At 37.1% G+C, this 71,657-nt stretch overlaps 5 protein-coding genes across 12 annotated transcripts in view; 2 read left to right on the plus strand and 3 right to left on the minus strand.

Moving 5' to 3' along the window:
- Positions 1 to 516: 516 nt before the first annotated feature.
- Positions 517 to 24,882, minus strand: nisch (nischarin). 6 transcript variants are annotated; one of them, XM_060858430.1, is made up of 21 exons: positions 24,641 to 24,882; positions 23,481 to 23,564; positions 23,142 to 23,324; positions 19,771 to 19,819; positions 18,775 to 18,938; positions 18,166 to 18,261; positions 17,351 to 17,446; positions 17,103 to 17,255; positions 15,434 to 15,502; positions 15,111 to 15,296; positions 14,884 to 15,012; positions 14,454 to 14,567; positions 13,792 to 13,933; positions 12,247 to 12,362; positions 11,106 to 11,173; positions 6,695 to 7,954; positions 6,107 to 6,293; positions 5,708 to 5,858; positions 5,068 to 5,196; positions 3,477 to 3,638; positions 517 to 2,411 (listed from the first exon to the last, which is right to left on the minus strand). In XM_060858430.1, exons 1-21 carry the CDS (start codon positions 24,719 to 24,721, stop codon positions 1,798 to 1,800), a joined length of 4,233 nt encoding a protein of 1,410 aa, XP_060714413.1. In that variant the 5' UTR covers positions 24,722 to 24,882; the 3' UTR covers positions 517 to 1,797. The 6 variants fall into 6 exon arrangements, 2 of the variants coding, with proteins under 2 accessions (XP_060714413.1, XP_060714415.1); XR_009647606.1 differs by having other exon boundaries at positions 2,274 to 2,411; positions 5,072 to 5,196; XR_009647608.1 differs by lacking the exons at positions 517 to 2,411; positions 3,477 to 3,638; positions 5,068 to 5,196; ... (1 more) ...; positions 6,107 to 6,293; positions 6,695 to 7,954 and adding an exon at positions 12,755 to 12,798 and having other exon boundaries at positions 11,153 to 11,173.
- A 4,871-nt stretch (positions 24,883 to 29,753) lies between these two features.
- Positions 29,754 to 31,125, plus strand: wu:fb55g09 (coiled-coil domain-containing glutamate-rich protein 1). Its single transcript, XM_060858268.1, has 2 exons — positions 29,754 to 30,750; positions 30,865 to 31,125. The coding sequence occupies exon 1, from the start codon at positions 30,153 to 30,155 to the stop codon at positions 30,735 to 30,737; it is 585 nt and encodes a 194-aa protein (XP_060714251.1). The 5' UTR covers positions 29,754 to 30,152; the 3' UTR covers positions 30,738 to 30,750; positions 30,865 to 31,125.
- Positions 31,126 to 47,607: 16,482 nt separating this feature from the next.
- Positions 47,608 to 61,663, minus strand: nol8 (nucleolar protein 8). Of its 2 annotated transcripts, none has more exons than XM_060858434.1 (17): positions 61,531 to 61,663; positions 60,720 to 60,860; positions 60,553 to 60,615; positions 58,993 to 59,071; positions 58,729 to 58,879; positions 57,063 to 57,131; positions 53,895 to 55,571; positions 52,726 to 52,890; positions 52,499 to 52,615; positions 52,333 to 52,423; positions 50,521 to 50,662; positions 50,313 to 50,396; positions 49,896 to 50,203; positions 49,257 to 49,401; positions 48,528 to 48,586; positions 48,357 to 48,439; positions 47,608 to 47,807 (listed from the first exon to the last, which is right to left on the minus strand). In XM_060858434.1, exons 2-17 carry the CDS (start codon positions 60,838 to 60,840, stop codon positions 47,748 to 47,750), a joined length of 3,414 nt encoding a protein of 1,137 aa, XP_060714417.1. In that variant the 5' UTR covers positions 60,841 to 60,860; positions 61,531 to 61,663; the 3' UTR covers positions 47,608 to 47,747. The 2 variants fall into 2 exon arrangements, with proteins under 2 accessions (XP_060714417.1, XP_060714416.1); XM_060858433.1 differs by having other exon boundaries at positions 60,720 to 60,855; positions 61,531 to 61,657.
- A 297-nt stretch (positions 61,664 to 61,960) lies between these two features.
- LOC132838264 (centromere protein P-like) lies at positions 61,961 to 65,577 on the plus strand. Its single transcript, XM_060858511.1, has 6 exons — positions 61,961 to 62,085; positions 62,308 to 62,446; positions 63,615 to 63,775; positions 64,252 to 64,340; positions 65,181 to 65,269; positions 65,553 to 65,577. The coding sequence occupies exons 2-6, from the start codon at positions 62,313 to 62,315 to the stop codon at positions 65,560 to 65,562; spliced, it is 483 nt and encodes a 160-aa protein (XP_060714494.1). The 5' UTR covers positions 61,961 to 62,085; positions 62,308 to 62,312; the 3' UTR covers positions 65,563 to 65,577.
- Positions 65,578 to 67,274: 1,697 nt separating this feature from the next.
- LOC132838144 (nucleolar protein 8-like) overlaps positions 67,275 to 71,657 on the minus strand; it is a 5,660-nt gene continuing 1,277 nt past the window's right edge. For both annotated transcript variants that reach the window (XM_060858319.1, XM_060858318.1), the window contains exons 4-6: positions 70,260 to 70,338; positions 69,996 to 70,146; positions 67,275 to 68,398 (exon numbers count right to left, since the gene is read on the minus strand). In XM_060858319.1, the coding sequence (XP_060714302.1) occupies positions 68,264 to 68,398; positions 69,996 to 70,146; positions 70,260 to 70,338 (365 nt within the window). In that variant the 3' untranslated portion in view covers positions 67,275 to 68,263. The remainder of the gene's footprint in view (positions 68,399 to 69,995; positions 70,147 to 70,259; positions 70,339 to 71,657) is intronic.

Raw genomic sequence — 71,657 nt, forward strand, 5'->3', positions numbered from 1 at the left:
ATCAATGGCCTTTTTATAATATTCGGTAATCAGTTCCTCCAGGATCTCGAGATCTTAGAAACTAACGCAAAAGCAAGCAACCTCTGTGACATTCAGAGGAACTCAGTTTTGCAATTTACTTCTGATTCTCCACAAATTTGGTCCAAGACATTTAACCAAATCACTCTTTCATTCTGGTGCATCAAAAATGAGTATGGCTACCATAGAAAGTAATTACTGTACATACGAGTCTTTACTGATAGGAGTGTAAAAGTAGAATCGCTATACTTGCAATTTTGCCAATTTAAGTAGATGTGAGTTCTCACACACACACACACACACACACACACACACACACACACACACACACACACACACACACACACACACACACACACACACACACACACACACACACACACACACACACACACACACACACACACACACACACAGGAATGCATAATTGAGACTGACAAAAAAAAAAATCAAACATTCACACAGTAATGGACACATTTGCATTAAACACATTTATTTATTTAAAAAAAAAAAATCGAAAAGTGCATGCTGGGTTCCTAATGTCCAAGGCAAATGGCATAAAATCAAATCCACTGACGTGTGACATCCTGTAAACATTTCTATTTGAGTAAACCAATAGAGAACCTGTACAATCCAAAATAACTGCTCAGTAAGCCAAAATACTTTAAAAACAAACATATGAAACCATTCAGTAATTAAAATCAGTTAGGAACTGACATTTTATGCCACTTCTAATAAAATACAACATTTAATAACACAGTTCTCTTCAGTTATTTACACTTGGTAGATTGTACACAGCAGCAGATAAATAAGATATAAGCAAAGGGGAGAAGAAGAGCGAAGTACAAAGCCTGATAAAGAAAAGAAAATATTACACTCTTGTGGATTCTGCACAAATTCCCATGATGCTTTGTGTTGAAAGAGTTCAGTATGACTTTTACAAAGTGTGCGTGTGCGTGTGTGTGTGTGTGTGTGTGTGTGTGTGTGTGTGCACACGTGTGTGTAATCTGGGAGGATTTTTCTTTCCTTCCTTTGTCCTACGTGATGATAACTATATCCAATGTTTAGCTCCAGCTTTTCTTTAGCTTTAGTTTTCCTTTTGAAGGTTTACTGGTTCAGCTTAATTTGCAGGTCTAGTAAACAGATTGAGAAAATCTGGGGGGGAAAAATGAACACAAATGTGCTCAGATTGTCAGAAATTGTTTTGTGCTTAATATTAGTTAATACAATCTTTTTAGGTAGTTTGGCTAGGTAGTTGTTCTAGTTTTATCTGGCTAAATTGCTAGCTTCTAACGTGTAAGCCATTAATGGTCATTAGATAAAATTAATCTTTGCCCTCTCCAATTCGTGCTCACAAACCCCACCCTCAAGTCTCAGGGGACCAATAACGGGGGCATCCAGGCACAAAGAAAATCCCAACCAGTGAGTTAATGAAGTACATCCGAAACGCAATGTCTGCTAAAGTTGCTTATCAGTGGTCTGATTAAGCAGGACCTATAAATGATACGGAATTTTAGGCTCCAGTCTCTGGAATAAAACAGAATTTGTATCTGTGTATAAATTTGGATATTAATAATGCTGCTATAAATTAATTTTCCATAAACAACTATGTTAACCAATACTGTCATTATCATTATTTATACTACAACCTGGCCTCAAAACTTCAGAAAGAAAACTAAAGCTGAGACACAAACTGAAGCTGGAAACTAGCCCAATCACCTTTTACGACTTTAAGACAAGTCTTTCTAGACTTGATTTTCTGTTACCTTTTGGTCTCTGTTAGCCCGTGAGCTCTAGCGGAAGTTCCCGGCTGCACAGCGTTTCCCACTGTCGAGCCAAGAGTGAGATCAGTCTTTCCCTGCTGTCTGCTCCGGGCACAAAAATACACCACTGCACTTCGCTCTCAGCTCCATCACCACCCTGCATCCGTTTACGCTCCTTCTCATCTGAGAAATGGTCCATGGTGAGATGGCACAGCAGATCAGGTCCAGGCACATCGTCAAAGACCAATGTGAGTGCCTGGGGGTATGGTTGGTATCCCATGAGCACACGGTCCAGGTCTCGTATCCTGCGGGCGTCCGTGAGTCTGTACTTGTCCCTCTGAGGCGGCTCTTTGGCAAACTGGGGCAATGGGTAGCTGATGTAGTCCTCATCCAGTAGGAAGACATGCGTGCTACTCAGAACGAGGCTTTTCGGCTGTAGTTTGGCCCTCTCACACAAACCGTTCTGCACCTGGAACACCAGGGCGTAAAAGAGAACGTTAAACGAGTGTGGAGGTCCCTGAGGGCCCTTCCTCTCTGCTGCAATGAAGGTCAAGTCACCAATCTCCTCCTCACTTGGGTAGATAAACTTCACCCTGCTTGAGTGCACCAGCTCGTAGTTCTCCATTTTGCCTGTTTTGGATGAAAGGCAAAAAAAAATAAAAAATTCAGTCCATATGGTGCGTATTTGACATGAACAAAAAAAAAGATGTCCGACGAGTCACATCAAAATGAAGTGTCCTGACCCACACCCTCATTGCTGGGTACCACATGCTGTGGCTTTGCTTCATTTAGATGATTTATAGAAAAAATCTGAACTTTATTGGGTTGCTTGACTGGCATTGCTTTGATAATCGTTGCTACATTTCCTGCTGCTTTGAACTGCCAAGTCGGTTTAAAAAGAAATGGCTTTCTGGCTGTCATCATATCACATCACATCACATCACAGCCAAAGTAAAGTTAGGATATTACAAACAAGCCAATTGCAGTGAATTGAAACTCCTTTAGGATATCTTCATTCAGTTCTCGCTTTTTCAGCGTTAAAGCTTCTGGACAATGGCGAGAGTGACATTACTTCGGGTCATTGCGTAATTTAGGGTTGAGTCTCTGAGGGTGTTGGTGCTGATACAGGCAGAATTCTTTTTTTTTTTTATTTCACAATGCTTGTATTTACAAAGCTGAACATGGATTAAATAAAATCGAATATTTTTTTTCATAATGTGTCCTGATGTAAATTTTCCTTTATACCTTACTTTTGATCTCTGCAACTAATCCAACTAAAGATTATTTGTTAATTGTTTGCTTTCGGTTGGGAACAAAAAAGATCAAATGTTTGAATGCCAAAATGACACAGTCTGGATTTTTTTGTTTGTTTGTTTTTTATGTCTAGGCAGATACAGCTGATGCTCAGCCACTGGTTACGAATTTAGAAGCTGAACATAACCCCTTATCTGACCAATCATCCACAGACAAAATTAGGAAGCAAAAGTGAAACAAACCAAATATTTTTCAATAAGTTGGACCATGTTGTGGGAGAAAACATTCCTACATGCTTATCTATCACTTAGCACTGTTAACATGTTGGTGCCAACAATCAGGGATATATGTAACACTATGTTATTTGGATTCATGACATTAGTTTCATAAAGAACACCGTAGCGAGAATTTATACAAGGTTGACCATATTGATTATCCTACCTGTGCTCTTCTTGCCAAACTCTGTGTAGAAGTCTTGGTCTGAGGGCTCTGGGGAGGGCGCCGTCTCCAGTAAAGACAACACACTCATCAGCTGCTGGAGAAAGTGGTGCGTGCTGTAGCTGTCTCTGGTCAGGCATGAGATGATGTGCTCTGGAGAGGGCCCTTTATAGAGGAATACAATATATTGAAAATGAATTGAAAAGAACATTTAATGTTTAATGTCAGGTGTCATCTTTTTAGGTACAAACTTTTCAACTGATTGGTTTGTACATATTGTTTGATTTTTGCACCACATTCAAAAATATAATTCTTTAAATATCTGGACGCTATCTTGAAGTAGGTCTGATTAAAATTCTGACTGAAATAAATGCCCCGGTATAAATATTAGGCTATAGCCATGATGCATTTACATTTTACAGCATTTCCAGAGTGACGTACAAAAGTGTTTTTAAGTCTCTATTGTTGAATACATTAATTCTGGCTCACTGGGTTACAGACTTAAGATACCATGAGCACACACTAAATCTCTGTTTAATTTTTATTTGTTTATCTTTTTATTTTTGCTAGCTTCTCAGCTATACTCAGCTGTCTGGACCCAGAACAGAAAAGATGCATGTACACATCAGTCATAATGGCCCAAAGTGGGTAGGTCCACCTCGTGCTTCCTAAACAATTCTGACTTGAGGTATGAACTCCCCAAGACCTCTGAAGGTGTGCTGCATTATCTCGCACCAACACATTAGCAGAAGAACTTTTAAGTCCTGTAAATTGCAAGAAATTTGTATAGCAATAATCAAATGTTACTCACTTCACCTGTCAGTGGTTTTAATGTTATGGCTGATCTGTGTACAGTCAAAATGGAAGCAGAAGTGAATTGTTCAATTTAAGCATATGCTTCATCTCCCAGGATTTGCAAGCCCAAAGCCATACTTCATACCTTAAGAAGATGGTCTTAAATTGCAACAAATATGATTTGTCATACTTGGCATATATTAACGTGGGCTGGACGGTAGGTCAGTGTCAATACATCCTGATGTGCTTATCTGAGAGCATCAACAGTATCCGAATATGATTATTATTTGCATTACAAAGAAGCAGATTAAATATGTACTTGGACTAATTTACAATTTTGTCCCTTTTCCTTGTTCCTCTTAGGCCCATTAAATATGTTCCAAGAGCGGCTAGATGCTTTACTTTGTGTATCACTACACTGTGTTTGCCATGTAAAATTCCACTTCCTAGTTTAAAACAGTTACTACAGTAAATATAGCACTTCATCAGCAGCAAATGATCATTTTCAGGAATGTAAATTTTGAACTGAATATGAGCTTGTAGGTTGACGATGAAAAGAAAGAAGGCAAGTTAGGGCAATTAACATGAGCTAGTTTCTGTGGTATATATTTCCATTAGTGGAGCAAAAATGAAAAGATTTGGCCATGTTGTGTCTAAAATGCAACTAACTCTATGGTAATTTCTTGCTTCTAGAATTACGATTATAAAAGTAAACTCCTGACAAAAAATATTTTCCTATTACATCACATCCTGTACTGATTTATTACTTACATATTGTCCACTGCTCATCTCTACTCACCTACCACTCTGAAGTACTGGTCAAACAGTCCGACGTTCACACTCTGCAGCTCATTCAGCTTCATAGCAAAGCAAAAAGAGATGAGAAACTCTGTGTCCTTGTGGTCTGACGGGTGCCAGCTCCACATCACTGTATGGCAAAATGGTTTTGTTGTCATTTCTGTGTTGATTAGTCAAATTAAATTGCTTGCAAATTAACTGGAAACTAGGAATAAACCACGATGGAGACACTGATACAGAAGTGTATTTTAAGGAAACTAGGATTACCATCATCAGAGACTTGAATCAAATTGCATCAACTCATTAAGAAACTGAAAGACTAGCTTCTAAATCCACTTATGTGGCTTCTTTTAAAGAATCATACACTTTATGTCTAGAAACAGATCGTCATTAAGCGGCCATTATGCAGCCACAAGTAATTTGTGCCATTTGGTTTGTATATCTATCTATTACTATCTATAACTAATATAAAACCTGAGACATTTTATTTAACAATTAAACTGTCTAAAAAGGGTATTAATGAGGCATAGCCAGTGTGTAGTGATTTATGTGTGCACTTTACACGATGCTTAGTCACTCTTACTTGGCAGCGTTAGCCAGATACCAAAAAAAGGACAAATGTAGATAACGTGGAAACTCACAAGCTTGATCACTGAGTGTGGACGCAACATCATCCAGGATAAAGTAAACAGCTTTGGTGGACAGCATAACGCAGGCAGTCACCTCCACATCAGGGGATTTGTAGAAGAGCACAGATGTCCACAGGATGTGCTTCAGCTCTTCATTCTCTACCTAGCAGAACAAACAGAACACTCAGACCTTTTGTTTATTTTGCCTTGTAGCTGGTGTGATGTCCAAAAAAATGTCTTTTATTAAAATTAGATATTTATAAATGTATATTTATTGAATTTTTTATTTTAAATAGCAACTGTTCTTTAAATTTAATAAACAATGTTCTTTAAATCAAATAATAAACATTAAAAGTTAACGAATGCCCAAACTGAAACCTGGTTTGCTTTCAGTAATACACTTATGTATACCTCTGCGATGTTGTCATGGAAGAAGATTATAACCTCCTCGCCTCTCAGTGAGGAGAGGTGACGCAGAGCTAGAGACAGAGAGAGGTGGGACGGACACTGGTTTTCATCCGAGAGCTGCTGGATAAGTGAGTCTCCAGGGTTGAGCAGAGACAGGGTTAAATGGGGTTTCTTCGTGTCCTGAGAAACCCTTCAAATAATAATAAGCTTGTTTAGACCAGAAAGGTTTGGACCAAACATTGTAATGTAGACACACAACAAGAATTTACATTAATCATTCTCACTTTAATCATACTAATGTATGTTCAGATTTGTATAACAATGTTACAGGAAAGGAGGAAATTAATATATTCAATCTATAAAATGTATTATAAACAAAAGTAACGTGGTGATTTGTTTTAAACAGCACCGTAGCCTAAATGTCCTGGCTGCCACCATTTCTTATTACCTTACATGTTCACAATGTAAACTTCTGCTTAAACAGAATCAACAGATCTTTTATAAATGGAAATTTATCTTCAAGCCAATTTTCTACTTTACGCTGCTGGGGATATTTACAAGAATTATAATGAAACAAGTTTTTTTCACTACCTTTTTTCCTGGGTAGCTTTGCTAGGCGTTGTGCTGTTCACTCGCTGGTGGCGTTTACTCTTCCGTAGCAACGCGATGGTCTTGATGTCTTGAAGGCTGGCACGAAACTGAGCAAACTGCTTCAGAAATAGAAACTTGTCATGAGGAAGAGTGAAAATAGCAGCTAGGTGCTCATGACCTGCCATAAGCTCTAAAACATGGCCATGACAAAATCGATGGTTGACTGAACAGCTTTGACCGGTTTGACTTTGCTTGGGGTTCAGCAATGTAGATGCAAGTGGAATTCTGGTTAATTTGGTGCAAGATCGTATGCAATTTCCATTGGGTTTTGATGACATGGCTACAAAATCAACCTTGAGTACACAGAGATGTCGTGTTGTGAGGAACAGAAGTAATGGGATGGAGGTCTGGCTTTCGTAGAATAGAGATAAAATGTCAGAAGGAACAGAACTGTTTTGACTTCTTTGAGCCAATGAGGCATGGTCCAGAACATGAGCTATGTATCCACTTTTCACTCCGCCATCGTTGTCTTCAATTTCCCAAGAATTTAGAAACTGCTGAATAAATGCCTGGACATGAGACTGTCCACAGATATGTTCACTTTTAGTACTATCTAGAAGCAAGTTCACATGAGAGTGGATCTCTTTCAGATTTTGTCCATCTGAGAAGAAGTACCATCGTGTGGCACTGGACTTCATCCTTAAGGAGATGCAAGTGTCTGGAATGTCAAACCAAAATGCCTCCATGTCTGAATATGGCAGCTTCAGTGCAACTTTAATACAGTCCATTAGCTCCTCCAAGTTATGTGGAGTCTCTGTAGACCATGTCTGAAAAACCACCAATGCTTTATCCGTTGCAGCCAAACAGCACGGCATCTGATTCAAACCTCCATCTTGGCTAACAGTGATGCAGTGAGTCCAGACTATCAGATTAATTTGAACATTTGAGCTATCAACATTCTCAGATTCATTGTCCTGAATTGTGGAGGAGGAAGAGCAGCCCATGATCTCATCATCGTGATCTGGGCCCATCTCAAAGTAACTGCCCCCAGAGTCAGGGCTGCCCTGCTCAGTCACATCCACAGTGGAGGTCTTGCATTCGGTGGATGTTTTACTCTGCATATCTGTTTGACAGATCAAATTGGAAAGTCGAGTAATAAAGTCCAAGTTGGTGGTGGTGTAGGACAAATAACAGAGGGGTAGTACTGGTGTGGAGCATCTGTTGGTGCATGATTCATAGTTTTCTTGACAGTAAAAGCAGCTGAAAGGCAAAAAAGTTTGTGTAAATTCACAATTGAAGATACGCAAACAAGCACTAATACAATATTTTTGTGACATTAAGTTGCTTCACTAAATTCTGGTATGGTAGTAAACTGTACCCTTTCTTTGAACTTGGAAGTTTGTTTGCCCAATCAATGCTGTCCTTTACAGTGCCTTGCAAAAGTATTCACACCCACTGAACTTTTCTACATTTTGACATGTTACAACAACAAAGAAAAATGTATTTTATTGGGATTTTATGAAATAGACGGAAAGAAAGTGGCACATGATTGTGAAGGGGAATGAAAATTATAAATGGTGTCCAATTTTTTTTTTTAAATAAATATCTGAAAAGTGTGGTGTGCATTTGTATTCAGCCCCCTTTACTCTGATACCCCTAACTAAAATCCAGTGAAACCAACTGCCTTCAGAAGTCAGTTAGTGCCTAATTAGTAAATAGAGTGCACCAGTGTGTCATTTAATCTCACAATAAATACAGCTGTTCTGTGAAGCCCTCAGAAGTGTGTTAGAGAACATTAGTGAACAAACAGCATCATAAAGACCAAAGAACACACCAGACAGGTCAGGGATAAAGTTGTGGAGAGGTTTAAAGCAGGGTTAGCTTATAAATTAATATCCCAAGCCTTGAACATCTCAGGGAGCACTGTATAATCCATCATCTGGAAATGGAAAGAGTATGGCACAACTGCAAGCCTACCAAAACATGGCCGTCCACCTAAACTGACAGGCCGTGCAAGGAGAGCATTAATCACAGAAGCAACCAAGAGGCCCATGGTAACTCTGGAGGAGCTGCAGAGATCCACAGATCAGGTGGGAGAATCTGTCCACAGGACAACTATTAATCGTGCAGTCCACAAATCTGGTCTTTATGGAAGAGTGGCAAGAAGAAAGCCATTGTTGAAAGAAAGCCATAAGAAATCTCGTTTGCGACAAGCCATGTGGGAGACACAGCAAGCACGTGGAAGAAGGTGCTCTGGTCAGATGAGACCAAAAATTTTTTTGCCAAAATTCAAAACGTTATGTGTAGTGGAAACCTAACACTGCACATCACACTGAACACATCATCTCCACCGTGAAACATGGTGGTGGCAGCATCATGTTGTGGGGATGCTTTTCTTCAGCAGGGACAGGGAAGCTGGTCAGAGTTGATGGGAAGATGGGTGGAGCCAAATACAGGGCAATCTTAGATGAAAACCTCTGAGTCTGCAAAAGACTTGAGACTGGGGCAGAGGTTCACCTTCCAGCAAGAAAATGACCCTAAACATACAGCCAGAGCTACAATGGAGTGGTTTAGATCAAAGCATATTCATGTGTTAGAATGGCCCAGTCAAATTAACCTACCATGCATGTCTTTGGACCGGGGGAGGAAACCGGAGTACCCGGAGGAAACCCCTGAGGCACGGGGAGAACATGCAAACTCCACACACACAAGGTGGAGGCGGGAATCAAACCCCCAACCCTGGAGGTGTGAGGCGAACGTGCTAACCACTAAGCCACCGTGCCCCCCTATAGAGCCATCAACATTTTATTATTAAGTTAATGATAAGTTCATGTTTTCCACAAACTACTGTCAAAACACTTAGAAATGGTCAAATGATAAATAGTGTAAGAAATAAGCGGAGAATGATGAGCCAAAACAAGGCAAATTGCAAGTTAATAAAAAAGCCAGTAGGTTGACTTAACCCAATAATATCTGCAAGTCTAAAACACCACATGGTTGCATGGAAAATTAACAAATCAATCAACCAACTAAACATGAAAATGGCATTTTAATTCACTGTGTACTGTGATGTGTATTTCCTTCAATGGATACAGCAACAGCAATCCTACCAGTTCAAAGCCTTTCTACGTTCTCTTATCTCTTTACAGCATATTGTACTGCTGCTATAATTCATGTTTAAAATTTGCATAATGAAGCAGCTTTAAAACTAAAAAGACTTGTTCATATGGTACTATTGAAGTTTGTTTAGAGGCTTATGATGGTTATTATATATTAAATTTCCCATTAAGATTGTCAAGCATTGTGTGTTTAAAATTGGAATCAACAATACTCATGTTTTGGTTGTGTGTTTTGTACATACAATAAGTTTCTATTTAATAGTTTTACCACTGGGGTGGGCGGTGATACCTGAATATATTCCTGTGATTTACAATATGTAGTACAGTTGGAGATTTGCAAAACAGTAATGTCATTTATTACTATACAGATCAGTTTTACGAAATTGAGAGGGAGATTTCAGTTCCTAATAAGTTAGAGAGTAAAGACGCATAGAAAAACTCCCTAAAAAGAAATGAGGAAGAACTCAAAAGGTTAACTCTTCTAGGTGATTCAGTATAGTCAGATTATAAATCATTACATAGACATATAGACAGAATGTAAACAGTACGATATGTTGACAGAACAGGGGATGTTCAGTATGACCATTAATTGTATGTTTCTAAAGTTATTGATGAAACCATTAAAAGGACCATGTCCACTGTACGGTCGTGAAAGTTTGAGTATGATAACTAACAGTATTTCTCTCGATTTTGCCAATTCCCACCCACTCCCTAATCCTCCTCCATCACCCATCAGCTCAATCTAAAGCACCCAAGAGAGGAAGGGGTGAGGCAATTTCAGCCTGGGAGAGTTTATATCAGTATACAAGGCATCAAAATACTAAAGATGAGATCAGCTTATAAAGGTTTACAAATGGAAACTCCGTTAGCCTTTATATGTTCATGGTTTGATATCAAACGTTTGATATCAATACGTTTGTAGGCAAGTACTCATGTATACACGTTACCTCTTTTCATTACTATTAAAGCTTCAGAAGCAGTGGTGTTGATGCCTGTTTACATGCACAGCGTTATTATCTGATTTACACACAATTCAATAGGTCATGAAAACAAAAGGGGTAATCCCTCATGGGATTGCTTCTGGAACAACAGTTTTAAAAGTTAAAATTTGGCAACCATAAATATTCTTCAGTGGAATTTAATGGCAGGTCATAGAGGAGCAGAATCTGATTATTATGAGATTACACACGTTTGTGCTAACTGAAGTATTGCCGATTGGTGACGTGTTTTTGAGACCCGTCCATATGAAACTGTCAAACAAAGCAAAGCCAAAAATTAAAACAAAAACTGACCCAAAACTTTCATGCCTCTGCTCAGAATTGATCTCTGATGATGAACAGGTAGTAAGTTGAGTTTTAACCTGTAATGAACCAAACATGGAGAAAAATTAGTTCAAAAATTTCATCGAAAATAAATCTAACACACATAATACGCTGTACTGCTGAAGTGTTGGGCAAAAAGCTTACAATGATCCACAATGTTTTCGTTGATAGAGAGAATTAAACTGCAATGCCATTGTCTTATAGTTGAGATATGGTTGATTGAAGTCTGATAGGATCTGTGTACTGTGTAGCTTTGTACAGTGCACAGTTCAACTAAAACTTTCCAACACAGTGATTTCAAAATTGTGCCCTGGACCAAACAAGTAGTCTGTGTGCCTGAGTCATGAAACTTTCATGTCAGGGCTATTTGTATTTTTATTTGTAGCTGTCCAGTGGATTAGAAAAAGACTAAGAGAAAGAAAACAAAACCCTACTTCCTAGTGTCTAATAGAAAACATAAGTGTGGTGTATGTTTAAACATAGCATTGGTGCAAGAGACCTCAACGCTGTAACTATAGTACACTAGTGTGCACAGATAACAGATCTTTTCAGAATAAGGAATGTGCATGTATGTGAAAATAATAAAACCAAGCAAAATTAAGTGCAAGAAAAAGCTTGCTTTCCTGCTTCTAGCACATTAGTTACTAGACAGTTAAATATCTAAATGTTAGCCGGGATTAATAATATTAATATTTTTATATTATTAATAATAATAATAATATTTGCTGAAACTTTCGTTAACGTCTTTCTGTCATGATCGACGTGCTACATTAGAAACTTTATCAAGAGAGGATACAAAATATGGCTACATACTCCGTATTAATGGACTTAACTAACAGTATGTTTGCTTCCACCTTTCAGCTCACTCACTTAAGTTTCTGTGCAAAGCAAACATGGGACTAAGCAGCACACTTACCCATCTGTCCACAGTTGTGTGTTAAACCATAACCAAAACTAAACGATATACAAACACTTTTTGTGATGATAGTATAATTCAAGAAACAGAGGAGTTTCAGGATTATAAAAAAAATATTATAAAAAACGTGATTAAAATTCAGTTAAATTACAATTTCAAACAATGTACAATTGTTAGACTGGTAATTCTACTAACCTGAGGTACAAGCTCACAGGTTGTGGGGTAGTTATTACAGCATCGTTGGGTAAGTGTAGAATCCACATGAGTCAATATCTCTTTGGTAAGAAAGGCGTCATCTTTGCAGGCTATTTCTGGAAATAGACAGCAGGGCTTTATATTTAGCCAACAGAGGGGGAGAACTAAATAAATATCACAGCGAGTCAATTGCATGGCTAGAGGTAAAACGCAGCTTGTCAGAGATGCTCAGAAGAAAATAAGCAAGCAATGCAAGTTCATATAATCAGTACATTTAAAGAAGGCAGTGTCAAAGTAAGTGTGAATGCAAAACAAGTGTGTTCATAACTGCGTTTTTCCCATAAGTAAATGCTCTGCTGGAATTTATACATGTAGCAGTTTAGCAAGAAAATAAGTCATTTAGCATTCAAACACAAATAAGTAGCAATAGTATAGTTGTTGCAAGGGAGTTTCTGTTCAAGCTTTTTATCCAGATATAGCATACCACCACCACTAAATGCCAAATCACCTGAAGAAAGGAGGATTGCAAATTATCCATCATTGGCCTTGGAACTGCTGGAGGGGAAAAATGCATAATAGGATCCATTTGAGCAATTTTGTGAAAATATTAATTTTAATAAATTTACAACAGCAAATCTCAGTCATTTTTTGAGTATCATTTCACTTTCCTTATTTAATATACTTTAAACCACAGCACTGCTGAATTATGGATCAATATTTCTCTCTGTTGATGTGCTGTGTTTTAATTTATTTTTCATTACCATTGGGCCTAATGAATTATTTATTGGTCAAATTCTGCTGAATTTGGCACCAAAAATAGTAGGAAACAAAAAAAAAAAGAAATGAAAGATTGGCCAATTTCCTAATCTTTATTTTAGTATTAGACTTTTGCAACAGAGACATTACAGATGCATACAATATACAAAGGAACCACAATTGTTAAGCAATGCCTTTTTTGTGGGTGTGAACATAAAACCTACACTGGTGCAATCCAAAGAAAAAAAATATGTTGTTAAGCTGCAATACCAGATCAAGCCAGAAGAGGGCCACATGACAAAGTATCATTCTGTACTGTTACTCAGGGAAATATCAAGAAGCTCATTATTCAGTCATTGTTGTCTGGTTGGAACATTTAGTCTGTTAAAAATGTATAATTTACAATGTAAAACCTCAAGACACACCTACTAAGCACTGGGCCCTTCATTAACCCTGTTGGAGCAAAAAGCAACAGACCAGCAATGACAAAAAAATCATTAAATAGCGTCTTTGATGGACATCATTTTTACACGGTGGCTTCTTTCTTCAGGCGATTTGACATTTAATCACAGCAGTCAGTACCTTCTCGTAGGATGCCTTATAAAACTTTAACTACCACTTCACGTTAAAGACAGTCGTTTCTTTATTATTGCAATGAACCTAACGTTGCTAACAAGTAAGGCAAACTTATAGCCTTATAGCCTACCACAGATGCCTGGATAATCACATGATAAGTAAACTTGATGTAAATTGAGCCCCTTTATGCTGTGCTGATACATACATGATTACCTTGGCTGGAGCTGGCACAGTGGAGTGGAGAAGAAGAAGAAGAAGATGAAGATGAAGAAGAAGAGGAAGACTGTGGGGCAGTGACTGAGCTGGAGGATGAGGGATTTAGCCCTGCATCAGTCAGTCTGGGCACATCACTAATCTGACCAAGAGAACAAAACAGTGCTTTTAGGAACTGTGAAATATACTGGTTTAGCCTTGCTCTAAATATGTAGTTACAGTGAATCACATTATATGAATGAATTGTTTGGATAACGGTGTTATTTATTTAGTGTCGGGCTCAAGCTTGAATTTTTATTTCTGTACATTAGTATAAACATATCCTGGTGTCTAGGCTTGTGCTTTCAAGATGACAATTTTGTCATCCCTACATGATATTATACTGCCAAAATGTTCACGGAGATTCATATCAATTCTATTTTATTACTACACCTGCCAACCTTTACACATTTTCAGTAGGAGCCCTGCAGTTTAAAGACGTGGTGGTGTAGGAGAAAACAGATTAGGCATGACAGTTTTGAAAGAGGAACGTAAAACAGGGTCATATTTAAGTCATTAAATCACCTACAAAATGAAAAAGTTGATACCAAGATTATTCTGCAGAGGAACAAACTGGTTTATTCCATTCCAGCATCAAAGAATATAACGAAAATAATTCTTACTTTTTTTTCTGTGTTTGCCATTCTGTCTTTCACTTCTTTGGCTTTCTGAATGGCTTTCAGCACTTCCACAGTGTCCAATTCCTTTTCAGTGGTTACTGTGCCATCTAAGCAAACCTTCAATAACACATTCATCACTGTGGTGCTACATCAAATACAATCTCTAATAAAAACATCATTTGCAAACTAGTCATTTAAGGACAACTACTAGGATTATACTACAAACATTAAAGGGGGGGGAGACAGGTGTTCTGTTATGTTGTGTGTTATTTTTCTCATACGAAATGGGTCCTCTTGTCAAATGTAAAATTCTATTAATACCTTAATTTCATGATGAAACATTTCTATAATCAATAATTACATTTTGGGGGGAAAAAAATAAGAAGAAAGTTGGCTGAAATTTCTCATCAATAAGTTAGATATTGAGTCATACCTCTGATGCTCGGTCACAGAATTGAGCCAGAACTTTGGTTCTATAGTCAGGAATGATACACATGGGGTTGCTGGCAATGGAGAGTTTTTCCAAACAGGGCAACATTCCAATGTGCTTTATTTCATCCAACTGCAGAAAATAATAATTTGAACAAATAAATCGTATTAAATATTTTCTGCAAAATACAGCTCCCAGCCAAACAATGTATGCAACAAACTTCCCAATACCTGTGCTAATTTGTTACTGCTCAAGTCCAGATTAACAAGACAGTAAAGTTTACTGAGACCAGAAAGGGTTTCAATCTGATTTCCTGCTAAATTCAGGGTCTTGATGTTTCCCAGTTTAGTGTGAACACCCTCAAGAACAGTAAGCTTGTTATAAGACAGGTCCAGGTGCACTAGATTGTATAGATACTGCAAATAGATAGAAAAGCAAGAGCAAGAGATTGACAAAAGAAGTTCAATATAATATTCATGAAGAAACATTATAATTAGTATAATATATAATTTATTATTATATATAAAATAAACATTATAATCCATCAGCTTACCTGGAGATTTTCCACCACAGACAGGAAATTGTGCCCGAGATCAAGAAATTCGACTGAAGGAATTAATTTCTAAAATAACAAAAGGAAGATTACAAAAAATTAGGCTCTTCGACATAATCAGTAAAAGAACTGAAGCCTATGTACTATTGTTGTGGAAGTTTTGAGAAAATAGCACACAGGTAGGTAAGGGCAAGACTAAAAAGGTTCATAATTTATTTGTACTGCTGCGCAGCAGGACCCAACGTTCCTCGTGTATCATGAGAGAGGAAGAAGTCTGATCAACATGATTCAAAACACAGAATCTGAAGAAAGAAAAACATCATCTTCCGTTGGATAGATGGACAACGCCTCATCATCTCCTGATCAGGATAATCTTACCCTAACCGTGGTCTGCCTAGAGTTGTGTATGACCCAACATGTCTCCAGCTCATTCTGACCCTCTAATAATGTTATACATACAATCGCTGCTAATAACAATTTCTAGAAACAACCAACTTCCAGTCCTGCACACAGAAGATCAGAACTTCACAAACAGCTTCTTTGCAAAAAATTTCCATCACACTGGTCAGACCCAGTAAAATATGTGCTACATATTTGCCTGTCAGTTACAATGAAGGAGTTGTGGAACATGTGACCATCAGTCTCAGTGAAGAAGTTGTGCTTTATGTGCTCATCAGTCTCAGTGAAGACGTTGTGATGTATGTGCTCATCAGTCTCAGTGAAGAAGTTGTGCTTTATGTGCTCATCAGTCTCAGTGAAGACGTTGTGGTGTATGTGCCCCTCAATGAAGAAGTTGTGTTGTTTGTGACTGTCAGTGCCAGTAAAGAGGATACAATATATGCCCTTTAGTCACCGTAAAGAAGGCCTTGCATATGTGCCCGTTATGCCCCTTTTCCACCAAGGCAGTTTGAGTACTGTTCAGAGCCAAAGCCTAAATTAAAATCAGTTCAACACCCAGAGCACCGGCTCTAAACCAGGAAAAGTGGTTCTTAAATAGCACCAAAACGTTGCTGGTCTTAAGAACCGCTTGCGTCAGGGACTGGGGACGGGCCTACTGTGACCAACAAGACAAAAGAGAACATCATTAGAGCCATTTTTAAATCATTTTAAAACAGGATTCGCCACGTTTGGATGCCAATGTAGGTTCGCAAAGCCATGAGCATCAACAATAAAGCAACATCCGTCATTGTTGAAGTTGTGTTTGCAGCTGCTGCGCTAATGTTGCTGTACAACGTTGTATACAGTGATGTAACACTTGGCTCTGTGATGGCTCTCTAGCCCATGGAAAGGCAAACCGGTTCTTAGAAGGCTCGCTAGTGGAACCAACTTCGAACCAGCACTCTGAACCAGCACCAGCACAGTGGAAAAGTATGTGCTCATCAGTCCTAGTTAAAGGAGGAGCAAACTATGTGCTTTTTAGTAACGAAGTTAAGGGGTGTGGCCTCTGTCAATGTTAATCTTAGCAAATAAAAAATTCGAGGGTACAAAAAAAAGAAATTACAGATTAATTACTCTATAATTGTAGTTGTGCGTAATAACTTGCTGGCTGCTTTAAATCTTCCAACAAATATAAAATGGAACATCAATCACCTACTTATATGATCATATGATTTTTGAAGAAAAGAAAGAAAGACCTAGCAGGCACAGAATTTAAACAATTTCACCTTACCACAGACTCATCGATGCAGCAGATGTTATTGTGGCTCATGTCCAGGGTGGTGAGTATCTTCCAGGTTGGAATAACTGCCGTCACTGCACAGTCGATGTCCACGCCTTCGGGCTCCCACTGGGCAAATTCAGCAGCTTCAGGAACTAAAATTTCCTACAGAACAAAGTCACCCAAACCCAGTTCAGGATCAATACAGCAGCTGGAGTGTTAAATTGTTTTAAGAGGTTTACTTAGAGCAAATAGAAAACCTTCATGGAAGCAGCTGAACGATGAACACTGAGTGTAGCCAGGGTCGGCTTTAATGCAGGGAGTCCCATTATTTGTCCTGAACTGCAGTCATTTATCTGCAAAATAAGATCATTCATTCATTCATTCATTTTCTACCGCTTATCCGAACTACCTCGGGTCACGGGGAGCCTGTGCCTATCTCAGGCGTCATCGGGCAACAAGGCAGGATACACCCTGGATGGAGTGCCAACCCATCGCAGGGCACACACACACACTCTCATTCACTCACACAATCACACACTAGGGACAATTTTCCAGAGATGCCAATCAACCTACCATGCATGTCTTTGGACCAGGGGAGGAAACCGGAGTACCCAGAGGAAACCCCCAAGGCACGGGGAGAACATGCAAACTCCACACACACAAGGTGGAGGTGGGAATCGAACCCCGACCCTGGAGGTGTGAGGCGAACGTGCTAACCACTAAGCCACCGTGCCCCCTCAAAATAAGATCAAACATACCAAATTAATTTCTACTACAGATCTCTAGTTAAGCTTTTTAACTTGCAGAAACCATTAAGAATATGGCTAAGCTAACTGCCTAGCTACAATGCCTACTTTAGTGTTTCGTGTTCCTGGAGAAACGTTTTATAATTCCAAGGTTTTATATGTAAAAAAACGACTGAACATCCAGAAATAGTGTTTAATCCTACCGTAATCTATATAGAAATCTGAAAATTGATTTGCAGGTTAAACTGCAAAGAATACTTCTTACTCAATTCAATATGCACTCAACAACAACCAATCACTTTCCAGAAGAAATATATGTCTCTTACCTCAATCTGGAGCACCGATTTAAAGACAGAAAGGTCAAACTGTAGACTGTGTTCCTCAATATTGCTGGTGCCCACAACTCCTATAGCACCAGGGATCTGTACATGCAAACACACAACAGATCGTGTTAATACAACTGGTTATCAGTTATCCGTGAATTCAACGGGTCATCCATCATATTTGTATCCAACAGCTGTTCTTCCCTGGTCAGACCAACCTGGCACTAAATCAAATGGGTTTCTAATATGATAAATGGAAGTGCTAAATGGTAGCATTTCTGTTTCATCAGACAACATGCAGGCATGTGGTAGCCTAGTGATTAAGGTGTTGAGCTACCAATCGGAAGGTTGTGAGTTCGATCCCAGGTCCACCAAGCTGCCACTGTTGGGCCCTTGAGCAAGGCCCTTAATCCTCAATTGCTCAGTTGTATAAAAATGTAAATGTAATGTAAATCGCTATGGATGCATATACTATGAAGCTCAGCATTACAGTAAGCAATAACAACAATGGGTGTTATTTCTGCCAAAGAAAACCCTGTATATTGAATCCTATACATATGGTGATTGATGCATGCCATCACCCACAACCGCACAATGGCAAAGCAATGAGACCTTGAGATATTTGAGTCTGCAGGCAAAGTCCAGTATGTGGCCAAGATCCGCCTTGGCATCTCCATTGGCGCAGGTGGGTTTGGCCAGCTTCAGCTGTTGGGTGATGGCATACAGCTGCAGTGGACTCAGGAGAAAAACTTCACCAGCAGCTAACAACTGTTCACCTGAGGAAAGAGGAAAGCTTTAAATACAACACAAAAACACAAAAGACAATGTGTAAAAAAAAAAAAAATTGCTGTTTTGCAAATAAAGAAAGAATCTAGTGAAATATAGAATACTGCTGTTAGTATAAATGATGTTTACTGTACTATACCACTGATTAAGGTTGCTTCTTTGTGCAAGTTGCATTAATCATGTTTCATTTCAACAAATATTCTCTAGAATTTATGATTCATAACTTAATCATCGAAGACAAAGAACGCTGTCTTTGGTGCATTTGTATGAACTTGCAGAATAGCTACAGTCAACAGCCACATGTTGGAATTTGTGTCTTGGCCTGGAAAAACCTGACATGTAGATGAATTCTGGCCAAAAAGGAAGCTGGATACTTTGAACCATCGAGTTGAAAACAACAAAAAGATCACAAAGTGCAAGAAGCCAGTTTAACAAATGCAGGGGTAAATGCAGTAAATACCTAAATAATTATATTATAAAGTGAAAGTCAGACAATGCCAAAAGTTGTGCCAAATCAACGTCCATGATGAGGACGGGAATCTTTAAATGCAATTTTCACTGTTTCACTTCTGCTGGTGATCCGATATTACAATACTTTGGATTAAGACAGATATTTCAGATTTCCTGCATATAAATATATATACACAGTGTATACTTCTCACTTCACATCCTTCCTCATTCCAGATGGATGTGAAGTGAGAAGTATTTTATACTTTATATTACAATGTCCATTGCAACAGGGTCACAAGTTATTTGATGCCCAGCCTCTTTGACCTTCCTGAAGGTTTTTATTTGACAAAATATGTAAGTATGAAGCTATACCTTTGTGGAACAGATCTTCTGCCAGGGTAGCAGCAATGCCATTAATTTCCTGAAAACAAGAAAATCTTGTTATTCATCACTGTATATCACTTGTTATAAGCTATATTTATTAGTAAAACTATATTAAAGTAATAAAGGGGAAAGTACAAAGTAAACATTTCACAGTTTTTCAAGTCATAAGCTGACAGAGCACAAACACAGAACATACAAACAATGCACACATGGGGCAGTGAAGGGAATCGTACCATCAGAAGTGAGACAAACATACTAACCACTAAGCCACAAAGCACCACCCCTGCCCCATATATTAATATATTGTTTTCTGAAAGATGTAATAATAATTATAACGACAATAAACATTTGCTAAGACCACAACTTAATAAATTACTTGTATTTTTTCATTTATTCACCTTTAATATACCTCTTGATTACATTAGTCCATGTCACATGATTCTTTCGCCAGAAAGTATTTCGTTGGTCACTGATTAATAGATCAAGTAAGTAAGTGTGAGTAAAGAAGCATTGCTACATTTGGTTTACTAATCTCAATAAATACACATTTTTCCTAACAGTGGATTTACACACACATTATTGTGTTACAGTGTGTAGTTTTAAGATTCACAACCAACCAAAACAACCTTGACATTGCTACGAACTATCGGAAAGTTTCTCAGAAACCTTTGGAAAATTAGAACAAACACTTCCATGGAAATGCTTTTTTTTTTTTTTTTTTTTGTTAAATGTAAAACCTCTTGGGTCTATATTAAAAAAATGTATTTATTTTTTCTGCTTAAGAAAATGGTATCATTTACATGTTAAATGGACAGAGGGCCAGAGGGTCTTTTTCTGAATGTCATGTATTGCTGAAGGTTGGGGTCAGGCTACTTATTCCCACTGAAAATCATTTGCAATTACTGCTAATATTTATTACAGTTATGCTTTGCAATTGGATAACTAAAGCTGTTGGGGCATCAAAACTCCAAGGTAAAGAACCAAAAATATACAGTGTGGGGAAATATTTAGATGATATTTACACTTGAATACATTTCCAGTGCATGTATCCACTTCACATTTACACACGATATACATAAAAGGTTAAGTTGAAATAAAATATATATATATTTAATAGGGTAAAAAGTATTGTTATTTAAATGTATAATAAATATACATATATGTAAATATATATAAATGCTGCCCAAAAATGTTCTTGTGCAAATTGCACCTGGAGCAAATTTTATAACAGACGTTGCTATTGGTGCAACAAGCAGAAATCATGGTGAAGGTGAAGGGACCACTTAATGTTCCCAGTGACACAAGTATTAAAACACACGGAGTTAGAAAAAGCTACAGAGCCACAACAGAGACCATAAACATTCGTGTCTGTACATGGTTTGATAATATGCAGGTGGAAAGCTCACTGATCCACAACTAATCTCCCCAGTCAGGTACGCCACACAAGGTATCACAACACGCAGTCGAATAATGACAATCAAGAAAACATATACAATAAATTATATACAGTGGTGTGAAAAAGTGTTGGCCCCATCCTGATTTTTTTGCACGTTTGTCATAATTTAATGTCAAAATCAAACAATTTTAAATATTAGTCAAAGATATCACAAGTAATCACAACATGCAGTTTTTAGATGAAGGTTTTTATTATTAAGGGAAAACAAAATCCAAACCGACATGGCCCTGTGTGAAAAAGTGTTTGCCTCCCTATTAAAACACAACATAACTGTGGTTTATCCCACGAGTTTAATTTCTCCTGCCACACCCAGGCCTGATATTTAAATTTGTTTATATATAATATATATGTTTGATGATCTGAAACATTAAAAGTGTGACAAACGTGTAAAAAAGGAAGGGGGCCAACACTTTTTTCACACAACTGTATACCAATTATACATTATATTACAAACTTCAAAGAACATACTATAGTCAAAAGAAACAACAATAGAACTCTTTTTTTTAATAATTCAGCTTGGTATATTTAAAGAATGAAGAGTTGCATGTTTGAGCTAAATAACATCTAAAGAACAGTGACGTATGGAGGTGGACGCATCCTGATACGATGCTGTTTCTCTGCATGTAGTAGTTTTTTTACATACCATAAAAGGAACCATGAATGGGATCATATCCTGGGACATATTAAAGGAGAACTTAATCTTAAGAGTACAAGCTCTCTGACTAAATATGAGATGCAATATCACAGGTGTGATGTACGCAATGAGGGATAGGATTAAATCAAACCCCTGCAGAGCCTAAAAAAGCCCACAGTAAGTCATTTAGACCATAATTTTCTCAAAGGAAAAGGAAGTAGCACCTACAAATAGTGGAATTATCCCAAACTCGCATGAAAATGATGACTATTTAAAGGTTTAGTTTATTCCTATTTCACCTTCACACCACAAGTTACCACATGATGCAGCCATGTGATCTGAACAGTCTAAACAGTCTCCTCAATAATCTATACATGAAAGACATTATATACATTTGTGTATTTCTTCTCTGTTAAAATTACAGTGCTTTTAAAAAATATTCTGTTTTTGGCATTAAAATAAACAAATAAAAATGAATGGTTCAAATACATTTACTAAGTGCACTTGAAATCTAGTTGACATTAAATAAAATTTCAAAGTCTGTATAACTCAGCACATTTTGTAACTGAATGTGGAGTTTGGCCTGTGATAAAAATGCTGAATAACGAGGAATACTGTATCTGTTAAAGTGTCTACAGGTCAATAGCATTAAAATGTGCAGAAATGTCATAAACTGTCACCAATGATAAAATATGCTGATGCTGAAAATGCTGTGTTTTCTATGGCAAATGTCCAAAAACGCATTAAAGAATTAATGTATTATTTCTACATAATTATTATTTATCACTGTGGCTGTGCTATATAATTGGTCCTCCTACTATCATTGTGTTATTAGAAATCAGGATGGTTTTAAGATTAACAAAGTTTAATCTCAGAGGACTTTGTGCTTTCGGGTTTCTCTGTAAGGCTTTTTTTGTCATATTAAAGTTCAATAGTGGATTACCACGGTTATAACATGTAACAATGTATAACAGGAACTAGCTTGTCATTAACATTCATTTTAATAGGACAAAAGATACGATCTGTCATTGCTCTACACATCACCACATCATTGCTTATATTCCTAAGTGCTTGATTCCTCATATCGAATATAAATTCTTATTACATTTCCTCAACATAAAAATGACACACAACGTTTAGCATGGCGGTGCTAGTATCCTATTTTGTTATTCAACGTTAACAAATATTTGTTTGTAGCTTCTTACATACAGTAGACACCTGCCCATCCTCCCAAAAGCAACACGATGAAAGATATTTAGGAATACTCACATAGAACTGGAAGTGTAGAAAGGTGGATAAAACTTTTGGTACAGCAACAGGGAATTGGCTAAGCAGAGTTTGCAAATACACCTCCAACTCCTTCTGCCTCTTTTCCACAAGGGTTTTAGAATTTTTACCAATGATCTTCTTTGGAGGCAACAGATGTTTGTCGATCTTCTTCTCCGAAATGAGCTGGAAGACACCAGTTCAACTGTTTGATCACTAATAATCGGTTCACTTGTTACTCTCATGATTTAATGGAAAACACTTTGCCAAAGACCAGAATGTTAATTAGGGTTCAAGGAGTATTAATACTGAATATTTGCTATTTACCTGATTGAAACTTACCTTTTCATGCAGTTCATGGAAGTCACTGTATCGGTGCTTTATGGTCCACCGATGGTCCCCAACCTTCACCTCGATTACGTAAACCTAAACAGAGTCAGAAACAAAAGAAAACATGTTAGTAATTTAAAAATATCCTACTACATTTTCAGTCTGACATTACCATTCACAAAGTGAAGCCTGGTGGTGGGAGCATCATGCTGTAGAAATGCTTTCAAATATACTTGTATACTTATATTCTGTATTCTAGTAGCATAACAAATATGACAACAGGCACACAAACATCTGAGCTTGCTAGTGAATACAAGTGCTAAAATAAATAGGCTAAAATATGGTGATATTTAAGTCCTGTAAATGTCCCTGAAATGAAAGGGATGCACCGTGCTAATGAATAAATATTATATAAACAGATTTTTGTATAAAAACTGTTACAGTTAAAAAACAATTAACCCAAATATTAGTGATTTTTTTCCCCAATCATAAACCTAGGTTTTGCTGAATGAAAGTTTCAGATATTCTAACTTCAACTTGACGTTAGCTGAGTGGCTAACGCTAATTAAATTAGCTATAAAGCTACTAGAAATTGGTTAGTAAACCTGACAGCAGGGACACAACGTCCAAAACGTCCATTTTATTTAGTTTCCATTTTATTTAGTCCATTTTATTTAGTTTCGCTTCAAGTAGATAGAAAACCAAACGGAAAAAAACGACAACAAAACGAAAACAGAAGTTTAGCTAGCTGTATATTAGCCTCTTTCTGTTGCTGTTACGGGTGTCTTCAAAAAAATCTGTTTGCTAGCTTGTCAACTTAACAGTATAGTTTATTAACCTTCACCATTCTATGTATTTTTTTATATAAAGCATGAAGATGATAAATAATATTTTGCAGCCCTTGGAAATCGTTTTAAAATGACTTTGTCGTAAACAATTCGGGCTCGATCCCAAATAGCGTTTAACTCACTAGATAAGTGCACTAGCACAGTAGGGAAAATGTTGATTCTGAACACTATCTAGTGCCCTTCATACCCAGTAGGAGGTATTTGGAATACGGCCATAAAGATTGGCTAATAATACGTTCTCGTACTGTAGATGTGTCCCAGGCTCAGCGACTAAATACACTTTACCTACATTTATAGGATGCTTCTAAGCATTAAATACTTTACCGTGTAATTCTCCACTAGTTCCGATCCAACGATACAGACACTTCTTTCTGTGTTTTGCTCAGTAAACACCGCGCAGTCCATTTTCACCGGGTTAAAATTGGGCTACAGCATCGTAGAGAACCTGGAGGACGCCAACGCTCGTCTAATGCATGTAAGGGTTCATGAGCTTTGCAGAGAAAACATTCAGTCTCCCTTCATGTCTGTTGTGATTCCAGCAGATAACGGATCATTTCCTTCTTCTCTTGTAGTTTAGTGTCGAAAATGTGCAACGCAACAGCGCCGACTGTCGTACTGGAGTGCAACCGCTCGATCTGTATCAAAGTCTGAGACGAGCAGAACATTTAAAACTAGAATGTACATTTCCTGAAGAAAATGTGAATGGTGCTTGCACATGGCAAGTTCCCCTCATCGGGCTGAGTGTTTTGATATATGACATGTCCATGTTGTGCTAACTTTTTGATTTCGCTTATTTTGGGGGCGGTGCTACACGTGACATCACGTGACATCATCAAAATACACGTGAGGAAGTTCCCCTCATTGTTGTGAGTGTTTTGATATGTCACATGTCCATGTTGTAAAAAGTTTTTTGATTTTGCATATTTTGGGGGCGGGGCTGCGGCACAACCGAAAGGCCAGACGGTTAACCAATATAAAAGTTTGTTCAGAGTATCACCATAAAGGAGCTGGCCAAGTTTGGTGTAGATAGTTCGAAAGCTTGCCGAATTATAAACCTCCAAAGTTTATAATGGGAGTCTATGGAAAAAAAGCAAATTTGAGACCCGGTACCGGAAGTACCGGTACTCGGATCGCTTATAAAAGTCATAGCACACCTCTCCTCAATGAGCCGGTCGATTTGACACCTCATTCATGGGTCTAGGACAAAAGCTGCGGGACAAGTTACGCGCCGAAGTTTTGTCCGGCACAATAGTAATAATGTTGCTTTGTAAGCACCATAAACTAGATTTGTAACACTTGTGACAAAAGACAGTGCAAAAAAAAATAATACAAGACAATACACAAAAGACAATAAACAGAAACAGCGCCATACAGTAAATACTGTATGTTCAACAATATTGCGTGTGCAGAAATACTGGAATGAGCACAGTGTTTTAGCAGCAGTTTCCTGAGGTACTGTACAGGGTTGTGCAAAACAGCAAATAATCAACTGAAATGTCAGACAGAATGTGCAAATAGAGAAGTGTGCAAAAAACAGCAAGTAAAAAGATCGATATACATTGGAAGTGTGTGAATTTAATGTAGGTCTGTGCAGTCCATACAGTTGATGTGCATGTGAGTGTTGTGCTCAGTAAAGTTCAGTTATTAAGGAGTCTGATGTCTTGTGGAAAGAAACTGTTACTGAGTCTGGTCGTGAGGGCCCGAATGCTCCGGTACCTCTTTCCAGATGGCAGTAGGGTGTGTATGAGGGGTGTGTGGGGTCATCCACAATGCTGTTGGCTATGCGGATGCAGCGTGTGGTGTAAGTGTCCATGATAGAGGGAAGAGAGACTCCAATGATTTTCTCCGCTAGATGAACACCAAGAAATTTGGTGCTCTTGACGATCCCTACAGATGATCCGTCGATGTTCAGCAAAGAGTGTTTCCAGGATGGGATGTTCAGCAATCAGATACAGATGTGTGAAAAAAATATTTGGAATCATGGAATCATCCATCTGATAGAACCTGTTTAGTAACTGCGGTGAAACATAAAAAATAGGCATGTAAAAAAAAAGACTAGAGCTACTGTTGGGTCCTGAGTTACATGGGGTAACGTTGTATCATATCGAACTGCATTTCACTTTTACAGAAAACAGCAACCTGCCACATGGTGGCGTCAAGGGTAAAGTTGCTCCTTCACAGCTCCAGGGTCTGTCTTGTGATCCTGAGCTCAGGTTACTGTCTATGTGGAGCTTTATGTGTTTTTCCAGTATACATGTGGGTTTCCTCTGATTTCTTCGGTTACTTTTCACCATCCAAAAACATGCTGGTTTGTGGATTAGAATTTCCTCTTAAATAGAGTGCATAGAGCAATCTACTGTGTATCCTATACCCAGTTTTTCCCGGCCTAGATAAAACGTTACTGAAATAGAATTAATATAATTATATAATATATACTGTAACATGCAGCACTTAACTTCTGAGCTACTTAGGTGAAATGGAGGTAATTTTTAATAAAGCATGGCCACATGGCAACAAATAAATACGCCACAAACTATTACACTGTGGCCACAAGATACCAAAGTCATTGCCACAAGCTGTGTAATGCTGCATGTTGAAGGAGCATCATGCTGACTGAATTAGTGTATGATGACTAATGTTAAATCCATGTGAGTTTGCTGTGGTCACAGTGGTCTTATAAATCATTTGTATCTCGTTCATTTAAAACACAACAATATGTAACCGCCATGTCACCTCAGTGCTTCCATTACTGCCGCCTTACCTGAAGAAATATATTTTGCAATGTATTTTATTTTTTTATTTTTTTTCATAAAGAAGTGCAAGATAATTTTACAATAACAGTGTTATTATCAAAATTATGTCATGGTGCTATTTATATTTATTTATAAATCTCATCCACTTCTTCTGTAATTTACCTAACATTAGGAGTGTTATTTAACCAATGTTTCTGGGTTAGGACACTGCTATATGAAAGTGTCTAATGCTCTAGTACAAAGTACAAGACAATTAGTATAAAGTTTAAGGCTATACGTCTCATAGATCAATTGATCATTAAGATTCGCCATTGATCATTTCATATTTCTGTTAAAGCCAAACAGTGTTTTTAATCACAAACCATGACCTAATGCTTAAAGTATATATTGTATGTAACAGCATGTACCGTATGTGTTGTTAGTCAAAGCACTTTGATGATAAAAAAGATGATAACAATGTGTGTGATATTTAAAAAAATGGTATCAGAATGTGTTAGTGCTAGCTGATGTTAGAGTGTGTTGTGCTCGATTTTAATTTTATTGTCTGGTTCATTAACAAATACAAATTTAATACAGAATTGAAAAAAGCCACCATCTTCATGTTTCTTTCTATTATCTGCTACAAGGCCTTCCCTTATGTTTGTGGTCAATTTTTTAGAGCAGGGTTTGTTCCACGCATGGTGTAAAATCAATTACTGACACACATATACTGAATTCTGAACTCAAATCATCATAATATTGGTAGAATAATGTGCTCCATCACTGATTGATTATTTTTAATCAGATATTCAATTCAATTCAAATTTATTTGTATAGTGATTTATTTTTTACAATTGAAGTTGTCTCAAAGCAGCTTTACGGAACATAAACATAAAACAAATGGTTAATATAAATAATAATATAAAGATTAATATCATACAAAAATTCAAGATTAATATTAGATATATTTAAATGTATTTGTATTTATCCCCAATGAGCAAGTCTGAGGTGAATCAGGTGACTGTGGGGAGGAAAAACTCCCTTGGATGGTAAAGGAAGAAACCTTGAGAGGAACCAGACTAAAAAGCTCATCCTCATATGGGTGGCACCGGAGGGTGTGATAATAAATATACAGTCTGATAAATGTTGTATTGATGCAAAAGACCACATGGAGTTGCCATCTCCTCTTTAGTATAGCAGAGTCTAACTGGAGCTGGTAAATCTCTAGATGCCTCAGGATCCTCACAGAGTCTGCCTCATCTTAGAGAAGGTCCAAAATCTTCATCGCACCGAAGACAATCGGAGCTGGTACAATTTCTGGATGCCTTGGGATGGGTAGAAAGAGAGAAGCAGTGGAGAGGGATTAACGTAGCTGCTGTTCATAATATTAGCAAGCACTAGATAATAATGTGCATTAGGTCAGATGTAATAGAGCATAATATTATGGGATGTTTTATATGTACGCCTGACTAAAGAGATGAGTTTTTAATCTACATTTAAACTGGGAAAGTGTGTCTGAGCCTCGAACACTATCAGGAAGACAAAGTTTGGAAGCTAAATACAAAAACGCTCTACCGCCTTTAATAGACTTAGGTATTCTGGGAACAACCAGAAGTCCTGAGTTTTGTGATCTCAGAGAGCGCAGATTATAAATATAAAGTCTGACAAATGTTGTATTGATGAGGAGATCGGTACAACTTTAGTCCACATATGAAGTGGGTTTGATATCTTCATGGGTAACTGCTGTGGCAGTATATAACATAACATAACAAAGGATCCCATTACAATTTAACACTCAGTCTGTATGAAGTTAGTAGTTAGCCTACCTGACTAGTTAGCCTACATGATTAGACGTCAATAAGGCAGATCACCCAAGTTAAAAGGGCGTAAACGGTGGTGTGTATATTCGATGTTTGACAGTATGTGGTGTCTCAAACACTTATACGGTGTACATACACTTTACGACCTAACCTAACAGTTGGAATTAATTTTATGGATTATAAATGAAAGACAGTGTGACAGTAAAGTTTTGTGAATGTAAAGTGTGAATGTTTTAATAAAATGTTGCTGTGTGTTTAATAGGAAATGTGGTCTCCATACACCATATAAGTGAATCCTAAATCCAAAGAATTATATGGAAATAATAACACCGGTTCATTCATAAAGGCTCAAAGCATAGAGTATGGGAACTAAATACAGTTTAGTCGTGTGTAGCTCAACATTTTGGGAATAATTCGTTGCTTTGGGTCATGTCTACACCAACCGCCATTCTGTCCTATGTAAAATGGTAGACTAGTATGTTTAGTATGCCGTTTTGCACGTAGCCTCTTTGTGCTTTTGAAGATGACATAACTGATCTGTCATCTGTTTGGGGTTGGTTTGGTTTGATGGTTTATACTCTGTGTATGACAACAAAAACCGATCCTAGATCAGCTGTTAAGACGACATTCAGGGAAAAACCATTATTTCGAAGTTAGGGTATTAAGTATAATTTGATTTAATCGCTTGACAGAAATGATATGTCTTATGTCTGATACGGTATATGATTAATATTTGGTGTAACGTTTTAGTATCATTGCGTACCAGACTTGCTTTTTCGAGTTTATTTGTTTTTTTCTAGTTTTTTTTTTCATTCCTAACAATAACTAACACCCCCGTAAACAGTAGAGCACGCCCAGCGTCTCGAGGCTATATAAACCGCAATGCAGTTGACCGTTGAGAACGACAGATAACAGTTACTGAGGTAGTCGTGGGCTGTGCGAAGTAGTTTGTTACAACAATAAAACAAAACAAACTACAAGCCCAATTTCCACACTTTTTTTAAAACTGATAATTCAACGAGTTATATACTCGAATAGAAAAAGGGCGAAAAAGTGTTAAACGGATTGTCGAGGGGTGTGAGTCGGTCAAGCTGCCTGTCCGAGAGCCGTCGCGTCGGGACATGAACCAGAGAAAGCCAGTGACAAAGAAAAAAACGGAAAAGATTGTAAAAAGGTAGACGCTTAAAGGTGGAAACGTCACCGTTAAACGGCCAAGTTTGCTCTTTTGTTTCCTCGTCGAGAAGACGATGTGAAGGAGAAGATTAGAGAGAGAGAGAGAAGCTAATGCTACACGAAGAGAGGATGTGTGGGAGGGGCGTGATGTGCCGCGGGGACGTCCAGAGCAACGAGCCGGATGACGAGTCGAAAAGAGCCAAGCACAGCTGGCACAAACGCGGGAGAAGGCGATGGCACAGTGACCGGAAAGAGCACCGTTTAGTTTTCCGCCGCAATCCTCCGAGACCGCGACGCTCTCCGGTCTCGACGTCGCTGCGCCCGGCAAACGTACGCGGCAGGCGCGCGCCAGGGATGCGCGCTCCCCGCAACACCAACCAGTTCCTCATGCACGAGAAGTACCAGCTCATGCACATGCGCTCAGACTCGGTCGGCACTGACAGCTGCTCTGACTGCGAGCTGGACCCCGCAGACATGGACTCGTACCTCGGGGTGCTTGAGAACGCCAGGGGCGCGCTGTTAGACAGTCCCGAGCTCCCGTTCACTACCAGCGAGACGTTTCACTTGTTCACGTTCCCTGAACCGGAGCGTGAAGACAGCATGCAGTACTTTCCGTCCGAGAACGACGTGTTACAGAGCGAAGATTTCATGCAAAGAGACTTTAAACAGTTTTGTGACGCCGTGGCTTGTACATAAACACTCGCCACAGGTAAACAGCCCGGTGTGCATTGATTATTCGTTTCATCAGAGAATCTTTTAACTATGTTATAATGGCATGCCGTTATATAGCTCTTTTTACGGTACAATGTTTGTTTTGTAACAGAAGTAAAGCAGTGAAGTAGGAGTGGCAGAGCAGCCAATCAGATTCGAGATCACTCAGTTCCTCCTCACAGCTTCTTAAATTCCTGACACTCTGTATCGGGCATCCAGTGAACTACAGCAGGGTAAAAGAAGCCCTCTTACCACCGACTGGTGCACTTGTTTTACGGAGTATACTCCTATTGGAAGCCACTTGAGCTTCAACCTTTATCTTACTGTTTATGTGACGCTTTGTAAACTGAAATAAAATGACGTTTTTAAGTAACTTCTGTGTTTGTTTATCAATATGCTTGTTTTTCTTATTCAAGTGTATCAAACATTTACATTCCTTGTATTTAGCAGACACACTTATCCAGAGTGACTTGCATATTTATTTCAATTTATATAGCTGAGTAATTGAGGGATTTGAGCCCATGACCTTCTGATCGGTAGTCCAACATCTTAACCACTGAGCTCCCACATCATACAAAACCAAATATGTGCAGATTTACATGTGATCTTTATACAGCAAATAGATTTATATAGACACAATCTTAGTGCTTAAAATAAAAGATTAATAGTCAAGAAATTCAACTATGAAAAGAACATGACTCAAAATATAAAAGCAAAACAGAAAATCACAATGATTTGTCATGTCAAAGGTGTCATAACTTGCAGGTGTTCCTTTTAAAAACTAAAAAATAGATTTCTTAATGGTCAGGAGTGTATTGTAGCACTTAAACATGCTTGCATGGTGAAAGTGTGATTATGATAATGCAGTTAGCCATTTTATGGTATTTTGAATTCTATATTATTCTAGGTGTCTTATGATTGGACCATAATGTGTTTCAGAGTAAAGCTTTGACACAACATGCACATTTCTAGATAATTGTTTAATACTGAATGAACAAAAGGTGTATGTTTGACTATAATACAATTAAATTATAATGGTACAATTAAATAAGAATTAAAAACAATAATATTAATAATATTGGCTAATAAACTAGCAAGATTCTACTGATTATATTTGTGTAAGCCAAAAATAAGGACTGCAATTTGATTAACAATGTAATGCTATGTCCATATGAAGAACAATGGGTGAAAACAGTTGTGTAACAATGGCTTTGACTGTTTGGGGTGAGGAAAGGAAACACTGAAAAAACACTTTACAATAACTTGATATCATTTTATATGAGCCTTCAAACCAATGGCTACATTTCTCATGTGTTGTTAGATGCGTCTCAGACGCCCAAGTGCGTATTTAGTCAAAATACTGCAAGACGGTGTATTCATTGTTGTGTTGTGACATGAAAAAACAATAATTTAGGAGATTAAATATCTCACTAAAGGATAGACAAGCAAATGATTGTCAAATAGATGTTGATAGCTCAGTGATTGCTATGTCATTTCAAATACTAGAAGTGCCAGATATCGTTTGACTTCAGGAATTGTGTCCTTTCTCAGTTGAAAGAAGATTTAGTGTTTGCCAAATATCCAAAAGCAAATAAGTATATTAATTATTACAGTAATCTGCTCTAATGTGAAAATCAAAGTTTAATAACAATCTTTTCATATAAGTTTTGTTTATAAAGTGTTTTAACTGCTGAATTTCCAATAGTACAAAAGTCATTCTTCCAAAACAAGTCTTATTGAAACTGAGATTCATGTACATTATAGACAATAAATAAGAATACAAATAAACAACTAAAACATACAATCGAAAATGCTGGCAAAATGCTGCATAAAGGTTTATAGAAACTTTTTTTATATTTTCATATTCATATTATTCATATGTTTTTCATAAGCATATTATTTCTAATGTTCATTCCCATTAAACAACATTCAAAAGATAATCATGTACATTTACCTGTTATTTTTTCAAATATATTATTTTCTTTTATATATATAAAAGATGTATATGTTATATATCTGATATATATCTGATCTGTTATATAAATGATATATATCTTTTATATATATATATATATATATATATATATATATATATATATATATATATATATATATATATATATATTATATATATATATTAGATTGCCTTTTTCATAAGCAGAAAGATGTGCGTTGTGATACACAGACAGGGGATTAAAGGAAACTCTTCATAGTGGAGCTCTTTGTTAATGATTGAATGACATCAGTAGTGCTGTTTTCAAAGCAGTGAGAATGCAGTGTGGGCCCAAGTGTTGCCTAGAAGATTGAATTTTAGATTAGATTAGATTCAACGTGCAAAGTAGTACTGCGGTATAGACATATGTACAGATATACATAATAAATAGATAAACATATAATCTACAGTATATATGAATATACAGAGAATATACAGCCATCAGGCATTACATAATGACCAACTTCCTAATATTGTGTTGGTCTCCCTTTTGCTGGCAAAAACAGCCCTGACCCATCGCGGTATGGACTCCACTAGACCCCTGAAGGTGTGCTGTGGTATCTGGCACCAAAATGTTAGCAGTAGATCCTAAAAGTCCTGTAATTTGTGAGGTGGGGCCTCTATGGATCGGACTTGTTTGTTCAGCACATCCCACAGATACTTGATTGGATTGAGATCTAGGGAATTTGAAGGCCAAGTCAACACATCAAACATCTTCTTGTGCTCCTCAGACCATTTCTGAAGCATTATTGCTTTGTGGCAGGGCGTGTTATCCTGCTGAAAAAGACCACAGCCATCAGGGAAAACCGCTTCCTTGAAAAGGTGTTCATGGTCCGCACCAATGCTTATTTAGGTTGTACGTGTCAAAGTAATCCTGCAAACCTCCGGAGGAAGTCTGATCGATTCTGCGCCTTCCGGAGCAATTCTGATAAATTCTGCTAAAGAAATTCGGATCAATCCTGTCTCTTTTAAAGGAATTCGGTTTAATCCTTCTTTCTGATGAAGGAATTCTGATCAAACATATCTGTGTCTGAGCAAATGCTAAACAAACCTTCATGCCTAGCCACACCATCACACCCATCGTTTTTTCTGATACATGCAGTTTGATAGAGGTTCTCAACTTAATGGTGAGTTAATTTGACATTCTATGCTATATTTGAGCCGATTTCCTAAATTGTCTCCTACTGTGTGATTTACACACAGTAAATCCACAGCATGTTAGAAGAGATCAGGAGAATGTAAATTACACTGAATAATTGCTCGCTGTAAAGAGTGTGGGTGGAATTTGGCTCATGTACAGCACTTCAGATAACACACTGCAAACAAAAGCAAACCGTCCTTCCCTTACACACTTGCTCTAACATGTCACACAGCTTCATTTTCATAGGTGCGCCACATCAAATCAGTGCTTTCTAGCTTTATGCACAAGCAATGAATTTAACTTCATTCATTTCAAGTGCGCTGAACTGAATTTATTCGAATATTTTACAGTAGAAAAGACATACAGACATTAAATTATCGTTTAAGCACAGAAGCAGCTATGTGTATAAAGTGCAAAAAAATTGCAGTTTAGTGAACAACATTTCAAGAAAACAGAGAAGTTTAAGACAAAAGTCAGAAGTCAGCTATATAAGCTGAATAAAGAATATAAATCATAGTTGGACAAATCCCAGCTGAATAAAGCAAATAAGAAACCATAAAAAATGTAATTTGTGTCTCAGTGTGATACCCAATTCAGCATGATTTTCAACTCATACAACTTCATAAATGTCTGAGTTTATTCTGAAACACCTTGTTTCTATAGAAACTACACAGCAATTTTTGCTACCTCTGCATTCATTTCAAATATTCTCAGACAAAAAAGTCACGTTCACAAATACCAGCACTTTATTGTACAATATTACCGAATGTATGAATGCAACTTAACTTAAAATTGGTTGAAACATGACTACATTATTATGAACATCGGTAGACCTGCTTATTTATGCAGTTGACCATTTAGACAAAATCATGTAGCAGCAGCGCAATGCATAACATCATGGAGATACGGGTTAAGTTTAATGTTGACATCAAACATCAAAATGATGAAAAATGTGATCTCAGTGAAAAAACATCCAGTAAGCAGCAATTCTCCATGCAGAAATGCCAGACTGAATAGACAGGAAGGCTTCATGAAGGGCCACATGTCATTTTACTGATAGTCCTAATAGCCCTAATAAACAAAATGTAAGGTCACCTGAGGGTTTATCAACATGTTTTCATAAATCAGCAATCAGCCACAGAAACAGCTACACTCCTGTAATGAACCTTTCTGTGTATTTTTTGTTGGTTAAATATGCAAGAATATCTTTCATGGCTGGGTTTTTGCAAAAGATTTATGAGTTTGAAGCTTCCAAATATACAATCAAAGGTAACCTAAATAAAATATATGGAAGGTGTGTTAGAAGTAACCATTTTCTTTCATCTAACCTTAAATGTAAGTGCCTGGAGTTTTCCAAAGGCTACTAGAATTTTAACTGAACCAAGTTTTATAGTCAGTCAGATAAGAAAAAAATAGAACTGTTTTGGCAACAAACATTTAATACGGGTTTGGTGTAAAAAAAAAAAAAAAAATAGATTGTTATATAGAAACAAACTTCAGTACTTAAGTTTTGTATGAAAGCAAAAACATCCTGCTTGTGCTGTTTTCTATTTAGTCCTGCGGGATCAAAGTTCCGATGCGCTCCTTTAGTGTAATGGCAAGCTTGGTAAAAAAAAAAAAAAAAAGAGCATAGTGTGCCTCCTAGATGTATCTGAACTTCTATCTGTTTAGACATTATCCCTTCATTCAGAATTCTAACTTATTATTTTGTTTCAGTGTTAGTTTATATTTGGTATTTGATAAGGGCATCTGCTAAATGCTGTACATGTACATTTAGGATCTGAAAGACACATACATTTGATGAGGTTTTCTGATTAGACCAGAGCCTCCCAGTACCACATGGAGAATGCAGGCCTTCTCCCTTCCCCCTCAGCTGCTGCTCTCAGGATTATTCAATGTGATAATATAAAGAGGACAATCAATCCCAACTGATTCACTCTCTCTCTCTCTCTCTCTCTCTCTCTCTCTCTCTCTCTCTCTCTCTCTCTCTCTCTCTCTCTCTCTCACTTTCTTTAGGACACTCCTCCTCCTTTTTGCCACATTGTGCTGATGTGCCAAATGTCATAAATCCATGCAAAATTCCGCACTCTTACTGCTATCTATGTTCCGTATGAGGAACTGTGTAGAAGCAAATAATCTATTTTTGCTCATATCATCCTATTAAACCTCTAGGGTAAGTCTAGACATTCTCCACAATAACTGCCATTACAAAACACAGTCACTTTAACTACATTATACAAACGTTAATCTAGGCTTAGCTAGCTTATTTACATACTGTATTTACTGCAGACTGGCTTTATTGCTGTATCTAGTTATGTTTTATTGCTCTTATTATTAGGTGTAATTAAATATTATTTGTGCCAGAAACAATCAGATACATTCTAGTTGGTGGATTTTATTTCACATGTTAATCATATAGGCCGGGCATCACCAAATGGCGGACCGCGGTCCGGATCCGGACCGAGTGACGGGTCTGCCCGGACCTGTTAAAATTCTAATATTATCATATTAAGCATCTCCTTATTATAATCTAATATTATAAGATTATATAAGCTCTTTGATATTAATAAAAAGATAAATCTTTCGTTCATGCGGAGTTAATCTAGTTATTACTGCTCAAAGCTCTGCACTTTTCTTTTATTCAGTAAATTCTGCCCTGTTCTATTTTACTTGAAATGTTCTTTTGCCTAAGGTTCCTGTGTTATTAATGTAGTTAATGTTTAAAAAAGGGGCAGCTCAAAAGTCTTTTGTTTAATTTTTTTCTTAAAGATTAAAAGCACTTTTATTTTATTCAAAAGATTCTGAATGTTTTACATTACTTGAAATATAGGTTCAGGCTGCTCAAAGCTGTGTTTGCACTTTTTATTTAGTTTATTCAGAAGAAATTCAGTGTCTGTTGTCTGTTACTTGACATGTAGTAAAGACTACAGTATTGTTTTCCATTCAAGTGCCATGCAAGTTCAGAATTTGAAAACACTTGAAATTTAACAATAAATTATATAGAAATGTATGTGCGTTATTGATTTTATTAACATGAGGGTACACTATTTTAAGTGACAATATAAGATTCGGACCTTTGCTGGGAGGAAATTTTAGTAACTGGACCTCTTTGAATTTTAATTGAATACCCCTGATATAGGCCTTCACCAGTGCATGAGACATATGGCAAAGCATTTATTCAACCTTTAAAACAAAACTGGTAATTTCTGATTGTCAGAATATCCCCAAAAAGAGACACAAGGGACACTTTTAGACACACTATGTGGCTAATTTAATGGGAACACATATACCCCTGCTAAAACATGCAATTATCCAGCTGTTATGCACATGAATGTTCCACATGATTGTCTAAGTGTGTTATAGGTCTTCTTATTACAGTGTTCATACCTTTAAGAAAGACTGGATACACAGATTTCTTTTGAGACATTCTGATAAAAGTTTGATTTGGTTGAAATTTGTCTGAAATGTCTTTTTTTGACAACTGTAAATTACAACGTTATGTATGTTTTTATTTTATTTTTTCCCTGAGACGAAATATTATTTTTAATAAGTGGATTTGTTTTAAAATGAGCTGTTCTTCCTTCAAATAAATTGTTCCCCAAATAAGTGGTTTTCGTTTAGAAACGAAGGTAAGCAATGCTAGACTGCAAAGCTTCACCATAGCTATAGAAAAAAAGCTTAGATCTGTTTAGTTATTAGGACATTTATTTTAATACATAATTCCAAAAGTGTTATTTCATCATGTTTATGTCTTCATTATTACTCTAGATTAAGCAAACCTTATCCAGTGAGGCACCCAGGTAGTGCATATATTTATAAAATACACTGAGATATACTGTACTACAACATACCACATTGTATTTATTAGTATATCACAATATACCTTCATTGCTTGGCCTTTCTCAGTGGTGCTCTGGTAGACGTTGATTGAGCTACCACACATGTTGTAAACATGGAAGTAAAATGTTTTATCCATTACTAAGCAGTAATGACTGAGCGTGTGCTTGTGTGTCACTTTGATGCCTTGTGATGAATTAAAAATCATCTCCAGTGTTGATATGATAGGTTCCAGACTCACTGCAACCTTAAAGCAGATAAATGGTTGAATTCATGAATTAATGAACGATATTGACGTCACAGTTGGATAGTCACAGTTTGTCCATCTGTTCAGCTGTCTGCTTAGACATTTTATTCTCTGTTATTGTAGACCAAAATGATTAATTTAGGCCTCTGCCTCAGACAAAATGTGATTTATTGAACCAGACTCACTCTGGATGTTCATACACACACTAAAACAAGCCATTCCTGTTTGAAGACAAAACATTCACAGAGTATAAACAGTACTTCAGAATTTTCACCATAAATGTGACTAACTGGTCTTAACATGCTCGCACTATCATACAGAGTGATCTCGTTCAGCTAAAAAAAAACCATGAACACAAATCCAGCTAACCAAGCTGTAGTTGAACAAGTACAGCTTGGTTAGCTGGATTTGTGTTCATGGTTTTCAAGCTTATAGCTAATTTATCACTGTGCAATGTGCAACACACAATCAACTGCATCAAGAGTTTGCTTTTGTGATTTGCATGATTTGTAACTGTATGATGCCATGTACAGTACAAGGGACTCCAGAGAGCTAAAAAAAAAAAAAGAGAGTAGTTTCATATTGCCTCTGCAAGCATGAGACTCAGGAATCATGTTTAAATTGTGATCAATACTGCAATGGTATTTTTGGAACTTGTGAAATAATGAATCTGCTCAGGCAAACAATGTCTTCTGAGGCAAGTGTGTGATGATTTAGACATACAATCTGCACAATACTAACCTTGTATCTCTATACATATAAGCTTTTCTTTCTTATTACCATTATTAGCGAGTGAAAATTTTAAGAAGCAAGCGTCAGACATAAAACATGTTTTGACATGTCTTGATGAGGAAAACAGTGGTAAATAATCTTGGATCAAAATTTGGACTCATTGAATAAAATGCTTCTTAAATAAGGAGTATTTAATAAGAAATATTTTGAAATAGAAATTACATACATACCATATACACTAACCATATTAACCATATGTGCTTTTTGAATATCCATTCCAGATTGAAGGGGTGTGTATTATGTATTGCATACATAAGTTGGTTTGCTTGCATTTCAAGGAAATTATTCATTAAATATTCTTTACTTATAGATTCACATCTCAAAAATAAAAAATCTCATTAGGACAAAATATTTACACTATATGGTTAAAAGAATGTGAAAACCTGATATTATGTTCTTCTTGAACATCCCATTCCAAAGCCATGGGAAGGTCATATGAAGTTTAAAGGTCCACTCTTTTGGGATGGCTTTTCACTAGGTTTTGGAGCATAGCTGTGGGAATTTATTTACATTTATCCATAAGAGCATTAGTGAGATCAGACACTGGTGTTCTGTGCAGTCAGCGTTCCAGTTCATATCAAAAGTATTCAGAGGGGTTGATGTCAAGGATCAGTGCAGGACATTCAAGTTCTTCCACTCCAACCTTGTAAACTCATGTCTTCAGGGGCATTGTGATGTTGGGATAGCTTTAAGCTTCTTAGTTCCAGTAAAGTTGTAGTGTTATAGCATATAAAGAAATCCTATATAATTGTTTGCTTCTTTCTTAAATTCTTTCTTTCAAAATTCTTTCTTTCAAAATTCTTACCAGAATTTTGGGCTCATTATTTTGTCCACATATTTTTGGCTATTGAGTGTATATGAAGTTGCACTTTATTCTAATCTTTTTTTCTGAATTTCAGTTGATCTGTTCTTCTTAATTTATTTTACCTCTTATATAATGTACATTTCAGTCTGGGACTGAGGGAGCATGAACTGGGCCTTCGGGGGTAAGATGAAATCCACCCTTACGCCACTCGACCACCACTGAGCTACAGAAACAAAGAGCTATATACCACAAACAACCCATTACCAGTCAAACTCTACTCACAATCTACTAAATACTTCAAATGACCGAGTCGTTTGGATGGGCTGGGTATGCAAGTGTGTGTGTTTGTGTGTGTGTGTGTGTGTGTGTGGAGAGAGAGAGAGAGAGAGAGAGAGAGAGAGAGAGAGAGAGAGAGAGAGAGAGAAACTTTTTTTTCTTATTAGTCTTGTGAATGTGGATGTTTTTAGATTTTGGAACTGTGTCCATAATATGTTAATGAACAGGCTTGAAAACACTGTCTCTTTATGTAGACATGTCTTTGCCTACGCTCCTGTATGCTTGCAAAATCGCTTCCTTTACCAAACGGGTGAAACTGGGTTTAACCGCAGAGCTCATTTAGGGTATCCCCAAGGCAAACAAACAGCTGGTCAGTGATTTGCCAACTGGCAACTTCAATCTAAAGCTTGAGAGCCATCACTTACACAAGGCCAGTCTCATCTGCAGGAGCAGATAGATTGATAGGATTTTTAATATAATTACTCTGTCTTCCATCAAGAAGGATCACAGAGCATACAAGTCAGTCCTCATGTGTTTGAACAGTAGACAAAGGAGTCATGTGACTTTTTCTGCAATTGTGCTTCAACCTCAAAGTCAGCACATTTGTTTGACTGCTCACTTGCTGGTAACACTACTGAACATGCACAGACCCTGGTGTTGCAAAGGCTAAAAGGCAGCTGGCAAACTACTGAATCACCCTGGGTGCCAGAGCAACCCGATGCTAGTTCACTAATGTGAAAACAAAAAAAATCACACATCAACTGAAATGTGTAAATACATCTTTCAGATCTCTAGTCTGTTTTAGTTACTAATGTGAGGGATAGATATGTTTAGTTTGTGCATGACTCAATCTTTTTGAGCAAGTTTGCATTGAATTGTATGTGCTGAGGTTTTCCATTTTCTCAGTACTTAGTCATTATTGGGCTGTGCATTTACTTACATGAATCACTGAATATACTCAATTTTATTGATAACAGATAAGGGTTCAATAGGTAGCCTGCTGCCTCAAAATGTCAAGTTAATATTTTGGACAGAAGGCAGCAAATACGCTATAAGGTTTGTGAACACCTGACCCTCACATCCATATGTGAGTCTTAATTAGAATGTTGTGGAAAGGTTAATTTATTTCAGTAATTCAACTCAAATAGTGAAACTTGTGTATTACTTGAATTCAGTAAACACAGACTGAAGCAGTTTAGGTCTTTGGTACCTTTAATCGTGATGATTTTGGCTCACAAAAACCCACCAATTCACTATCTCAAAAAATTAGATGATGATGACATGCCAATCAGCTAATCAACTCAAAACACCTGTAAAGGTTTCCTGAGCCATCAAAATGGTATCTCAATTTGGTTCACTAGGCTACACAATCATGGGGAAGACTGCTGATCTGACAGATGTCCAGAAGACAATCACTGACACCCTTCACAAGAAGGGTAAGCCACAAACATGTTTTGCCAAAGAAGCTAAAAGATGCACATCCAACCGAGAGAACCACAGCTTGAGAGGCTTGTCAAGCAAAATTGATTCAAGAATTTGGGTGAACTTCTCAAGAAATGGACTGAGGCTGGGGTCAAGGCATCAAGAGCCACAATACACAGACATGCCAGGGAATTTGGCTACAGTTGTCGTCGTATTCCTCTTGTTAAGCCACTTCTGAACCACAGACAATGTCAGAGGCATCTTAGCTGGGCTAAGGAGAAGAAGAACCGGACTGTTGCCCAGTGGTCCAAAGTCCTCTTTTCAGATGAGAGCAAGTTTTGTATTTCATTTGGAAACCAAGATCCTAGAGTCTGGAGAAAGGGTGAAGAAGCTCATAGCCCAGGTTGCTTGAAGTCCAGTGTTGTTTCCACAGTCTGTGATGATTTGGGATGCAATGTCATCCGCTGGTGTTGGTCCACTGTGTTTTTTGAGTCACTGCACCCGATTATCAAAAAATATTAGAGCACTTCATGCTTCCTTCTGATGACCAGCTTTTTAAAGATGCTGATTTAATTTTCCAGCAGGATTTGGCACATGCCCACACTGCAAAAAGTTGGTTAAATGACCATGGTGTTGGTGTGCTTGACTGGCCAGCAAACTCTCCAGACATGAACCCCATAGAGAATCTATGGGGTATTGTCAAGAGGAAAATGAGAAACAAGAGACCAAAAAATGCAAATGAGCTGAAACCTGGGCTTCCATACCACCTCAGCAGTGCCACAGACTGATCACCTCCATGCCATGCCGAATTGATGCAGTAATTAGTACATATACAGTAAAGAACATACTTTCCAGAAGGCCAACAATTCACTAAAAATGTTTTTCTATTGGTCCTCTGAAGTATTTTTGAGAATTGGTGGGTTTTTGTTAAATGTGAGCCAAAATCATCATAATTAAAAGTACCAAAGACTTAAACTGCTTCATTCTGTGTGCACTGAATTTATATAATACACGAGTTTCAATATTTGTGTTGAATTACTGAAATAAATGAACTTTTCCATGACATTCTAATTTATTGAGATGCACATGGGCCATATTGAATATTGTATATAGTGTAGATATGTAGTGAGATTATTGAGATTGTGGATTAGTTCATGAACAAATATATTCAAATCTTTTTTTTTTCGCTTTTATATTTAAATTTAAAAGAAATAAGTATATTATTTTCATTAAAGCAAGTAAAACAAGTACCTCAGGTTACGCCCATTGAGTGTAGCACACACAATCCTTCACTGACTGTTAAAGCTTTCAGCCTAAAGAAAGACAGACTAGACCTTCAGAGTCTGTACAGAGTCATACAACTGTTTGTTGATTTTGGGAAATGTCATGTTTGGTTATGGGGCAAGTGTTTTAATAGGAAACATAGTTTGGAGCAAAAGTTTAAAAGGGAAGAGGTTTGAGCTATTGCTATAAAACAGAGGCTATGACCCAAACCGCACACTACCATTCAAACATAGAATATAAAAATAGTGTTCTCTGTGGAAGATGTGGCTTATCCTTATGAGGACCTGTCAAAAATATAAATACAGTTAGTTATTGTTTTCCTACACATACTCCAAATCCTCATCTTAACCTCAATTACCAAAATTAAACCTTTTGGCTTTTTAGAGTTTTAAATTAAAAAAAAGGTTTACTTATGGAAACTAACTAAAATGTCCTCACAAGGTCAAAACTGTCAGATATTCCTATCCTTTTGGAGACATTCGGTCCTCACCAAGATATATAAGACTGTCCACACACACACACACACACACACAAGAGATGTCAACAAAACTAAAGCCAACCAATCAAAGAGAAAAACGCCTTCTACAGCCCTACAAACGACGGCTCTCGTATTAGCATCGCCCTATCATGCTGACACTCATGTTATCTGATCCTTTAGCTTGAATATAAACTTGGGTACATGGGTCATAGTTAATGCTGAATTCAGAAGTGGATGGGGAGGGCTCATGGAAAAGGGTGGGGTAATAAAAATAAAAAATAAAAAAATGAGGTTCTTTAAGGGTGGAAAAGTACAGGCACGCTAGTGGAGCCGTTGTTCTAAGAGCAGCACAGGCACATGGTTGCAGACCTGTTGTGCAACACTTTTTTTTTTCTCAGACTTAACTATAGCAGCAGATGTCAACACAGTTGCGTGGATGGACAGATAGTTTACAGCTGAGATAACGCCTCAGTGTGTCTTGGTGCATATGGGATAAGCAATACTTATGCATATTTTAACATCTGCGTAACTGCTCCCTTTCAGTCCTATTTATAAAGTCTGTATACACATTAAAGGTATTCATGCTATTTGGGACTCCTTGCAGCCATGTGTGTTTGTGTGTCAGTGGGGGATGGGTTGTTATTCTGGTGCGATTCATGCCTTCCTCTCAAAGTCATGTGACTCTCTCTCTCTCTTTCTCTCTCTCTCTCCAGCTCCATCTTTGGGATCCAATATGCACTGACGATATTCTCTCTTTGAAAGGAATATAATAAAGCGCTGGTGAATTATTTTGCATCTGTGTAGGTGCACAGATGGGTGTATAGTTGCAAACACATTCAAATGATTCCTCAAGTCAACGATTGGGCAGGAAGCAGAAAGTAAAGAAGAAAAGCATAGAGGATTAAACAGGCTTGGCTTCCAAAAACGATGGCGACAATTGAAGAAATTTTAAATCATTAATTCACGCATTACTATGTTCAATAAATGACTAAATGTGGTCTATGAACTACTATACACTTTCATATATGAATGTCTTTAAATATGTATTATATGCTAATCAGAATGGTTATAATGGGTAATATTAAAGTAGCTTGCATTTCTCAGAGAGAAAGAGACAAGTGGGATTTCAGTATCCAAGTCTCACTGCATTGCCATTGTTTTAATGATGTATTAAGTTTATGAAGTAGTCACACCTGTGAAAATACCAGAAATACAATATTGTTCAGTGCAAGCCACTGATCTAGATGGGTAGTATAGCATGCTCCAAAGTTCCATTGTTTCCAGCTTCCACATTATTCAATTTTCAAGTGTAATACTCATAGAGTTCATAGAAGGAAGATTCTCTTTTGAAGAATCTGGGGTGTTATTTAACCTTTGTAACTCTTAAAATATTATTATTATTATTATTATTATTATTATTATTATTATTATTATTATTATACATAATACATTTGTTTATTTATTCATATTTTTCTCCTAAATGAATCCAAGAAAGCTTGTATTTAACCATTAAAAGTGCATTATCCCATCTCAAGCAACTCTTAAATCCTAGTTCTCCAGAAAGCTGTTCAGTGTGGTTGAAGTCAGGCCTCTGTGCAGGACACTCAAGTTCTTGACAAAGCATGCTTTCATTGATCTCGCTTTGTGCACAGGGGCATTATCTTGCTGGAACAGGTTTGAGCTGCTTCGTTCCAGTGAAGGGATTCTGTAATGCTACAGCACACAGACATTCAGACAATCCTGTGTTTTTAATTAATTAATTGATTAATTTTTTATTAATGTTTTATGTTTACAATGCCAAGACACCGGATTATACAACGTAGATCTAAATGATCAAACTTAATCTAAATCTAGATCTAAATTAAGTTATCTAAATGTTAACCAAGTAAAGTCATGTTTTTATGTATATGGGTACTTTAACATTCTTTATGGGGTGTAATTATGAATGAAATTATTAAAAAAAAAAATTCAAAAAAAATTCAAAAAAAAAAAAAGTAATGTGCTATCCAGAGTTGATGAGTGGGTAAAAGCTTGAAGAAAGCTTAACAAAGGGAAAATGGTCTCCACAAAACCACAAAATTCAGCATGTCTCCATTTTTCATTTGACTCTTATTTTGCTTGGGAACTGGTAACTGGGGAACGCATTACCTCTGCTTTTACTAACACAAAATGGCATAAGGTTATGTTGAGTGTTGTGTAACTGAGAGCTGCTGTTCCTCCTCTGCAGCATGATAGGAAACCTCCTGTTTATGGTCGGCAGAAAGGGGGAGGGTTAGAACAGAGTGTGTAGCCTCAGAAACGTGCACATTCACACATAGTGTGAGCTCAGCACTGAACATAAACAATGCTAGAACAACATGAATGACAACTTTAGCATGAAGAGTCATCCACACAATTCACTGACAGCAAAAAAAAAAAAGGGAACAGCTTTGAGGGTGGCTAACAAGAAAGCAAACGCTGCCAGTTTAGCCATATTTAGTCCAAATCTCATGCCTAAACATCACACATTTCTCCAAATACATAATTTACCTCAGTAATGCACTGTATATAAATTGATGAAGTAAAATAGCACATGTACAGCCAGTAAGGTTTTTTCTTTTTTTTTTTAAAGGAAATAGCTCTGAATTTGAGGCGAATTGTGTGTTGATGTAGACATGCAGCTTATACAATGCTAGGCTATGTTTTTCTTAATTGTCAGGGTTAAAGTTAGTTACATTATTAAAATGTAGCTTTAGTGCAAAACCAAAGACAAAAACAGTATGTAAAACATGTCTTGGACAATCAAATAGTTTAATTTAGTGATTTTATATATATATATATATATATATATATATATATATATATATATATATATATATATATATATATATATATATATATATATATATATATATACACAGACACACACACACACAAAGGAATTTGTGGGTTTGTTGTCTCACACAGGAATGGTTTGTTTTTGTGGTTCACTAAACATCTCTAATCCGATCAACTTCGATAAACGATTTTTTTTTATTGAATGAAACCTTGTTTTTAGGTTCTGCACTAATTACTAGACCGTTATGATCCAGTGAGATATAAACATCAGTGAATTGGGTGAAAACATCATTAAGGTTAAAACCCTTATGCTGAGGCTGTGCTTGCTGAAATCATGTCTTGTTCAATTCTTTGCAATAGTTTTCTCACTTATCTTTAAATTCAAGAGCTATGCAATTCATTTCATTCATATATAAAACAGTAATGTTAACCAATGACCAGAATGTCATTTCCATACTTAGGTCTTCTGCTGACGGCAGATGTGTGTGTGTACAGTGGAAGTGTAAATAAGAGCAGACCTTATCTATAAGTACATATTTTTAAAACTGACCAACAAAAAATTAATTTAAAACCTTTACACAAATATTTTCAGGTTAAATGAATGAAAGCGTGAAGTTACTTACTCTTTAATTAGTTTAAAATGAGTTGTTTTGACTAAAATGGGCCATACCATATGAACAAAATAGTGAAAGGAAATGGCCTCTATGTGCTGATAAGGCTGAGTGGCAAACTGATAGCAAACAATAAAAATGTTATATATTTACACTTGGCTTTTGCAGGCGGTTGTAAACTAGCACCAGCAGCTATCTATTACTCACACACACAGTTGTTTGACACAGTGTGTGTGTACAGCATTTCTAAATGTACATGCACGTATACAGCATGAACAGCTTGTACTCCAGAGACAAGACTCAGACCTGAGTTAGGAGCTCACAGTGAACACTAGCAATGTACAGGTGCTACAGTTACTCTGACATCTAGAGGGGAAACTAGGGGTTACATCATAACCGATTTGACTCATAGCTTTATCTTCATTTGCATATTAGGAAGATTTGAACATTCATGCAGTTTTCATGTAGAAGCATCGTAATACATAAAATCATGCAAATCCAGGTCGAGGGTTTTAGTTTATATTTAAACTAAATTTCAGGAACTTTGACATTGCCATGGGTTTTGGTGCCAGTTTGGCTGATTTGATTCTTTTGAATTTCCCTAGGAAATAAATTACAGACCGGAGTGGAACCCAAATATATCTTCTGTTGGTATGCTTTGTTTCTCATTATGGTTGTAACAAGAGATTATTTAAACACAAAAGCTGAGCATTCTCTTCTCACCTCTCAAGAAGCCTGCACAACTGGCATTAAAAAACAACAACACAGATCTACAATTTCTGACACACCGAAAACAGACAGGCCGGCAACAACAATCTCTGAGATGACATTTTCTCCTTATTCTCATGCTTGATGTGAACATTAATTAAAGCTCTTGACCTGTATTTGCATGATTTTATGCATTGGATTGAAGGCCACATGAAAGGACGGTTGGATAATTGCATGAATATGCAGGTATAACAAGTGTTCCAAATGGCTGGTGAGTGTGTTCATTATGAATGATACAAATGGACAGATTTATACATCAGACCGGTATTATCATACCAAAAAAAAGCTGTGCACCATTTTAAGTACACCTTTCACACATCATATCATTGATCACAAAGAAATGTATATTGTATAATTTTGAAATGAGACCACCCTGTGAAAACATTTATTTACACAGGATTTATTTCACACGCACAAATATGTCGAGCATACTGAGGAATTAAATTACAGCTTTGTAAGAAGACTTAATTTCTGTGATGTAACAAAACTAGCTAAGTAATGTAAGGCAGGGGTGTTGTTGTGGTTCAGGTTTTTGTTCTCATCCTGAATCGTCTTTTGGCATCTTTGTGCTTCTTGCGGTATTCCTGTAAAAATTTGATGAGAAATTCGGTATTTATGAAGCTTTGAGCTCACTGACCTCACATCCTGATGCTACTCAGAATTTCTTCCACATTATACATAATGCGGTCATTATGCTGTACTTTTACAACACCGAAGTTCACGGTCTTGTTTAAGACCGTTCTCAACTACAAATAAATAAAATTGCAATCCCTGCTGTTTAATATCATTAATTTATTAGTAAGCAGGGATTTATTTATTGATCTAAAACAAAATATATTTAATATCTATAATTCATTTTATCAGAATGCAAAATTATTCTGAAAGCATTATTTTGTTTATGCTGATTTTGTGCCATAAAGAATCATATGTGGTTCTATGTGCTTTGAATTTAGTTAATTTGGGTCAGCAATACACAGTAACCATGAAATTGTAAATTTTTGTATTTTACCAGTGACTAAGAGAAAAGTTTCAGTTTTCCAGCGCTAAAAGCTTCAAGCACAAAAATAGCTATATATCAAGTTTCTCAGTCAACGGAAAATTTTTCCAGGATTTTTTTTTACAGAATTTCAAACCTCTCTGAGATTGTTCCTTTTCTCCTCCCATGCATCTCTCTGATCCTCCAGCTTCTCACGTCTGCAGAACATACTGGGTCCCTCTGCGGACATACATTTACACAGTCAAACTCAAAAAAAAACCAAAACAAAACAATTTAATATAAGTGGGAAAAAAAATCAATAATTTACCCTTCAACCGAATATCATCATCAAAGAAGAAGAAAAACTTTTTCTTCAGCGTTGGCACTCTGGTTAAAAAAAACAAACACAAAACAAATGGAAAAAAAATATCAAGTTACATCATACTGGGAAATTTATCACCACTATTAAACTTTACTCCTTCATTACACAATCATATCAGAGGTAACAAGATCAAGAAAATCTTAGCAGGAGGATGAAGAGGGATTAAAAAAATATAACAACAACAACAACAACAACAATAAAATTCCCCAAAATAATAAACCCCAGCTGCAAAAGTCTGGTGTGATTATTTCTAAGCAGCTCCTCTATGTGTTCAGACCAAAGAGCCCACAGTCCGGCCATTTTGTTTTGTGTTGATTCACAAGTCTGAGGTTTACAAATGTTAGATATTGTTTCAAAGTTAAATATTAAAAAGGTAACAACTAACAACTTCCGTGTCCTCTTTAGTCAACTGGATTCTTTGTTCTCATTGCTGCTTTAAAAAAAGTGTTAATTTATTATTAGTTTGTTTAAAAGTTTCCTTTTCATTAAATGTTTTAACTTACTCCCTGTAGGACAAGTGGAAAATAACATTAACACTAAAAACCTATTCTATTATCAAAATTTTGAAAATAGTTGACATTGCAAAAATAAAAATCACAGCAATAGAATTAACACAGAAAATAATAATAAGAGTCAAGTCAAGCTGTGCAGTTGTAGCTGTGATCTGATTCTTACTCAGTTGTAGTGACCAAGGCAGCCTCTTCCCTTTCTTCTGTTTCTTCCTCCACATCCTCCTCCTCCTCCGAACTGCTGTCTTGGAATCGAGGGTCTACTTGCCAAGGCACTTTGGCCCCTTTTATAGGCTCAACTTTGTATTCATCTGAACACATGGAATGCAACACAGCCATAAAGTTTCACAGCTACATCACGTCACATGGGAACATTGACATAAGTCACAAAGCAAGTACAAAAAAGGCATTTTGTTTTATTTTGACCTGATAAGCATAGAACTTTTTTAATATTTCAGTTAAAAATGTACAAATGTGTGTCCTAATGGCTGTCAGTCACTTTTCACACTTTATTCATAAGACATTTGTTTTGGTGCAAATTTATATCACCAGATCAGGACATGTGGTCTTATTCTTTTGACAAAAACATAATAGTTTCAGTCACATTTAAGCCGTTAATTTGCTGTAACCTGGTTTTTTTATATTACACTTTCAAATTTGAATCAAGTAAAACCCTAAAAATGTTTAATTTTTAAAAAAAATTCACTATTATTATTATTATTTTTTTTTTACAAATGTACTGCTTTCTCTTCTGATGTACACAAAATTAGAAATAGGGTTAGAAATATGACCCAAATATGCTCACCTGTTGCTGGGGTGTTCGTTACTGCATCATCTCCGAAGAAAGAGAATTTAAATCCGCTCGACGGCTCGGCTTCTCGATCAGATGAAACGGAAACCATGCGCATGCCTTCTTCCTTGCTCACATTGTCGTCATCATCATCATCATCATCATCATCATTTTGGTCCCATGAAACTACCTTCTTTTCATTCTGGATTTCTTTCCCCATCCCAAACACCTCTTTTAGATCTGTAGTCACATCATAGTAGATGTCCTTAGAAACTTCTGGAAGCTTCTTGGCCTCCTCGCGTTTCTTTCGCCTTGCCGCTTTACTGTGTGAATATGAAAAATAAAAAATAAATAAAAAATAAATAGTAGACAAAGAATAATGAGCAGTGCATCAACAGAAAAACACTATAAAGTGAGCGGTGATGAACAGACCTTTCCTTTTTTGGTGCGTCTGTCTTAGTTTCAAAAGCTGCATGAGTCTCACTCGAGGGATCGTAGTGCAAAGCTGAAATGTCCCTACAGAGTGACAGAGACCATCAGGATTCGAGGTTAAGACAACATCTGTTTGTGTAGTGTAGTATATAGTAGTGACAAAATTCACAAATGCTCTAATTTTCAGCCTAAATAGAAGAACTCGTACTTGAAGATTTTGCCTTTTGTCGCCTCTTTACGCGTGTCGCTTTGCTGAATGCTGATATTAAGGACACTTTGCAAGATGGACAGATTTTTGTTTTTCTCTTCAGCCAGTTCCTGTTCTCCTGGGGTTTGCTGGGCTTCCACATCTAAAACAGATATCGATGCAGATAAAAAAATAGAAAAGTTCCTGAAACTAGTGCTTATTTTCCCTGTTTGTTTATGTATTAAATAATAAAAAGTGTCTCCCAACAGAGATTTAGGTTGATGGTGTACGAAGTCTGTAACCTATTGAACCAGTGTTGATGTATTCTTTGATAGAGACTTTAAAGCACTTTCATACGTCGCTCTGGATAAGCGTGTCTGCCAAATGCCAGAAATGTAAAACAACATAACATGGACTGTGTATTTCCTTCTACAGGTGTGTGACTCTCCTGTGATGTTACAGGACAGAAGTACACAGCCAGTGTAGGATTAGTAACTCTAGGATTCAGTGTTAGGATACCATCAGCCTAAAACGTACATACAACAGGTGAGCGGATTCTCTGTCTGAGCCCAACGCAATCACACTGGTGGGGGAAAAAAAACTGCATTGACATCACACTGAAAAGCAAAGCCTTCTTACGTGTCTCAGGTCACTTTTTCTACTTAGTACATAACAGGGTTTTGATTTTTAAGAGTTAAATGAAAAGCAAATTTGTGGCAGAATTTGATGTAGTTTACATCAATCACCGTGTTGCAATAGTCACGTGCTGAAATGCAATCATTGTCCAGAGGAGCTTTTCTTCCTTCTCCAGCTATTATCAAGGTTTAAAAGGTTTTTAGTAAGAATTACTACTAATATAAATGATATATCCTCCTGGTGGACCTGCGTTAGGATCCCATGCTCTCATTGCTGTGGCCCGGGTTTGATTCGCAGGCAGGGAGCTAACCCAGCCACTGAAGAGTTAACGTTTAGAGCTGGAACCAAGCCTGGATAAAATGGGAGGGTTGTATCTGGTGTAAACACTTTGCCATATAAAAAAAAATACGCGTATGAAATAATCCACTCTGGCAACCCTGAACAGGAAGCAGCCGAAAACACACAAGACAACTAATATATTTCCAGCAAGAACTAAGGAGTTATGTTATCAAATTGCTTAGACTTTCAGTCAGGACAAAAAAAATTCTGAGTTTTAGATGTTTGTTCCAGACCACTTGTTTATTATTATTTATATTAGTAATAATTCTCACTGAATACATTTAAACCTTGCTAATAGCTGGAGGGGGAATAAAAGCTGCTCTGGACAATGATTGCATTTCAGCACGTGACTATTGCAACACGGTGATTGATGTAAACTACATCAAATTTGCTGTTTATTTAACTTAAAAATCAAAACCCTGTTTTGTACTAAGTAAAAAAACTGGCATGGGACATATAAGAGGGCTTTACTTTTCAGTGTGATACGTGTTCAGCATGTTCCTGCAGTTTATTTTCCCCCACCAGTGTGATTGTGTTGGGCTCAGACAGAGAATCCGCTCACCTGTTGTATGCAAGTTTTAGTCCTGTACAATCTGATCACCTGAGACTATGAAAATGTTTCCCAGCACTAGCATAATTCAATTTCATTACATTTTTATTTGTATAGCACATTTAAAAATACACATTGCCACAAAGCAACTATACAGAAATATCTAAATTTAGGATATAAATTTGAAATGTATAATTTTATCCCTGATGAGCAAAGGCAGAGGCAACGTGATGATTACGAAGGTTTTAATTTAGCTACGATTGAATGAGTGTCAAATATTTTTGTTTACAAGATTAAGATGATCTGACCTTGCTCCGGTTCTTCATCATCACTTTCAAGAAACTTGGTACCCATCTGAAACCTCGGATCAGTTCCAAATCTAGACTGCAACTCCATGAGCTAAAAGAGTAACGATCATGTAAACAAGTGTCCAGTAGAACATGAATACAAATCATCTGAAGGGTTCAAAGTGACCTTCTGTCCAGCTTGGCCTTCAAACTGAGGCTTGATCTTGAAGCGATCCTCCTCAGTGTCATCATCCTCATCCTCACTGCTGTCGAAGAGTCTGCTGCCGTCTGCCTTTTTCAATTTCTACACAATCCAGACCAAAGCAGGAATTAACATGAGAACAAAACTACAATGATAACCAGGAAGGGCAATAAGAAAAGACTGAAAAAACATGTGTCTCTCTGATTTTTCACCTTTTCTCCAAGGACTTGCTTGGCTTCAGATACTGTGCCATCCTCGTCATCAGAACCTTCATCAAAAAGGTTTGCTTTTCGGGACTTTGTGTTTTCACTGTCGTTAATAATTTCGTCATCAGAATCAAATACGATGTGTTTCCCTTTGTTTACATTCGTCAAATCCTTTGAGAGAAAAACGATCAAAGACATTATTTAAAAAGAAACAAAAACAAATGAACGAAATCCTAGCATGTGGGGAAAAAACAACAACAATTTGATGAAGCACAGCAACTCGAAACACACTTTAAATCAAAAATTGAAAATTTTTTTACAATTTGAAATGAATTCACTGAGGTTCACTAGACTGTGTCTTTATACGCAAATCCAGGAGTGTTCATAGGACACAAACATTTACTTCAGGTAACTGCTGCCATAATACTAGTTTTCATTCCAGTATTTCTGCACACGCAATATTGATTAGACATACAGTATTTACACTGGTCTGCACTTTTTTGTGTAATGTCTTGTATTGTATCGGGGAAGTCGTGGTCTAATGGTTAGAGAGTTTGACTCCTAACCCTAAGGTTGTGGGGTCGAGTCTCGAGCTGGCAATACCACGACTGAGGTGCCCTTGAGCAAGACACCGAACCCCCTCAACGGCTCCCCGGGCGCCGCAGCATAAATGGCTGCCCACTGCTCCGGGTGTGTGTTCACGGTGTGTGTGTGTTCACTGCTGTGTGTGTGCGCACTTTGGATGGGTTAAATGCAGAGAACGAATTCTGAGTATCGGTCACCGTACTTAGCAGCAGGTCACGTCACTTTGTCTTGTTTGTTCACACTGTCTTTTGTCCTGCACTGTCTTTTGTCCTACTCTTGTTTGTCTTGTCCTGCACTGTTTGCACCAGGTTACACGGGTGCATTTTATGTTTCTAGGACTAACTTACTAAGTCCTTATAGCTCTGTCTCTGTTCTATGTAGCACCCTGGTCCTGGAGAAACGTTGTCTCATTTCAGTGTGTACAACAACAGCTATATATGGTTGAAATGACAATAAAAGCTTCTTGACTTGACTAGACATTTTTCCGAACTAAGTTTTCACCAGTGCTGAATTTCACTTGTGTGATTCTGAATAGATTTGTTCACATTCGTTCTGATAAATGAAACCCAGTGTGTCTGTTGGTTACTCACCACTTTTGAGAGCGCCCCCTGTATGAGCGTCTTCTGTTGCTGTGCCTCTTTCTGCCTCTGCTCCAAAGCAGCGAGACGTTTCTGATTGTCCTGCTGCTGCTTCACTGGGTCAAAAACAGACTGTTGAAATGGATGTAGACCTGAACCAGTGTTTTCATTAATCTGTTTCAAGCTAAGCTTTGAGGCAGCTTGTGGTTTTGTACTTTTCTGCTCCTCTTCATCGCTACTCATCTCCGATTCTTCAGTGGAATCGACGCTATCGGAAGCAGGTCTTTCGTGCGTCTTTGAGGTTTTGGTTTCTAAAGACACGGTTTGTTCTTCCTCTTCTTCTTCGTCACTGGATGAACTGCTCCTGGTTGAGTGTTTAGTCTGGGGTGAAGACGTGGGATGTTTAGGCTCAGAATGGCTTGTGTCATTTGTTTTTAGAGAGTAATTTGGTTTAGAAAGGAGCATCTTTGAATCTTGAGTCATTTCTATTTCATCTCCGGAACAATCTATATGGATCTTGGGGTCTTTCTTGTTTAGCGTCGGTAACTCCACACTTAACTTTTCATTTTCCATTGTTTTTAAGTCTGGTCTTAGTCTTTTAGGTTCCTCATCAAATCCACAGATCACCTTTTCAGCTGCTCTTTTAACTCCAGTGTGTATGTTAGTGCTAGCAAAAAGGTCCTTCGTCCCAACAAAAGCAGGAAGACAAGACTTTTTTACTTTTTTCTTTTTCTCCTCTTTGTCCTTATCTGGTCCAAATATCGATGCTAAAATATCCTCAGGGTTTATACTGCTCCTTTTTGACTGTGCTTTCTGAGGCCTAGTTTCATGAACAGAAGACTGTTTGGTTGTTTCGCTCGGTCCTGCCTTTGTGTCATCATCCTCGCTGCTTCCTTCATCCTCCAGATTTTTAACAAGAGCTTCCAAATCTCCTAGCGACAGCTCCAACCTGTGGCAGTTCCCCATCATGGCTTCGTAATCAGAATCGATGCTTTCACCAGATGATTCAGAGTCAATATCCGACTCTGATTCAGAAGGTGTCTTTGCGTTGTTCATCACAGGTCTCTTCCCATTGATCTTCTGGGACTTTATAGGAAACTTATTAGTGCATGTTTTAGCCTCGATTAGATCCTCAGCTTTGCCTGAATTTTTGTTCTGAGTCAATATTTCATCCGTGTCAGCTGAGTCGTATTCCTCATCGTTCTCTGTAGGTTTTAAACCCTCAAGTTGTGCGTTGAAGCTGGTTTGACCTCCGCCCCAGAACATGCTGGATTTCACAACAAAGTCATCGCCCACCACTTCGAGGTTTCCTTCATCTTCTGTGACGACTGTTTTATGGTTTCTTGAAAGCTCATGTGCGACTAGCATGCGGAGTTCATCATCCGAGTCAGCGTCACTGTCTAACACACACACCGGATGCTTACCACCTTGTAGCAGCCGTGGGGCAGTATCTCTATCCTGCACTGCCGTCCTCTCAGGAGCAGAATATTGAATAGTGCTTGGATCCAAACATTTTTTGGTCTTTGTGGAGCGTTTTTCCTGTGGCGGGAACTCGCCTCGTCTTCTCTTGCTGATCTCGTCGTCCCCGCCTTCTATCTGCCATGTCAGTTTGGACACCGAAGTGAAGCCGTCCTCCATCTCAAGTTTCTTGATATTGTGGCAGTGCTTCGAAGGATCGTATTTGAGGACTTAAAGGTCAGTTAAGACAAATTAGCTGTGAAGATTTATATGAAATGACAGAATGAATGAATAATTTCCCTTAAGGAAGAAGAAGAATCAAAGACTTTTTACAACACAATCAGGACCTTGTAGCAGACTCTACTGTTAGAAGCTATTTCTTGAATGAAGGAACATAAATATAAAATATACTGAAATCTATTTTGCTTATGAATGTACACACAAATTGATTTTTTATTTTTATTTTTTTTAATTTTACCTTTACTGTGTTGGGAAAGCTAGATATCGTATGATATACTAATGCTTTTCGCACTGCTCTTAAACCCGAATTATCATCATTCTAAACCACCCACGTTAAGAGTTAGCACTGTTTTTGCATTGTTAACCCCACACCGTGGTGCCAAAAAATGTACAGTTAGAAACGACTAGTCTTAGAATATTACTGATGCTTATCACCAGCCAGCCAATCAGAAACCGAACACCACGTGCATCATATCACACGCTCTGTACAGACAGACAAACATTTAAACAGAAGCTAAAACATTTGTTTCATTTTTTACTTTTGGCTTTTACTTTCTGGCTTCTCTTTTTCTGCCCATCCCGAGGCATCCAGAAATTGTGCCAGCTCCAGTTGTGTTCTGATTCGTGAAGATTTCAAACCTTTAGTGAAAAGAGGCCAACCCTGTTAGGATCGTGAAGCATCTAGAGATTTACCAACTCAAGCTTCATGAGGATTTGGACAGTCAAAGTGGAGATATCAACTATATGTAGCCTTTGAGGACAACAACCTCCTCATCAATACACAATTGCCAGACTGTATATTTATAATCACACCCTCCGGTGTCACAAAAAATGAGGATGAGGTTCCCTTTTGAGTCTGGTTCTTCTCAAGGTTTCTTTCTCTTCCATCTAAGGGAGTTTTTCCTCACCACAGTCAACTCAGGATTCTCATTGGGGATAAAGACAAACACATTTAAATACAAGTCTAATATTAATCTTATACTTTTGTATAATATTAATCTTTGTACAATGTTAAACTTTTTGTACTATATTTCTTATGTTCCCTGATGCAGTTTTGAGACAATGTCCATTGTTAAAAGCTCTATACAAATAAATTTGAACTTAATTTTTGTCCTTCGTGTTCCTGTTGTTGTGCAGCTCAGTAGGCTACAAGATTTACATGGGGGCAAATTTTCTCACTGACGCAAAAAGCACAAGATGAGCTGTTATTTAACCTGGATGCACTCTGTATTTATCCAGTCAGTTGTTAAAGGTGAAAATATGCAAAGAAGAAATTTACACCAGGGTTCAGGAATGTAGTGAGAATTGTTAGATTATAAATAACCAGGATTAACTGGTTTACCCAGGGTTAAGTATGAGCAGTGTGAAAAATCAAGCAAGATAACCCAGGACTCAGGAAAAGCCCTACAAAAAAAATTAAAGTGTCCAATCGGCTAATGTGTTGATTGCCATGGCAACAGGAACATGAATGGAAAAGGATATCTTGGATTTGCCTTGACATTTCAGATGAACGACAGGAAGGACTCTTCCAAATTTGCTCACCACCCAGTTCTAGAGAGAACAAAGATAACAACAGAAAGGTTACCGACAGCAAAAATACATTTCTTATGTGTATTAGGAAGCCACTAAGATCATGCTGTAACAGAAATATATCCATGTTACAAGACAGAACGAATACTTCTTATTAATTATTAATTGGAAGATTGTTAGTTCGACTCCCAGGTACACAAAAGGGCCCCTGAGCAAGGCCCTTAGCCCCTAATTGCAAAGTGATGAGGGGAAAATTTACTACGATTTTAAAAACTGACCAAAATGTATAGCTATTTGTTAATTTGGTTCATATTGTAAAGTTTTCTGAAAGGAGAAGTTGATAAGTTCATGGAAGAAGTCTCCAGTGTCCGTGTCAATCTTCAGCATAGGGAACTCTATGTTTTGCCAGGTTCTAAGTAACATTAAAAGCTGCATTTTTCCATCCTATTAACCTCAAAATCATAGTTACGTAATCGAGTAACACAAGTAACAAGGCATCTGAAAATTCAGGAAGCAATAAAAGTGAAATATAAATATACAAATATTACGCAGTGCATGTGATTGTTGTTTTTTTTAATTTACAGGTAAAAAGTTGCATTAATATTGGATGACAGAATAAAGCTAATGCTTTTATTACTAATTAAATCTTATTTAATCTTATTAGTTCCTAGTCTTAGCCTCAGATATACCTACGAACCATTGGCTGAATGTCTGATGCATACGAAACACAAAATTGGAAAAACAGCAGAAGTTCTGACGTCATCATCTGATTGGTTGGATTTTACAGGATTTCCAGGAGTTGTACGCATCATGTTTTTTTTAACAGCCCCCTTGGAAACAACGCCGCCGTTACGCTCTACTTCTGGCATGAGAGAAGAAATCTGTTGTGTTTACAACTGTGACTCTGAGCGCTTAAGAGGTTCAGCTAAATGCAGCATTTTCCAAATGATATGAAGTTCACTGATATAGACTCATTAATTTGCACGACTTTCTTAAATATAAAACGAACTGTGATTGGTTGCATAAAGATGCCCGTATCCAGAGCCACCTACATTATGATCTTATTTTTATACAACTGAGAAATTGAGGGTTAAGGACCTTGATCAAGGGCACAGCAAGGGACGTTTGGTGGACCTGGGATTTGAACTAACGACCTTCCGATCCAATGCCTTGACCATTAAGCTACCACATAGCCATTTATAGCTACAGTCGAGAAATTTACTTTAAAATGATAAAAACAAGTAGAATATCTTTCATTATCACAAAAAAAAAACAAAAAGTGGATGTTAATATACTGCAAGTGCAATAAGATTATTGAAATTATAAAATTATATTTCATCTTTTTTGTCTCTTATTCCACATGAGTCTGTGAATTTTAGCGTCTCTCAGGTATTTCTTTTGGGTCATGTGAGCTGTTTTCCTCATTGCTCCTGACTCTTTATCTTTTCACTGCAAACTGCTTGCAAACTGCTTGTTCGAGTTTGCCTGAACTAGCTTGTGTTGTGTTTAGCCATGTAGCATGTAGCTAAAATAATAGAAGAACATCACATCAGAGCCTCAGATTTATGTTTGGTTAGAAGATCATACTGCAAAAAAAAAAAAAAAAAAAAAAAAGAACCTTGTGTCCTGGGATCTCAGTTCCTGGAACAGCTGCTTTCATGTGGAAGTTCTCTACTCCAGCTGCCTTGAAGGACTCCAAGATTTGCTCTTTTGCATCAGTCCTCGGAGTCTGAATCTTCTCAGCTGCTTGCTGCCGTTCTGATGTAAGTCTGGGACAGATTTCATTAAGGATCTGAGTTTACTTTTACTGCTAAACCAGTACACCAATTTAGGAAAATTCTGCCTACTGTACATGCTGAAGAATTTAGATGATAAACCCTACCTGTGTAAGAAGCTTTCTTTTGCCAATTCGATTTGTAATGTTCCACCTTTCCACTTGGATTTGTTCAACACCGTGACGCCTGCATAAAGAGAAAGAAATAGGTTACCTTACTCAATCATTTTTCAGTGTATGGGAATTTACTACAAAAAAAAAAGTGTCTGAATTTTCATACTATGTGTTTGCCCTTTATCCACCGGTGCATGTTTTACACGTCACACTACGGGAAGCTTTTAGAAAGTACTGATGTTGGTGTTAAAAACATGCCTTTTTTAATTAAATCTCCAGACCAATCAGGTTTTAAGATTAGAAATAAGCACAGTCAGTGAATATCAGTAAGAGAATAAAACAGGACGGGGTGTTACTTTTATAGGGAAAGTTAAATCTAAGCATTTTATTCCTCTTATACAACACAGATTTGCAGACGATTACAAGTTATTTTTTTTATTATTTATTGTTTTAGTTTTTTAATGAATGGCATATGTTTTATCTGTTTAGGGTTACATTTAATGTTGTGGAACATCCATAACTCTACCTGTGACTGAATACAATCATATACAAGCAGCTCAAATTCTCTTGAGTTTCAGCTTCCAAACCAACAGCAAAGACAAACAACCTTTGGCCAGAATGCAACCACTCGTTTGTTACTGATGATGATGACAATAATAACTAGAATGTACATTTCCTGAAGAAAATGTGAATGGTGCTTGCACGTGGCAAAATCTTGCCACTCAGAAAAGAAGCCGTGCCTGAGCTCTGCGCACGCTGTGTGTGTGTGTGTGTGTGTGTGAGAGAGAGATTAGAGGTATTTTATGAATTTGCCATTCAAGTCTATGGGACTTTTTTGGCCGCTTTTTCGTCCGCTGTGCAAACATCGTTGGTTTGATCGCTTATAAAAGTCATAGCACACCTCTCCTCAATGAGCCGGTCGATTTGACACCTCATTCATGGGTCTAGGACAAAAGCTGTGGGACAAGTTACGCGCCGAAGTTTTGTCCGGAAGAATCATAATCCGTATGCAAGATAACAAGAATGTTGCTTTGCAAGCACCATTAATAATAATAAATCTAAGTAGCAACTGGTTAGTTAGCCAGTACCAGCAACAAGAGGTAAGAGCATTGCTATGGTTATACCGTCATGTCTGAGAGCTAAGTGTGAAAGCACACTATGTTTTATACTGGAGCTCTGAGTTTAACGTAGCGAGCAATTAGGGAAAATCTTAAAGCCTCCAGTTTAGTGGTGTAAACTCTACATTATCAGGTACACCCCTCAAAAGGCTTTGTTAGTATCAGTAATAGCGCATGTAGAATTATATTTTTGCAATTTTGACAATATAGTAAAATTTAAGCCACATATCCTCAGGTCTGCCACTGATCGGTCAGAAACCACACTTTCAATTCTCAGGACTTTCAACTGTCAGCTTTAAGCATCCTTTACTTGCTAGCTACAAGCAACAGAACTTAAAACAAAAGAAAGGAGCAAACTACATACATGACTTGGTTGAATAAGCTATATACGAACCACGTCATTCATTAGTGCATCAATTCAATTCAGCATACGTACATCTTTTGTAGTCAGAATCGGTAATATTAATATTCACGTAACCAAAAGTCTTCAGAGGAGATCCTGCAATAAAACCCAAAAAGACAAACAAAACAAAGTTGACTTTTACAAACATTATTTCAATTGTTTAAAAATAGAATGCACTAAACTGCTTCACGCAAACTCACCTTGTTCATCTTTCCGTGTTATTATCTCCACATCAGACACCTCGCCGAACTTGCCGAATCGATCTCGAAGATCTTTCTGAGTTATCGTGTGGCTCAGGCCACCGATGTACAGCCGCTTCATGTTTCAAACGCTCATCTGTTCTAGACAAAAAGCAGACAATACTTCAGCCGTAGCTCTCCAATGCATCAGTGTCCAAGTCTGTCACAGTTGTGTTTTCAACATTCATGTAACTGAAAACTAGCAAATTAATCTTTAGAATTAACACATGGACTTCGGTGGCATACAAGGTGGCATACAAGTTGTAATGAATTTGTCATCTAAATGATTTTTATTTTCAAATCCATACTAACAAATATCCATAATAAAACCATCTCTACCTTATGACCCCACAAACCCACAGCAGTCTCGTTTACAAAAGACATAACATTATAGTTATATAATTATAGTTATAATGTAGTTCTGCGTGTAAAACACAAAGACACACTGTTATACCGAACTACACAAACAACAGTAATAGATCAATTTAAACATGCTGAATGTGTCTCAGCTTGAAGTTTTACTTTGAATACAGACACAGACAGCATCTCACCTAAGATGTGATCAATTCATCGTGAACTAGAGTGATTATATTAGATGTAAAAGTGTCCAAAACAAAGAATTAAGAACAAATGATTACCCATTCAGACACAGATGGTGTCTGTCATCTCCAATATGCCTAGTAGGGGATGTTTAATGAGGTGCATTAGGGTTTGAATATGGATGTAAACTATTATAAAACAACACTGATTTAAGTATATAAGTCACACTTACGATACGATCTAAGAAGAAGTGTTAATGAACCCCGGATTCCTGCAGAACTGAAAAAATAAAGATGTTTATTACATGTGATTTTGCTGCAGATTGACTTCTCACATGTTACTTAAAAGCCTGTGTCGCATTAAACGGTTCCCGAGTAGCAACACGTACCTAGTTTTAGTTCCTACGTTTCAATGTTCCTTGTTTATCGAAATATTTCTATATTTTTTATATATATTTCTATATTATTGTGTGTATTTTGAATGATTAAGCTTTGCTGCTTTCTTGGTGAGATTTCTTTTAGCATATAGAGATGAAATTTGTAACAGGTCGTTTACGCGGATGCGATTGGTTTAGTTTGACGTTGGCGCGATTTTTAGAGATTTGACATGGGATCCGTTTCAAATTACACCTCACTTCCTTTATAAGCAGACTACCCGGACCGTCCTTGACGCCATATTTAGTGCACTTTGTATTAAAAGCAGAGCAATTTGAGACGTAACCCAAGTCAAAGCTACATAATCAGGCACGAAGAGGCGTTCAGTTACTAAAGTAACTTGCTCTTGAAAAGTAAGCTTACAAAAAGAAAAGAAAAATAAATAGCAACTGTTAACTGTTTTAAAACGTCTTAATTGCGTTTTAAATAGAATGTTTCAATGTTGTGTTTTGTTTTAGTGTTTGTGAATAAGTGTAAACATATTAAAATATTTAAGGTGTTTTTCAGCATCCATGTGCTGCATGTTGTGTAATTACATGTAAATAAACTGCTAGTCGTGGTGTTGTGTCCACTAGAACAAATGGAAAACATGGAGCAGAAATATGAAGAAGAAATTCAACTACTCCAACAAGAGATAGAGACGTGTGAAGCCGAGCAGAAAGAGTGTTTACGAGCTATTTCGAGACAACATGGAGAAACAGTGCAAAATATCTTGTGAGTATCTTGTCAGTGTCCTGTGAGTATCTGGCCAGTATCTTGTCAGTGTCTTGTGAATAACTTGTTAGTATCTTGTGCGTATCTTGTCAGTATCTTGTGAGTATCCTGTGAGTGTCTTGTCAGTATCTTGTGAGTATTTTGTCAGATATTGTCAGTGTCTTGTCAGTATCTTGTGAGTATCTGGTCAGATATTGTCGGTGTCTTGCGAGTATCTTGACAGTGTCTTGTCAGTATCTTGTGAATAACTTGTTAGTATCTTGTCAGTATCTTGTGCATATCTTGTGAGTGTCTTGTCAGTATCTTGTCAGCATTTTGTCATGATCTTATCAGTATCCTGTCCGTATCTTGTGAATAACCTGTCAGTATCTTTTCAGATCTTGTCAGTATCTTGTCAGTGCCTTGTTAGTGTCTTGTGAGTATATTGTCAGTATCTTGTGAGTATCTGGTCAGATCGTGTGAGTATCTTGTCAGTATCTTGTCAGTATCTTGTGCGTATCTTGTGAGTGTCTTGTCAGTATCTTGTGAGTATCTTGTGAATAACTTGTCAGTATCTTGTGAATATCTTGGAGTATCTTGTCAGTATCTTGTGAATATCTTGTTAGTATCATGTGCATATCTTGTTAGTGTCTTGTCATTATCTTGTATCTTGTTAGTATCTTGTCAGTATCTTGTGAGTACCTTGTGAATAACTTGTCAGTATCTTGTGAATATCTTGTTAGTATCTTGTCAGTATCTTGTGAGTATCTTGAGCATATCTTGTGAGTGTCTTGTCAGTATCTTGGGAGTACCTTGTGAGTATTTTTTCATTATCTTGTCAGTATCGTGTGAATAACTTGTGAATATCTTGTCAGTATCTTGTGAATATCTTGTCAGTATCTTGTCAGTATCTTGTGAATATCTTGTTAGTGTCTTGTCATTATCTTGTATCTTGTGAGTATCTTGTCAGTATCTTGTGAATATCTTGTTAGTATCTTGTCAGTGTCTTGTGAATATCTTGTTAGTATCTTGTGCATATTTTATGAGTATCCTGTGAGTATCTTGCAGTATCTGCTCAGTATCTTGTCAGGATCTGGTCAGTATCTTGTGAAGCCACCTCTCTGATCTGCACTCTCAATGACAACTGATGCTTTATAATGAGTTTGTTGGTAACCGGCTTCTTTTTCAGAAAGACGATCTCCATCCAAAAGGACAGAGAAGATGGTGTGATAAATAAAGAGCTTTCGAAGCTCATGTCTGAAATCAGTGAAATGGAAAAGGACCTCCGAAGACAGACAGACATCAATGGGATATCTCTCTCTGAGTGTTGGGTCAAGACACTGGAGAAAAGTAAGAATTATATGATAAAGAATCGGGTACAAAAATCACTGTCTTATGAAGTGTAAATGTGGTGTCCAGATTAGTGCTGCTGCAATGAATCAAGAGGACCTAGTTGATGTGGTTCAGGCATAAATCACTAGACCTTCAGTTTACTAAGATTCTTCTTATCTTTTATTATGTCATATACATATTTTATAACTTATTAACCTTGATTTAGTACAGAACTATTTCTATTTTGTTGGCACAACATTTGTTTTGCAAAATTCAGCTGCAGCAACCTCCAGTGGGCTTTTGTAGAAATCCACTCGTATATTTCTGTTAACTGGGTGCCTGCATCACTATATATTAATATTTTACAGATAACAACCTGCACTTGGAGCTTTCAGAAGTTTGTTCACTTGGAGAGTTTTTATTATTTTATCGCTGATTTATTATGATGTGCTGATCAATTGGTTCACACTATGTTATTTTCCTGTTTTTCTCAGGCAGTACAAAAACTGTACAGCAGTACAGACTTGCTGGTCTCTGTTGGCTTCTTTCATTCCAAGTTGAGTTTGCAGTGACTGAGATTCAGGTAAAACGAGTTCATATTAAAAAACAGAATGAATTTTGTGCTTTATGTCCCTAGGTTCTAAAAAAAAAGTACAAAAAGTAAAAAAAAATAAACATTGTAAATTAAGCTAACCATCAAAACGGAGTAACATGCTGGAAAGCAATTCAGTTCATTTTAGCTAAATTCAGTACAAATTTATTTACTGATAGTCCAGACTTATCTGTTTTCTATGTAATTATAGCTAATATGGAGAAGTGACTGAGGAAAAAAAATGGCTGGGAAAGAACCCCTGTATCTTGTGTGGAATAATTATTCTGAGCACAAGAGGGCAGTTAAACACCACCGTCTGCATTAAGTGTCGTAACGCTGGGTAATCTTTATTAATGATTCGCCATATGTAAGATTATTCTTAAAAGTTCTCTAAATTCTTAGAAAATTGTATTCAAATTTTGTGTTTTGTAATTAGTATTTTTGTAGATATAACCAAAACACAGGTAGCTGAGTGGATAATACTTAATTTAATGTAAAAATTCTTAAACCTATCTGCAATAAATACGTAAGCGTTAGCTATGGATTTAGACAAACCCGTTTAGAAAACCCGACTAGCAGAGAGATTTAACAAATTCATACACACAATGTTCTTGGCACTTTATAACTGATCAGTGATTTCACTAATTTAACACAAAAAAAAATTCCAACTCTTTTCCACCTGTTTATACCCCGTTGTTTATGATTGCTTGGTTTTGGTGTATTGGGGATGGCAAATTATGATCTGTTCAGAAACACTTACCATATTTAGTTATTACTAAGCTAGATCTTATGAAGAAATTCATTTAATCGACGGCATGTTTGTTTGTGCAGGACGGTGACACCATCCTGAAAAAAGTGACTGACCTCAACATTATATCGGATGGAGCAGAGTTTAAAGACCTGTGTGGCTTTCAGTCAAGGTATGTTAAGTCATTGTTTACTGCAAGATATAAGGAGCTAAGCCTAGTCTATGGGATTCTGGGATTCATGCTAATGTTGTCACTATTGAAATTTGTTGGGTGTATACATGACCCCTAGCGTTAGAAAAGTGTAATCATGGGTAAACCGGAGCTCCTATCCCATAGACTGTCAATATCAACACTACTTACAGTGTAATAATTGACGTGCTGCCGAAGGTTAACAAATTCGGGTAAATATAAATATTGTTTGCTGATTCTAGTTGATATTGTTTGTCCAGTGCAGACTTGGTTGATGTCTGTTCTTGGGGTTTTATCCATGGACACATTACAGACAGAAACTTGAGACAAGCCTGGCATTTCCCATCCAGCTATGAGCCGAACACTGACAGGGTTCCCATGCGTCCTGGAAAACCTGGAAATCCTGGAAAATTAATGACCAATGTTCCAGTCCTGGAAAACACATGGAAAATGAGAGAAAACATAAATTGTCCTGGAAAAAAATCTTGTTGTCCTGGAAAATTCTTATTTTTAAATGTTCTTGATCATTTAAAGAACAGTTTACAACTGGTCGAAACAATTAACTTTAGTAACGGGTTTTTTTGTTATGCTGTTTAATCTCGCTGTGACGGATGACGCTGTCTTGTGTTGGCGGTTTCAGGTGCTAGGAATGGTTTAAGTGCTCGAATGTTTTCAGCAAATGGTGATGGGTAAGCAGGTTATATTAACCTTGTTAATCTGAATATCATGTGCAAGGGGAATGTACAGCAAACTAAAGCATGCATGACGGCATTGGCCTGAGAAAGGAAAGGGTATTAATATGTGCTGTCTTTTTATTTTATAAATGTTGAAATTTCATTCACATGACAAATTGTCTTTAAAAGTATAGTTAAGTAATATCCATAAAGTTTACGTTGTTTTTAAGACTTCTGGAGAGAAGAACATATTACTTTAGGCCGTGAATCTGTGAGCCTTGTCTTTTTTTGCTAAATTTGAAATGTCCTGGAAAAGTCCTGGAAAATGATCTCTGAAAAAGAGTGGGAACCCTGACTGACACATCTGAGGTATACACATAATTTTCAGTGAAATACATTACATTTAGAAAAACAGCAGTGGAAAATGAAATACAGTTTAAATGCTGCTGTGCAAGCTAAGAAATACACAAATAAAAAAAAGAATCTGCTGTTTTGTCATTTGCTAATCTAAATGCAGTGTGAATAAACCAAATAATCTTCAGATACTTCCAGTTAGTCCAAAGGTGTGATGATTCCTCACAACATTTTGGTATAGGTTACCAAAGTGATTGTCATTGCTCGAACGGTTAGGAAGAGTGAAACAGAGTACTAGTTGTATATGTAACTGTGGGTCTATGAACTGCAGATAAGCGCTAGGGTTCCCTGTCAATGGCAATGGCTATACTACAAAGGTATTTTACCATAGTTATACTCTATATTCATGTATTTTGTAGAAATTGTAGAAGAGTTAGTAAAGGTATTCTTTTTCTGAGACTTTACAAATGGTGTAGCAAGAGAAATGTGAGATCGTCAGATACTTTCCCGGATCTTTGCCAGATCTTATAAAAAGCTGGACAATTTGCTAACAAATTACAAACTCCTGAAATTGGTAACTCCTGTGATCCTCAGCCTGCAACCTCATCACATAATCTCTGTCAAGTACCTTTCCCTGCTCATAGTCACCTGGTTACTAATGACACTCCCTAATAAGTACATGAGTCCCATTGGACTGTCAGACATATTCTGTGAATTTCTCTCCAGCATAATGTCTGAGATGATTTTTAAATATTTATCGTCCGGTCTTGATTAGTGTTTACCCATACAGTCTTGTTTCGTTTATATCTTTTCGCTGATTGCCTGATCATTAGCCTGCCTCACATTTCTGATTGCCTAGGCATTTGCTTTTCTTCCATATTGAGTACAACCAGAAAATATGCACTTGTCTTTGTTTATCTGCCTCATAACAGGAAAAAAATATTAGAGGAGGAAAACAGTTTATTAAAAAAAGATTTGATTGATTTATTTGTAATCCATATAAAATTTTTTACAATGGATTGTGGTTAAAGTTTTTAGTTTATTAATAAACCATCATGCTTTTTAACCATTTATAGTTACATTAAATTTAGAAAACATAATTAATTTATAGCAGCTATAAACGTTTCTTCAGTAACCTCGTTTTCTCTCTTAAAGTTAATTCAAAATAATGCTGCTTGCAGAAAGTCACGTACCGCAAATAATAAGATTGACTTATTTGCAGTTTGACTGACTTCAGTGAATAATGTGCTTTGCTGAGCATTATTATTTATTTGTTACTGTACATATTCCATAAAGAACAGTCTTTCACTTCTTCCTCATCAGTTGGTGGAGATTATAATCACACCCTCCGGTGTCACAAAAAATGAGGATGAGGTTCCCTTTTGAGTCTGGTTCTTCTCAAGGTTTCTTCCTCTTCCATCTAAGGGAGTTTTTCCTCACCACAGTCAACTCAGGATTCTCATTGGGGATAAAGACAAACACATTTAAATACAAGTCTAATATTAATCTTATACTTTTGTATAATATTAATCTTTGTACAATGTTAAACTTTTTGTACTATATTTCTTATGTTCCCTGATGCAGTTTTGAGACAATGTCCATTGTTAAAAGCTCTATACAAATAAATTTGAACTTAATTTTTGTCCTTCGTGTTCCTGTTGTTGTGCAGCTCAGTAGGCTACAAGATTTACATGGTGGCAAATTTTCTCACTGACGCAAAAAGCACAAGATGAGCTGTTATTTAACCTGGATGCACTCTGTATTTATCCAGTCAGTTGTTAAAGGTGAAAATATGCAAAGAAGAAAGTTACACCAGGGTTCAGGAATGTAGTGAGAATTGTTAGATTATAAATAACCAGGATTAACTGGTTTACCCAGGGTTAAGTATGAGCAGTGTGAAAAATCAAGCAAGATAACCCAGGACTCAGGAAAAGCCCTACAAAAAAAATTAAAGTGTCCAATCGGCTAATGTGTTGATTGCCATGGCAACAGGAACATGAATGGAAAAGGATATCTTGGATTTGCCTTGACATTTCAGATGAACGACAGGAAGGACTCTTCCAAATTTGCTCACCACCCAGTTCTAGAGAGAACAAAGATAACAACAGAAAGGTTACCGACAGCAAAAATACATTTCTTATGTGTATTAGGAAGCCACTAAGATCATGCTGTAACAGAAATATATCCATGTTACAAGACAGAACGAATACTTCTTATTAATTATTAATTGGAAGATTGTTAGTTCGACTCCCAGGTACACAAAAGGGCCCCTGAGCAAGGCCCTTAGCCCCTAATTGCAAAGTGATGAGGGGAAAATTTACTACGATTTTAAAAACTGACCAAAATGTATAGCTATTTGTTAATTTGGTTCATATTGTAAAGTTTTCTGAAAGGAGAAGTTGATAAGTTCATGGAAGAAGTCTCCAGTGTCCGTGTCAATCTTCAGCATAGGGAACTCTATGTTTTGCCAGGTTCTAAGTAACATTAAAAGCTGCATTTTTCCATCCTATTAACCTCAAAATCATAGTTACGTAATCGAGTAACACAAGTAACAAGGCATCTGAAAATTCAGGAAGCAATAAAAGTGAAATATAAATATACAAATATTACGCAGTGCATGTGATTGTTGTTTTTTTTAATTTACAGGTAAAAAGTTGCATTAATATTGGATGACAGAATAAAGCTAATGCTTTTATTACTAATTAAATCTTATTTAATCTTATTAGTTCCTAGTCTTAGCCTCAGATATACCTACGAACCATTGGCTGAATGTCTGATGCATACGAAACACAAAATTGGAAAAACAGCAGAAGTTCTGACGTCATCATCTGATTGGTTGGATTTTACAGGATTTCCAGGAGTTGTACGCATCATGTTTTTTTTAACAGCCCCCTTGGAAACAACGCCGCCGTTACGCTCTACTTCTGGCATGAGAGAAGAAATCTGTTGTGTTTACAACTGTGACTCTGAGCGCTTAAGAGGTTCAGCTAAATGCAGCATTTTCCAAATGATATGAAGTTCACTGATATAGACTCATTAATTTGCACGACTTTCTTAAATATAAAACGAACTGTGATTGGTTGCATAAAGATGCCCGTATCCAGAGCCACCTACATTATGATCTTATTTTTATACAACTGAGAAATTGAGGGTTAAGGACCTTGATCAAGGGCACAGCAAGGGACGTTTGGTGGACCTGGGATTTGAACTAACGACCTTCCGATCCAATGCCTTGACCATTAAGCTACCACATAGCCATTTATAGCTACAGTCGAGAAATTTACTTTAAAATGATAAAAACAAGTAGAATATCTTTCATTATCACAAAAAAAAAACAAAAAGTGGATGTTAATATACTGCAAGTGCAATAAGATTATTGAAATTATAAAATTATATTTCATCTTTTTTGTCTCTTATTCCACATGAGTCTGTGAATTTTAGCGTCTCTCAGGTATTTCTTTTGGGTCATGTGAGCTGTTTTCCTCATTGCTCCTGACTCTTTATCTTTTCACTGCAAACTGCTTGCAAACTGCTTGTTCGAGTTTGCCTGAACTAGCTTGTGTTGTGTTTAGCCATGTAGCATGTAGCTAAAATAATAGAAGAACATCACATCAGAGCCTCAGATTTATGTTTGGTTAGAAGATCATACTGCAAAAAAAAAAAAAAAAAAAAAAAAGAACCTTGTGTCCTGGGATCTCAGTTCCTGGAACAGCTGCTTTCATGTGGAAGTTCTCTACTCCAGCTGCCTTGAAGGACTCCAAGATTTGCTCTTTTGCATCAGTCCTCGGAGTCTGAATCTTCTCAGCTGCTTGCTGCCGTTCTGATGTAAGTCTGGGACAGATTTCATTAAGGATCTGAGTTTACTTTTACTGCTAAACCAGTACACCAATTTAGGAAAATTCTGCCTACTGTACATGCTGAAGAATTTAGATGATAAACCCTACCTGTGTAAGAAGCTTTCTTTTGCCAATTCGATTTGTAATGTTCCACCTTTCCACTTGGATTTGTTCAACACCGTGACGCCTGCATAAAGAGAAAGAAATAGGTTACCTTACTCAATCATTTTTCAGTGTATGGGAATTTACTACAAAAAAAAAAAAGCGTCTGAATTTTCATACTATGTGTTTGCCCTTTATCCACCGGTGCATGTTTTACACGTCACACTACGGGAAGCTTTTAGAAAGTACTGATGTTGGTGTTAAAAACATGCCTTTTTTAATTAAATCTCCAGACCAATCAGGTTTTAAGATTAGAAATAAGCACAGTCAGTGAATATCAGTAAGAGAATAAAACAGGACGGGGTGTTACTTTTATAGGGAAAGTTAAATCTAAGCATTTTATTCCTCTTATACAACACAGATTTGCAGACGATTACAAGTTATTTTTTTTATTATTTATTGTTTTAGTTTTTTAATGAATGGCATATGTTTTATCTGTTTAGGGTTACATTTAATGTTGTGGAACATCCATAACTCTACCTGTGACTGAATACAATCATATACAAGCAGCTCAAATTCTCTTGAGTTTCAGCTTCCAAACCAACAGCAAAGACAAACAACCTTTGGCCAGAATGCAACCACTCGTTTGTTACTGATGATGATGACAATAATAACTAGAATGTACATTTCCTGAAGAAAATGTGAATGGTGCTTGCACGTGGCAAAATCTTGGCACTCAGAAAAGAAGCCGTGCCTGAGCTCTGCGCACGCTGTGTGTGTGTGTGTGTGTGTGTGTGAGAGAGAGATTAGAGGTATTTTATGAATTTCCCATTCAAGTCTATGGGACTTTTTTGGCCGCTTTTTCGTCCGCTGTGCAAACATCGTTGGTTTGATCGCTTATAAAAGTCATAGCACACCTCTCCTCAATGAGCCGGTCGATTTGACACCTCATTCATGGGTCTAGGACAAAAGCTGCGGGACAAGTTACGCGCCGAAGTTTTGTCCGGAAGAATCATAATCCGTATGCAAGATAACAAGAATGTTGCTTTGCAAGCACCATTAATAATAATAAATCTAAGTAGCAACTGGTTAGTTAGCCAGTACCAGCAACAAGAGGTAAGAGCATTGCTATGGTTATACCGTCATGTCTGAGAGCTAAGTGTGAAAGCACACTATGTTTTATACTGGAGCTCTGAGTTTAACGTAGCGAGCAATTAGGGAAAATCTTAAAGCCTCCAGTTTAGTGGTGTAAACTCTACATTATCAGGTACACCCCTCAAAAGGCTTTGTTAGTATCAGTAATAGCGCATGTAGAATTATATTTTTGCAATTTTGACAATATAGTAAAATTTAAGCCACATATCCTCAGGTCTGCCACTGATCGGTCAGAAACCACACTTTCAA

This window comes from Tachysurus vachellii, chromosome 22, assembly GCF_030014155.1.
Source record: "Tachysurus vachellii isolate PV-2020 chromosome 22, HZAU_Pvac_v1, whole genome shotgun sequence".
NCBI lineage: Eukaryota > Metazoa > Chordata > Actinopteri > Siluriformes > Bagridae > Tachysurus > Tachysurus vachellii.

Excerpts from the sequence above, each read along its gene's own strand:
- nisch (XM_060858430.1), bottom strand. The coding sequence starts at position 24,721 with ATGGACTGCGCGGTGTTTACTGAGCAAAACACAGAAAGAAGTGTCTGT. Across the intron at positions 18,262-18,774 it reads GCAGACTCAAATATCTCAAG|ATCCCTGGTGCTATAGGAGT; the intron begins GTCTCATTGCTT and ends TTGCATGTACAG. Across the intron at positions 12,363-13,791 it reads CTGTGCCAGCTCCAGCCAAG|AAATAGCCTGCAAAGATGAC; the intron begins GTAATCATGTAT and ends GTCTATTTCCAG.
- LOC132838264 (XM_060858511.1), top strand. The coding sequence starts at position 62,313 with ATGGAAAACATGGAGCAGAAATATGAAGAAGAAATTCAACTACTCCAA. Across the intron at positions 62,447-63,614 it reads GAAACAGTGCAAAATATCTT|AAAGACGATCTCCATCCAAA; the intron begins GTGAGTATCTTG and ends CTTCTTTTTCAG. Across the intron at positions 63,776-64,251 it reads GGTCAAGACACTGGAGAAAA|GCAGTACAAAAACTGTACAG; the intron begins GTAAGAATTATA and ends TGTTTTTCTCAG.
- wu:fb55g09 (XM_060858268.1), top strand. The coding sequence starts at position 30,153 with ATGCTACACGAAGAGAGGATGTGTGGGAGGGGCGTGATGTGCCGCGGG.
- nol8 (XM_060858434.1), bottom strand. The coding sequence starts at position 60,840 with ATGAAGCGGCTGTACATCGGTGGCCTGAGCCACACGATAACTCAGAAA. Across the intron at positions 59,072-60,552 it reads CGATTCTGACTACAAAAGAT|GCGTCACGGTGTTGAACAAA; the intron begins GTACGTATGCTG and ends CTCTTTATGCAG. Across the intron at positions 49,402-49,895 it reads AACGAACACCCCAGCAACAG|ATGAATACAAAGTTGAGCCT; the intron begins GTGAGCATATTT and ends CCATGTGTTCAG.